Source organism: Hermetia illucens, chromosome 4 (assembly GCF_905115235.1).
Source record: "Hermetia illucens chromosome 4, iHerIll2.2.curated.20191125, whole genome shotgun sequence".
NCBI classification, from domain to species: domain Eukaryota; kingdom Metazoa; phylum Arthropoda; class Insecta; order Diptera; family Stratiomyidae; genus Hermetia; species Hermetia illucens.
In genome coordinates, this window is record NC_051852.1 from 93,829,239 (window position 1) to 93,901,327 (window position 72,089).

The window sequence follows — 72,089 nt, forward strand, 5'->3', positions numbered from 1 at the left end:
AATAAAGGGGAAGAGTCCTAGAGTGTTCCTATTTCGATCAGCAATCATTAACCAGCTAAAAAGTCCTATTTGTAGCTTAAGTGTTCCGCCGTGTTGGTTTGGTTAAATTCAAACAATTTTTTATTATTTTTTGAATATAAAAGAAAAAAAATTCTCCATACGTGATTTAACCAAGGCCGCCTGGTCCGCGGGCACGCGCGCTCCCACGAGTCTGTCCTCGACGCTGTCTATCCTTCTTCAATATTAGTTACTGAACATTACCAGCTAACACCCGCCGAAATATTTCATAAACGGCAATCCAAATGACCGGTTCAGCGGAGAAGAGAACAAAGGGAAGATAAAACTTGTTATTTAAATAAGTTTCACGTAAGAAACCCCACCGATCTCCCTTCACCTTTAACTGCTCCCGCACTTTTCACCTTTGGGTAGTTTAATTCACAACTTTCACTGAATGTCTTTGCCTTTTTTTGCTTCTTGATTTGCGAGCGTTCGCAATGCACTTCCGTTCCAGTCAACGATTAATCGCTGTCTGTCTGTCTGTCTGTCTGTCCGTCACATGCATTTTTCTCGGAGACGGTTACAGTGATTGACACCAAGTTTGGTAGAAAGGTGGGAACTGTGAACGCTCACGCATATAATGAGCTACATCCTTTTACGATGAATTTAAGGGGGATCCCCATACATGCAAAAGAGGGGTGAAAATTTTTTTTTTCATCGAATATAGTCATGTGGGGTATCAAAGTAAAGGTCTCAGTTAGTACTTTTAGAAGCCAGTCTTAGTTTTGACTTTTGTTGAAAAGGTGGGGAGTGCGGGGGGTTGAAAGTGGTCATTTTTTTAACGAACCCATTCTCAGGAACTACCAAACCGAAAAATCTGGAAAGAATCAGGGGGCTACCACTATATGGTGCCTAGGCTCTGTAGTATTCTGCATATCGATACCTGTTCAAATAAAGTTAATAATAGTATATTACTATAATTTTTAGTAATTGACAGGCAAACCCCCCTTAAGTTCACCCTAGAATCACAAAATTTTCCAGCAATAGAAGCTACAATATAGAGCATCATCTTGCCAAATTTGGTGAAAATCGCGCTGTTACTAACAAAGTTATACTAGGTCAAATCAGTCGCTCCTCTGCAAAATCAAGACTATGAATGTCAATATCACTTGAAAGTGGCTGTTTTCACATAATATATGTATATTTTACATGCTACATGCTAATGGGACAAATGCACACCCAAATTTCTTTATAAAAGAAATAGACAAAACCTTTCATACCTGAAGCGTCTAGCTTCTGGTTTCCCGACTTGTTTATATTTGATGTTGGTTAAATTGTTGGCATTTGCTAATAATAGTAAACTCAGAGTGTGAAGCGTATGAGGTTGACTATTTCCATACAGGGCTTTCCATCAAATGATGTATTTAAATTACTTTCTAAACAAGTCGGGAAACCGGAAGCTGGACGCTTCAGGTACGAAAGGTTTTGCCTATTTCTTAGTACGTAGCACGTAATATATCCATATATTATGTGAGAGTATCCACTTTCGGGTGATATTGACATTCATAGTCTTCAATTTTTAAAGAAGCAACAAATGTGAGGTATTATAACTTTGTTAGTAATAGTGCGATTTCCACCAAACTTGGTAAGATCATGCTCTATATTATGGCCTATACCACTACTAAATTAACTGTTGCACTATCTTAGATTCTGGTTCACAAATAATGGTACTACGATGAACTTAAGGGCGGTTTCTAACCAATTAGAAAAAATTATAGAAATATACTATTATTAACTTTATTTAAACAGATATCGGCATGGAAGGTATTTCGGAGCCCAGGCACCATATAGTGGCAGCCTCCTGATATTTTTCAGATTTTTCGGTTGAGTTGTTTGTGAGAATGGCCCCCTTAAAGAAGTGATTACTTTCAACCCCCCGCGCTCCCCACCCTTCCAACGAATCTCAAAACTAAGATCGGCTTTAAAAAGTACTAATCGAGACCTTTAATTTGATACCCAACATGACTATATTTGATGAAAAAAAATGTTACACCCCCCTTTTGCATGTAGGGGGACCCCCCTTAAATTCGACGTAAAAGGATTTAATTCACTTTATGCGTAAGCGTTCACAGTTCCCACCTTTGTACCAAATTTGGTGTCTATCGCTATAACCGTCTTCGAGAAAAATGCGTGTGACGGACAGACAGACCGACAGACAGACGGACAGACAGACAGACAGACAGTAAACCGATTTTAATAAGGTGTTGTGTTTACACAAAACCTTAAAAATAGATGCCAATAGAATTTTTAACTATGTGACACGGAACTGTCAGGCTCACCGCTCCTCACATCTTCTTTTTTTTCTTCAGCCTTCAGTTCACAAGCGGGGTCGGCTCGTCGTGATCGGTTTCGTCATTTTATTTTATCAAATGCCAGATCAGGATGTAATCGCGAGACCTTCAAATCCCTATCCTGTGTATCATGCTCATTGTTTTGGCCGACTTTTTGGTTGCTTACCATTGACTTCGATGTTCTGACCAATACTGGTTGTTGAATTCTCGTTAGCGTGAATTACGTGACCACACCATCGAAAACACCTCTCTTGCAGTTTTTCCAGGATCGGTGCAAACCCATATTGATCGCGGATATTTTCATTTCAGACGTGATCAAAACGTGTCACGCCACCAGTGCAATGCAACAAATTCGTCCCCATTACGCAAGACGCCGTTCATTGTCCTTTATAGTCAACCCTCAAACTATGAAGAGCGGCAAACGGACGACATTGCAGTAAATTTTAGATTTGGGACGTGCGCTGATACGTCGATCACAAAGAACACCAGTTGGGGAATGCCACTTCATCCAGGTGGCGTTAATGCGTGAAACAATTTCATTACGCAGTTCTCCATTGGCTGATAGCATTGACTCGAGATATTTAAATCGCTCAGTTCTTTCAATGGCAGTAATCTGCCCCTCCAGATATTTAAATCGCTGAGTTCTGGCAATGACGGTAACCTGCCCAGAACTGAGCGATTTAAATATCTCGGGTCAATGCTATAAGCCAATGGAGAACTACGTTATGCTCCTCACATAGGGAAACACAAAACCTTTTATACCTGAAGCGTCAAGCTTCCGGTTTCCCGACTTGTTTATATTTGATGTTGGTTACATTGTTGGCATTTGCTAATAATATTAATCTCAGCGTGTGAAGCGTATGAGGTTGACCATTATCAATACAGGGTTTTCCATCAAATGATTTATTTAAATCACTTTCTAGAAAATAGAGGACATGGAATTTTTAGCTATATTACACGGAGCTGCCGTGCACTCGTCGCTCCTGACATCTTTTTTTTTTTATTTAGCCTTCAGTTCACAAGCGGGGTCGGCGCGTGGTGATCGGTTTCGTGATTTTATTTTATTAAATGCCTGATCAGGATGTAGTCTCGAGACCTTTAAATCCCCATTCAGTGTATCAAGCCACCATTGTTTTGGCCGGCTTTTTGGTTGGTTACCATTGCATTCGATGTTCTGATCAATATTGGTTGTTGAATTCTCGTTAGCGTGAATTACCATTACCATCGAAAACGCCGCTCTTGCAGTTTTCCCAGGATCGGTGCAAACCCATTCTCATTTCAGACGTAATCAAAACGTGTCACGCCACCAGTGCAATGCAACATCTTCGTCCCCATTACCGCAAGACGCCGTTCATTGTCCTTTATAGTCGGCCAATACTCAGAACTATAGAGAGCGGCAGACGGACGACATTGCAGTAAATTTTAGATTTGGGACGTGCGCTGATATGTCGATCACAAAGAACACCAGTTTGGGAATGGCGCTTCATCCAAGTTGCATTAATGCGTGAAACAATTTCATTACGCAGTTCTCCATTGGCTGATTGCATTGACTCGAGATATTTAAATCGCTGATTTCTGCCAATGGCAGTAACCTGCCCAGAACTGAGCGATTTCAATATCTCGGGTCAATGCTATAAGCCAATGGAGAACTACGTTATGCTCCTCACATAGGGAAACACAAAACCTTTTATACCTGAAGCGTCAAGCTTCCGGTTTCCCGACTTGTTTTATTTCTTTGCGCTGGAAGGTGGGTCGCTCTGTGTGTGCCGAACCGCGGGCAGTTAAAAATAACATGCTCCGCATTCTCCGGAATCATCATGCATGTCGGGCAATACGGGGAGTCGTCACTCCCGAAGCGATAAAGGTATGCTTCGGAATTGAGTTAGGTGGTAACTAATCTCACTGTGCCTTCGTTTGATCTATTTAGAGACATCTGGAATAATCCCGTGTGTCCAGCGTGGTAACTAATCTCACCGTGCCTTCGTTTGATCTATTTAGAAACGTCTGGAATAATCCCGTGTGTCCAGCGTCCTTTAGGTGAATCATCGCATCTTTTTTGCCATTTCAACATAGATTCATTTCATGTCATTTGCGACGATGAGTATAGGACTCGCCGAATGCATATGATGGGTCATAGAGGCGTCGACCGTCGTTCGCTAAGATGTCGATGCCTGCTATCATACAAGCTGCGTCATCTGATGTTGTAAGGTAAGCGCATGACGTTCGCAATGCACTCAATCGGTATGGGGTTGCGATTTTTCTTCTATTTGCTTTCAACTTCAAAGATGGTACCCAGATTGGAACTGCATAAAGCAAGATGGAGCTGACAACAGTCGAGATCAAGAGCCGACGACTTTGCCTAGGACCACCTATGTTTGGTGGCATTCTTGTCAACAGTGTAGCCACTCCGGAAACTTTGGTTGCTAAATTTGCAAAATGGCACTTGAAATTCAGTCTTTGGTTAACCATGACTCCTAGGCATTTAAGCGTTGGCTGCGACTGTACGATGTGTTCACCAATCCTGATCTTTAGCGATGTTTGCCTCCTTCGCTTGGTATTCAAGACTACCTCGATTTTATACTCCGCGAGTGTCACTGCAGCTTCCTCTAGCCAAGACCTGATTTCACAAATTGCCTCGTTTGTGAGTAACTCGATTTCATCAATATCTTGTACCAGGATAGTCACTCCGATGTGGTCTGCGAAGTCAATGATTGTCACTCTTTTGGGCAGTTGCAACTTTAATATTCCGTCATACATTATTATCCACAGGAGATGACCGAGGACTGATCCTTGTGGAACCCCGCAGGTTGTTGTTTCCTCCACCCTTCCGGGAAAATTCCATCAATGAGGCACTTGGAACTGTTTCGGTGACTAATGTCAGTGCTTTATTCGGAATGCCGTCAAAACCTGGGACTTTATTTTCAGCAATCTTTTTCGCGGCTTCTAGGACTTCTTCAGTGGATACCTTGGGAATTTCACCGGGATCTATCTGGACAGTGGGTAGGTTCAATTCACTTGAAACTTGTGGGGAGAGATGATGATCATGATATCGCGCAGGAAATCAGAGTTGGTGATCGGCGGTGAGCGTTTTCCCTTGATTGATGCCATAACTGCCTTGCATGCACCTCCCTATGGGTCGAAGTCCGCTTCCTTGCATAATTTCTTGAGGTGTTCAGTTTGACTTCTAGAGATGGCTGCTTGCAATTCTTTCCTTGTCTTCTTATATTGGTTGTGCAACTCTTCAGACTCAGACCGGTTTCTGCTTGGCTGTGTCCTCTGGCTTTAAGGCAAACTTTACGAAGTTCTTCGATTTCGGTATTTCACCAGGGGGGGCATTCGTTTTTTGAGTAGCGAGGGCATGCAATCATTATGCCCCGCCGAATGCTACTCAAATGCTTTTTATATCTTTTCAAGAACCTGCGAAACCTTTTCTCGTGCACTTCCTACAGAAATATTTCCTCGAACATTTCTTTATCAAGTTTTTTTGGTTTTTTGGATGTCCAACCCGAGATTGCAGTGATCTTGATAAGCTTCGCTCCTGTCGTACGTTCCATCTGGAAGATGATAAGCTGATGATCACTGTGCGTATATTCCTCGCTCACCTGTCATTGGAGATCCTTATATAATGTATCGGTAACAAAAGTAAGGTCCAAAGTGATAATTTATTTAACGGGGCTATTTACAGAAAATCTGAAAAAAATCAGGAGACTGCCACTATATGATGGCTAGACTCCGAAATACCTTCCATACCGATATCCCTTAAAATAAAGTTAATAATAGTATATTACTATAATTTTCAATAATTGGCTGCAGAACCCCCCTTAAGTTCACCCTAGCACCAGCAGTAATATAGCTTATATTATAGAGCTTGATCCCACCAAGTTTGGTGGAAATCGCACTATTGCTAAGAAAGTTATAATAGATCAAAATTTCACTTCTTTGGAAATTCAAAATTTCCAATCTCATATCACCCAGAAGTGGATTTTTGCACATAATATATGCGTATATTACGTGTTACGTACTAATGGGTCAAATTCACACTCAGCTCCGTCCAGCTGGGTTAGGTAGTTTCTGAGAATGGGTCCGTTAAAGAAATCATCACTTTCGACCGCCGCCTTTCCAGTTGAGCAGCATGGCCAGCGTGGCATCTAATGGTGTTTAAATCAAGCGTATCGCTTCCTAGAACGGCCATAACAAAAGCGTCATGCCCGAGCGCGAACGGTGGGCGTCAAAAGCTGCAGTAACACTAGCTTCTAGGGGCTAGGGGAGGATTCTTAAGGTCGAGAGCCGGGTCCGTTTAGGAGAAGCTCAATAATTATAAGATCCCCCAACATTGAAGGCAGAAAAAGATCTGGGAGGTTTCTTGAAAGCCATTTCATCTCACCAGACACCAATATTTAATCTGCTATATCTTGACAGGACTTGGGCCTATTAAGTAGATACCTTCTCTTTTTCTGATTCGGACCACGATTTTTTTGGCTCTTTACTTGCATCTGTTCAGAATATTACCTAAAACAACTGCAAAGAGATCAATTTTCATGATCGGGTTTATCTGCATCAGGTTTGTCGGGGTATTCGTTCTGAATCGAATAACTGAAGATCAGTGCCTTTCTCTCTGGTGATGTACCATGTTTGCATTGTAATAATTAAAGCTTGAAACCGTTATGCCACCTCTTAGCAAATATGGCTTAGAGTTAATTTTAGTTGGTGCGGATCATTTGCGTTGGTCTCAGCAGCTAACATCAAAGCTTGTTGCTATGAACCTTTATCGGGCCAAACTATTAGCAAAAGTGAGATACCAACTAGAAGATATTTTAAAAGCTCTCCTTCATATCTCGCTCTTTTCAAAGCCCCAATTAGATTTTTAGAACATATCCCCTATCAGCGTTGATATGTGCGGACCAGGATGAAGACCTGAAGTGGTTTATAGGACTAAGAAAAGAAGTCTGACCGCACAAGGTCTCTTACCGATACGAGTTCGAGACTTGTGAAGAAGGCTGCACCGTGCCCACAGGACCCTTTTCATTTGTATCTACTAGCAAAAATAATTCTTCCTTACTATTTACTGTGTATTGTATTACGTGAATCCGCACCTTTCCCATGGAACATAATTTTTGTCTACCACACTTACTTAAAGGTTCGACTTTGCCTTAAGACAATGTGTTAAACATTTGGTCCACTCGTGATTATTCCCCTGATTTTACTTAGGTGCTCATTTGGAGTTGAGTCGGCATATCTGGATATTAAAGAAATATTATCAACTTTTAAAGTTGCGTTCTATATTACAAAAATTACGGAATTACTTAGGAAAATTAGGGAAAAGTACTAAACTGGCTGGAAAAAATATGAATTTGACTTAAAAAGCTATATAATCTGGCCTCCTTCTGGGAATATTATACCCTCTTCCTATCACCAAAATAAAGACAGGCAGACAGTAATCCCAAAAGGAACAAAGATAACCGGCAATGATACCTCAAAATGAATTGCAACTCAACTTGCATGCTTACATCTGCATGCATTAGTTTACATGTACACACACACATGTAGATATAAGTATACAGATAAAAACGTTAAAGATAAATTTCATGAACAGCATTTGTTTACCGAATGTCACAAAGGTGTGGATTACCTTCAGATTAGTGAAAGATTCACTGTCTTCAACTGAGCACAAGCTGAAACGACGCTAAATAGCAACGACAGAAGGATATCGACAGCTTAAGCAAAACAGACTTGAAATTAGGAAACAGTCTTGACGAAATGAAAATGGAAATGAGAAGTACACGTAATTTGTGGTGGATTATCAAATTGACGAGCTTCAGAAAGGCATCCCCATACTTGAAGACACGAAACACTTCACCACATATTTAGTGAATCTCTCAGAGAGCCTAATAAACGACAAAATTGGGGTGTACACGTACATTTCCCTTGAATTTATTATTGACATTAGATTAAATCCGGTAGCGCGTGTTTCCGACCTACTTCAGTCAAATCTTATTTTCCATTGATTTTGGAAATTTACTTACTTAATTTGCAACAGTTTGAATATAACATCTACAGATCCCGGTGAACTCAAAGAAGAATTTACATTTATTGCGGTAAAACTGCATACTAAATTCCTGTGGTCCCTATTGCTTTCTGCATTTTGACACCGTGGTATATATCCTTTCAGTTAAATGTCTGAAGCAGGTTTTTATTGCCTTTTGGGGCTTTAAGTTCGTCTCAATTGAATTACCGTCCTCTCTCAATCTAATCGTTCTCCCTAAATATTTCTTCTAGCTTTCACTGCCTAATAAATTGAACGTCCATTCCAATCATAGTAACCGTCTCCTTGACCCAGTTTCTTCTTACTTGCCTCAGTGCCAGTCCTTTTTATTACCTAGTAACTCAACGTGATCTCATCCTGTTGTTAGGCCGACTTCCCAGAAAAAAGCGTGGGTTGATGCTAACGATGGAGAACAAAGCCTTGGTCGTTTCAACCCCAAAGTTGGGATCGTGGGCTCTTCTTTCTTACCAAAAAACTGCAACCAAAACGAGATGAAAGCACCCACTAAAACCACCACCACCGGAGCGGAGAGCTCCGGTTTACACCAGGACGACTAAGTCACACGTCCGTCCCGCTTTCCGGGCTGGTTCCAATTGTTGCAGTTTTTCCTGTATCGCACTGCAACATTTATCGCACTCCAATTTGCTGCTGACCTCAGGATCTACTCCACGAAATTATGGGGTCCCATAGCTGCATTGAGGGTGTCGTTTAGCCTTCCTCTCCGCAATCACCTCGGCCGGATTCGCCCTCCTTTTACGATAGAGACAGTAAGCCTCATTCGCCAGAAGATCCAAAGGAACCATCCCTGTGATCACATATCCTAGTTCACAAGATATCGTCTTATATGCACTGCACACCCTCAGTACGATTGTCCGGTATGCCGAACTTACCCTTATCTGGTTCCAGTGCGCACGCCCATACAATAGCCGCGTATAGTAGGATGGATCCCACCACCGCTGTGATAAGTATCCGGTGACTAGATTTTGGCCCTCCAATATTAGGCATCATCTTTGCTAGAAATAAGCTAGCCTTTGCAGCATTTTTGCGTGCGTAGTCCAGGTGCCCCTTGAACCTCAACTTGGCATCGAACATTACCCCCAGGTATCTAATGATTGATTTTGAAATAGCCTCGTGATTACCAGCTCGAATTTTCACAGTGTTGTTTTTCCTGCGATTTGCAATAAGGACCGCCACCGTCTTATCTTCCGCCAGGTCCGATTCCCCAAGCTGGAGCCATGCTTTGATGGCATGAATGGTTTTGCTTGCATACTGTTCCACGTCCTGGTGGTGTTTCGCAAAACTAATCAATGTTGCCTCCTTTGGCACGCAAAGGCCGAGCACTCCGTTGTACATTATGTTCCACAGCAGGGACCCCAGTATAGAACCCTGGAGAACACTTGCTGTCGCAACATATTCCTTTGGCTTCATCGTCTCTGAAAGGTAACTCTCGATTATCCCAGCTAAGTAACGAGGTCACCCAGTTTAACCAGGGTGCTCTTAATCCAACCTCTTAATCCGAGTTAAAGCTATTCCAGACATCTAGCGTTACCACCGCGTAACACTTACCAGCGGCCGATGCCTCCCGGGTAAGGTCTACGACTGTTGCAATGCATCGACTGTGGACCGCGCTCTGCGAAACTCGTACTGCCGCTCCGATAGACCACCCGCTAGCTCGACGAATGGAAGCAGTCTATTGTATATTACCCCCTCCAAAATCTTCCTCATAGTATCCAAAAGCCAGATATGAAGAGGGTGTGCCAGGTGATTTTTGAAGTCTCGGCAGCAGAAACAACTTCTGCCTTTTCCACTGCGCGGGAAGAGCTTCTTTCACCATGTACAATTCAAATGTACTTATAAACCATGCGGGCCTAATTTTGGCTGTCAACTTCAGGGCTTTGTTCGAAATCCAATCCAATCTCGGAGCCCACAGATCTCCCTTAGTTCCTCCTTCCTCAACCACTGGTTGAGGTCCACTTTCTTCCTGTTGTGGGAAAAGAATTGCGATTATTTCGAATAAGAGCCGCAAACATGTTACTTGGGGTGATTTTTGTCCATGAATCTTGTTCATTACAACCTTATAAGCAGCACCCCACGGGTTCGTAAATACGGCAAATGCCTGAGGGCACAACTGCTTGTAGCAATTCCGCTTGCTTTCCCGTATAGCCCTCTTAATGCTATTTTGAAGATCGCGGTATTCCTTCTCCGACTGCTGATGTTCTGGCTTCTCTTTAGTCCTTTGGCAACGCTCGCAGACACTATATTCTTAACAGCGCGATTTCTTGGTTTCGCCAATAGTTTGCTTTCCTACGCGGCATTGTAGAGTCGCATGTCTCAGTGACCTGTTGACATAACTAGCTCACCGGCCCGGCTATGATGGTTTTTACGCTTCTGTTCCTCACTCAACTGTCGCTCCCTTCGTTTATGATATCGAGGAAGATGGCCTGGTGGTCACTGTGGGTATAGTGTTCACTCACCCGCCAAAACATCCCTCTCGCCAACGAGGTACTAGACTTAGGTTAGATCGACGATTGAGCCCAGTCCTCTTTGGGTACGCATCCAACGTTGGCTAGTACGATGTCCAGCTCCGCGAAGGTTTCAAGCAAGATTTGGCCAATGGTGTTTGTTACTCGCCTCCGCCGCAATGATTTTGGGGTTGTCGTCTCTAGCATCTCATCATATTGCGCTGATATTGCACTTGGAGGTGCATAACTGCTGTAGATATGGACGACGTTGACTTTTGCCACTCAAAGCCGGTTCCTGGGAATGCCACTGTTTCTTGAATGGTTTGCCGTTCATATGCCCAAATGGCTGCCTTTCCCGATGGGTCTTTCATCCACGTAGTACCAACGTAATTTCGGTAAGGTTTATACGTTCCCATTCGACTCTCGAATGGTTTGCGATAGCAAGTTTTGAGCTGCCTCGCAATGGTTGATGTTGCTGGGCACCTACCACCACCAGCAACGTGCCGGTCGTCCACTCCATTTGCACAATATGCATCTCCCGTACAGTCTTTGATAAGGTGGTTCTCCTCTCCACACTTCCTGCACCTTCCCGACCTATCATGTTCACCAGTACATGCTGCCGCAAAGTGACCGAAATCGAGGCATCTAGAGCATCTCTTAAGAGATACTTGCTCCCTAAGTAGACATACGACCTAACCTATTCTTCCCTTGCCTGCAATAATCCCTGATCCAATCGGCATGCTAATTATAGCGGTCTTTGTATCTCCACGTGCCTTCTTCATCCTTTCTTCTATTTCGCTAAGGTTGAATTGTTCCCTTAATGCCGTGCAGATATCCTCTCACTTCACTCGATTACTATATGTTTCTTTCGACCTTTCACCTCTGCTTACTCATCTAGCACCATTTCCACCTAACGGCGAAAGCGATCCACTATCTTCTTGCTAGATTTATTTAGCTCAGATCCCACTTTTGCATATGCCTGATACGACTCACACTGCGCAAGTTTGTCAATTCCGGATCGGCTTTGACTTTCCGAAGGATATCGGAGTAGGATATATCTCCTTTCTTGGAAATAATGATTATTTTCCGACGAATCGTCTTTTTCTCCCTCTGCCGCCTTTTGCCGCCCCTCTTTGTCCATTCTTCTGGTTTACGAATTATAGGCTCTTCCTCTTTTTCAAAATTGTTCAAGTCGGTCAATCTCGACCACCTAGGGGTAAGGCTGCCCTCAGTGGTGACCTCCCAAGTTTTGACCTTTTGCGAAAAGCATCCGATGTAGACCTAATTTCCACTCCAGTGAGATCTTTTGTAGATGCCAAAGTAGCCAAGTTTCCGACTACTGAGGCACTGGGGACGCTGAATATCGACGGCCAGGAGGCCGCTTTCCTACTCCCAAAAACCACCGGTACTGGGTTTCCATAGCCCTGCGCCATAAAAAAAACAGTCCTTCTCGTCCTCCATATTTGGTTTGATTTCTGGGTGTCCTTCCGTTACTTCCCACCATGCATGCACATCTCCTGATGGGTGCATGCACAGAACACATCCACCGAGGGTTTCCTTATCCTCATGAAGAGATGCGCCTGATGCGAGACTTGGCAAATCCACACAGGAGCCTTACGAACCTAAAACCCGGACAAACTTTTCAAAATAGTTCGGGGAAGGAACCTCAGACTGGACAGTGCAACCGGCAAAAACTTGCGCATTACCTTATGGAACGTGCGGTTCTTGTAAAAAATGAGAGGTGCTGAAGTGGGAACCTATCTTATCCAGCTAGCCGTGCCCACGATGCCATTATTGCAGGTACTTGCTCTACTTGGAAAGAAATCTATAAAGAAACGTGTGTCCTCCAGACGGGATCACTTTCAGTCAAACTAGCTAGATTTTCGTTTTGATGAATGTCCGAATATATAGGGGGACCAATATAGGTCTAAATTCCTGTTCCTTTGGTATATTGGTCCAGACTTGAATAGCAATACCACCTCGAATCTACAACCTCAATAAGATGGTGGGTAGTATGTCTACCTAAGTGCGGTTCCAACACTATGCGTTTGACCCGGTGTGATAGGTTGATGGTCTGGTCCTAGAGCAGCTAAGTTAGTTACTTTAATAAAAACGCTTACCATACCACGGTATGTGGCAATTGGACGAAATGTTCTGTAGTGCGCAACAGAGCTATTGAAAAAGGCATTTGTCTTCCAAACTGCAGTCCGGTTATTCGAATCGCCTCAGGATATTTGAAGAATTTGTCGATTATGGTTGAACAATATTTAAAGCGTTGCGAAGGGGTCAGGGGTCCTTCAACGCCCAGGTGGATGTATTGAAAGCGCGCATCGGGCGATGCCAAACATTTTCCAATGCAAGGGGGTCCGAAAGGTACCTTGGTATGGTGAGACTTTGACTATGTAGGCAAGCATTTTTTTGGCCTGTCAACACGCACAAGTGCGAGCTGACAGAAGTGGTGAATGCTGCTCTATCTTAATTAATTTTAACATGGTCAGTTGTGTGCGACCAGGACGACATAAAAAGATCGATAATTTGTATAACAAATCAACGGTCAGTATTCGTTACTATTACATTGAAAGGTTGCAATGCTCAAGTGTGAGTCATCAAGCACATTTTATCCTTTCTTGTAAGGGATGTGTCTCCGGTGTTTGGTGATAAGTGCGGCGGAAATAACAATTATGACACTGAAAATTGTGTACCTGAAAACCTGAAACTATTTGCAACAAATAAAACTAGGTGGCATTGTATGAGATTTCGCACTTTTCACTTGCTGCACTTTCAGGATGTGCCAAAGATTCTATACTAAATGTCATTACAAGCATGAATGCCAAATTCTTCCAAGTACATATTTCTGTAGCCTACATAACGACGAAATCTATGAGCGATACCATGATCGTCTGGTTGTGGATAAAATCCGGCTCAATAGGTTACGGTGGGCGGGTCACTTAATCCGTATGGATGGGGATGATCCAGCCCGGAAGTCTATAAGGACAATATGTATGGTAGAAAAAGAAGACGAGGCAGACACTGCCTCAGATGGAGCGATGGCGTAGGTCAAGACGCCAGACAGCTTTTAGGGATATCGAATTGGTGGACCTCGGCGCAAAACCGGGATGTCTGGAGTTCCTTATTACGGCAGGCCTAGACCGGATACCGGTTGTTACACCGTTAATGATGGTGTGAAAAAATAGTAAAGATAGGCAAGATTAAGTTGCGGTTTTTTAAAGAATGATTTAGAAGAAAAAGGGATTTGTAACAAGATGAAGACACTAAGCGAAATCATTTTAGTAAGCCTTGTTCTTCGGTTATAGACACGAGATTTTCCTGAAGAATGTTTTTATAATAAATAGCCTTGATACGATTTCAATCATAGGCAATCATTCAATTTCTGGATACGAAAAGCATCTTCGCCTTGACGTTGGTCGCTATTAACTCTCTCTGGTCCTTCGGAGTACACACTGCATTTCATCGATGCGAGAAATGTTCAAGTTCGATTCATTTGAGAAAATTTCATTCTTCCCATCATCAACAATTCATTCTTCATGCTCATTGGCCCACTTAAGGCATTTCCGTTCCAATTGAGCGACCAAACGCGGTAGTTTATCGGTATGATATGCGAACAGTCTTTGTCGAACCAAATCCGATAAAGCTCCTTGTAACGTCCTCTGCCATTTATAAAATTAGTTCTCTTCGAAAGCTAGTCTTGTGGGGTCTTGATCCTACTTTTTAGCCAGCGGACCAAGTTTCAGAGGTTTTTTTTCAGAAAAGTTGCCAAGACAGGCTTATTGTAGTCTACTCTAGCCGAAATGATTAACGAGTTTAAAGATTCGGCTCGCAACACCATAATCTTTCGTTTTGTTGTAACCCCCGTATAGCAAAACAGAAAGAATGTTAGCACAGAGCAGCCTTATCATGATGAGACTGATGAGATGATTCCATTTCGAGATTGTTGACAAAAGAACGAAAACGCGAAGAGCGATCTGGAACTATCAAGGCTCTCGTAAACTCTATTAGTTTGTCCACAATGCCCTTCTTGCGTGGAATACTCCAGGTAGACTTATTCCTCCCTCCTCGAAAATAATAAAGAGAGGGTGAAGCAAAGATCAGAATTCGACGCACTGTTCCATAGTAATTTACAAAGTATTACCGATCAAGATTTAGATATGTTCTACGATGCGTTCCAGGATTACTTTAGCTACTATATCTACCGCAACAGGGAACACACAAATTCCCCTAAAATCATTACGCTTAAATCAGGTGCTTTTTGGAAATCTTAACGATTATCCCCTTTTCTCAGTCTCTCAAAATGCGTCGGATTACCAAAATGTCCGCATCAGTCAAATAAGTAGCTTTCCAGAAACGACAGAAGCAGCGTGCGTGGGGCACGGTCAAGCCCATGCGATTTTACTCTGTTTAAATGATCGATGATTTCATTTCTATTTGGAGGAGCAGTCCACATCCGGCGGTAACTAGCTATAGGTATACGGTCCTGAAATCATTAGTATGTACTGCAGTTTCTGCTTCCCTAATCAACTATTACTGCTTAGTTTTCCTTTTGTCAGCGCGCAAACTACGTTGAACTTCCCTGGAATTCTCGCAATATTGAAGCTAGCGCGTCATGCTGAGTATTATTAAATGAATTTGTAGCGTTTATTTCTAGCTAAGCTAGAATGTTAATCTATCAAGTTCAACTTCCGCAAAGCCAACTTTGGCGGTTTGAACTCAGCTTTAACGTCTTTCAGCTGGATACATATATTAAGCAACTCAACGTGTGACCAAGCTCTAAACACCTTTTTCAAAATCCTGCCTGACCTCCACTCCTGCTGTGTTCCTTCTTCCCCTGCTGGCCTACCCAACTTAGTTCACAAGTTTCGGGCTTCTCAGAATGACGCCGACCTTTCTCATTTTAAGGCCATGCCCTCTACTGTGAAAAAGGTCGTTATTGAGCGTCGAAGTCACTCTAGCCCGCGATAATTTGAAACCCTCTCCCCCACTCAATCTTTCTCTTCTTCTATCATGCTGCTGCTGACTCCCCTGCGAACTCCCCAAAACAATCCTGCAACTTTCTCTGCACCTACTTCTCTTCAGTGTTTTCTCCCTCGATCCCTCCACCCTCTACGCCTCTTCTAACTGCTGACTGCTCCAAATCTCTGGCCATTCCTCTCCTTATGCCTTCCTTGGTTGAGTTCCTCATTGGAAATCTTGACTTCAATATCGGACCTGGCCTGATGGGATTCCTAACCTCTTCCTTTTTAATTGTAGAAAACACATTTCCCTCCACCAGAGTATAATGTACAACAAGAGTCTAGAAGAATGCTACTATCCTCAAGAGCGGAGACCCTTGATTTACGAAGACGACCTTAATTACTTACCTCTATTTCCTCTCCACTGAACTGTGCTCTCTTGCAGTCCAACCTTGATAATTTGGTCCATTGGTATTCGGTCAACAAGCTAACACTGACTGGCTGCCAATGCAACTGGATGTGCTATTCGCTTAAACCCTCCCTAACATCATTTTCCTATTCTCTTGGCGGGCACCCCTTGCAGGACCTGTTGAGTTTCCTTTTGTCGCCAATATTATGGAAACTATGAACACCTTCTCGAGCCGCCAGATTTCTTTGATTTCTTTTCCACGTATCTCTATGCAATGTTGCTATTAATGGGGGACAGCAACATCAATAGCATATGCGGAGAGACTCATCTTGTCAATTAACATCACGTCAGACTTGCTGTGTGGTACATATAGCTCGAGCAGAAAGGAGATAGTGCGCACATACTGTAGTGGCCGTTCTCCCTCCGCTCTTTCATTATGAGCTTTTATAAGCCTGGATGCTGACTACGTCGTGTGGGTCCCACGCTGTTCTGAATGTCACACATAACTCCAACCGTCTCAGCAAAGAACACCCAAGCTATATGGTGCAGATCGATAAATGGTTGCCAAAGACAATTCACGTGCTTACCGTGCATTGCCATCAACTCCCATTCATCGATCTGCTCTTGATGTGGCTCACCCCACTCAGGCGATTGAAAAATTTATCCTTCAAGTTAATTATGGTCACCCCCAAACCACCTTACAAACAGCTGCATGCAAGGGACTTTCCGGCTTTTTGCTTCACCGCTGGCCGTTTTCCAAATTGGTCTTCCGCTGCGGCTTCATTCTGTCTTTATATGCCAATAAAGGGATAGCAAATGCATTCAGTGCGCTTATTTTATTCTTGCCCTAGAGATGTGATTCAAGTACCAGCTTCACACATTGCAGCTGAATTCCTAGGTATGCATAGAAGTCTGTTTCGTCCATAACTCGGAAGTGGAGGTCACCAATTCTATCTCCAGCATACGACTCATGATACGAGTGACTTGGATTCAAAACTTGTCTAATCCAAATTCCATCCGAATATCATGGCTACACATGTCTACCATTCACAACGGGCTTCTGAGATAATCATCAGCATCAATAGACAACTTGACATCATCTAAATACATCAAGTATGTCAGTTCGTACTTAGCACGCTGGCCACATATTATTACAAAACCATGACCTCTACCAGCATTCAGTAGCCAGAAACAGAGGCTTAGTGCCGTACAGAATCAATCAAACAAATCCTCCTGGAAAATGCTTATTCGTATGCGGATCGGCTCTTAGATGCTGGTGTTCTACCTATGACAGAAAGTGTTTGCTTTAGTGTGTCCAGAATTTCAAATACGGGTGTCACTCGAGATGGTATTGTTCCGATAAAGCTTCTATACATTACTTTTCACCAGTCTGCTGGCATCTCCAACGCTGATTAGAGTTAGCTTAGCAACGTCCTGCCGCAATGGCTTCCGCCGACTTTCCAGAGAAATTTTCAGTGGTGATCTTTTCCGTCACTCAGACCAATAATGCGAAAGCAAATCTCCTTAACTTGCAATCTGACAGCCGCAGTGGTGACATATTAACACACAGTCGAGATGCGATCTCATTATTTATTTGGGATAGACTTCTCGGAGTTGCTGGAGATGCATAGAGCCTGTGGACTATCTAGTCTTTACAAAGGATACATTTTCGTCCATCGGAAAATTCCATACGCGCTCTTTAGACTTCACCCAGAACATTAACGGAGACTTCAGCCGGATGGTGTAGAAGGGTGTCTCGAATGGTACCAAAACTGTTGTCTGCAGTGTGGCGTGGTGTTATTGATACCACCTTTGCCCCCCTTGACTCTTGGTCACCAAGTTCTGCGGTGACCTAAAGTCAAACACGTGTGGTGTTACAGATTGTGGCGTTATTGTAGAAGGTGGAGTCATGTTCCAGGTCATCGTGACGCCTAAACATCGAACTGCTGTAAGATAAGCGGTTTTGACGCCGTTCTGTTCGTTACGGGAACCGGACCTAGTTACCATGTCAGACGACTCGGCCCGGTTATTCGCATCGCATCTCAAATTTTTCGTGTGATAGCTTGCTCAGTAAGTTATCTGTAAGACTACGAATTTCCTGTATTTTCCTCAATTACCCCATGAGAGTCTGTAGTAACCAACAACCATTCAGACTGAAACCATTCATCCTTCCTCTTTTCACAACCGAGCTTATGACCGGTCACGCCGTTACGTTATTTTATTGAATTGTTTATTTTTCTCTTTCTTCTTATGTTAAATATCTTATTTTATTAATAATAATATGTGGATGTTTCAAACGAAACCTTATTAGAATCGCTTCAATATCTTTCTTTCCGTCTGTCTGTCTCTATCTGTAATATGCGATTTATTCAGAAACGGTTCAGGCTATTGTCACGAAATTTGGCAAGAATAGCATACGTGATCTGTGATTCCTTTTTCATACAAAAATTGATACCATTTTCTATTCAGTTTTATGGGGGCTCCTGAAAGGTTGGTATAAAAATTTTTTTCAGAAAATGTAGTCACGTCGAGTATCAAATGATTGGACTAGCCCTTTTTGAAACTAGTTTTATTTCTAATATTGGTTGGGACATAGGGGAGTGGGGACTCAAAATATATACCCCGACAATTATAACAGGTCTCGTTCTCAAAATCTATTCAATCGAAAAATCTGGAATTCACAATGGTGCGCCTATACAAAATCTAGGCTTCAAAATACATCCCATCCCGATCCTGGCCTAAATAATGTCGATAATAGCATAATATCATATTTCAGAAATTTACCCGAAAATTACCCTTAAGTTCATACTAGAAGTACAAAATTGCTAAAGTACGTTTATAAATAATAATATAATACACAATATTGGAAAGTTTGAAAATAATCAAATCATTATTAACAAAGTTATAGAAGTTCAAAAGTCAAAGAAGTTCACCATATAAAGTGAACTCATAGGAACGGTGAATTAGGATATATCAGGAAATATTTAGAATTTTAAGTTATGTACGAATGGAAAAACGTGCGTACCAAATTTCTCACATGAAATGAACACAAATCCTTTATATCCGAAGCATCCAACTGTTTTGTCGAGTTATCACAATTTTATCAGATGCCGGATTTCACCTAATCCTAGGACTGAATGCCTAAAATTTAGGTTCAGACGATCGTATGTAAAAAGGCTCTCTCGCAAGTGATGTTTGGTTTCGATTGGTTCACTTGAGAACCAGGTGACAATTTTTATTGGTCAAGTCACATTGCGGATTCAAGCATCAATCAATAAAATGAAGTCTTGGAAAATGACACGTGCGGGACTGTCTAGCCCCAGACAGTCGCTTGAGTTTGAGAAAGCTAACTTTCCGGGGGGCGTCAATACTGTTATCGAGGAGTGTATGTACATTCCGAAAATCTATCTGTGTGGAGCAATACCTAAAGGTAGTCATCGGTAGGACCTTCATTAACTAAGGCATGGATAACGTTTGCCTAGCAATTCAAAATTTAAAATTAGCAGATTGTTAGCCTCAAGATTTCTACTCCTTTGACTGGCCTTTTTCAACAAGTACGCTAAAAAAGCAAGAAATTAATAACGAGTACTATTATTAGAGTCCCTGAAATGCCTGAGTTTCCTTTTTCAAACGAGCTTGGGGCTGTCCTTGGCGGAGTTAACAATCGATGCGTCCTCCAAGCAAATATTCATGGCATATGAATGCCATAAGGGAAATGCAATGAATAGATGGTAAATGCAGAAAACTGGGAGATGAGCGAATAATCTCAACTGTGTCCCTAGATTATTCCCGAGTTATCCAAAGCTTGCCTTGTTTAAACTGAAATTGCTGCGTCAATGCATAAAATATCAAATTATTAGCAATTAAAGTTTATTTCTAGAAGAGAGAACAAACGAATACAAAGTCCCAGGAGATGTCAGGCGCATGCAGACCAGAATAAATGCAACCAACTCACCTGGAGGGCTTTCGGCCGCATAATTCATCTGTACCGCATAACGTTCCCCGTCAATCTGTTAATTACATTAATTAACTACATGCCGGCGAATTATTCATTCTCTTTCGTTTTCCATCCTTGGTAAGAAAATGAGTGAGAATGGTGACTGGTTTCTTTTCGATCCTTGATGAGAAAATCTATTAATTCAATTCCGCTATAGTCAAGAATTTATTCTAACATTATACTTTGGAATTAATGCTTCAACGAAGTATTCATCCAATTGACGCTACTATATTTCAGCAATGATAGACGCTAGAAAAGGTTATGTCCTCACCCTTCATTTGAACACGGCACTATCCTATCTGTGCAGGTATTCCACGTAGCCAGTGGCCCGCGTGGTCAGGGCAAAAACCACTTTCTCCCATATCGCAATGCCTTAATTAAGTCGCAGAATGGAAACGCAGGGAAACAAAGCGATTTACTGTCACGTTGAAACCCACATGGGACGCAAAATACCATTTCTGTGATAATTTAAGCTATGCCCCCTGGGAGAGTCTGTGACGGTTTATTTTTGTGGTTCAACGAAATTCCGGTGACGATGGGAGAGGATTAAATCAATATAGCAAAAGCATGTTTCTTAGGGACCAATCATGCATTCAGGCAATATTTCAAGAAGCAGAGGATAGTATGAAGCCATTTTCATTGATTATTAATTCAAATGGTAGCAACATTTTGGGTATGAAATATTAGAGGCACTTTTATAAAGTTTCAACGACTTTGGAAAGTTTTCTTCTCGCAGAGCGCTTTCAAATGGATATTATACCTGTATTTTAGGTAAAAAGGAAAAGCGCCCAGTGGTTAATAACTCGCAGCACTTAACATACGTTTATTGTGCATGAGCTATTGGGATTCGGCTGTAAATTTCAAGATAATAAAATTTTTGTTCTTTGGATGCTACCACTTCCAACATAGGATCACGGAGCGAACCCTTCTGATGACCTCTTCCAGTCATTTACTAATAATTAGACACGTATCGAAGGTGTGTCTCTACAGACATTGACCGACCACATGGATGGAATGGACATTGCTTGAGCGCATATCTATATTTTCAGCACCTCATCTGATCATTATTAAGATAAAAGGGCAGTAATTGGCCATCATGATAAGCGCAGAACTGAAGTAATAAGGCAGGGATCGAATGAATCCTTAAGATCAGGTCTCGACACTAACTATGGGTCTCGTACACATCCTTTCTCACCACAGCAACATATTGTTGTCCATTCCTCGTTATACATGGAACAGACACAATTACATTTCGCGAAGTTATTGATGTCGGTTTCATTTGAATGAATAATTTGAGAGTAAATAATTTTCACTGCAATTCATGCGAAATTGTATGAAATTGCCTTTATTACGCTGCTCAGTTGTGAATGTCGGACATGTGTTTGCTTGGGTGCTGCGAAACCATATCATTCATCCAATCAATTATATACCTCACATACTAATCTATGCTGCTATCATTTTTGTAAACAGTTTTATTTATTAATATAATAAATAAACATTTCTGCGAAAATGGCCATCAGTCCAACTAGACGGACAGATTTTGTTTAAAAATTGTAATATTTATTAGTCCATCACATATGTAAGTTATTAGATATATGGTTGCCATTTACCCGCTGATGGGGTATAACACGTCAATGCGCTTCAGCTCTCCCAAGATTTCCTAAGACGCCTGCACTCCTTCTCTACTGTTCTGCGCCAAGTCCCCATTGGACGACCCACTCGTCGTTGGGAGAGTAGATTAAACTGCATGACGTAGCCAGCAATGCAATTGTTGCATCTCCTTTATGTGCCACTGCTACTTCAGCCCTCCGATCACATTACGTACGATTGCCAGGCCTGTGCGCCGATCAAATCCCTCGATTGGGAGAGCATCAAGGCAGCGTACTCCGATGATATGACCCAGACAGGTGTTTACGAAGGCTTAAAGCTTTTGAGTAGCAGTGGGGTTCATTTTCCATGTCCTACTCCCGTATAACAACACAGAAAGAACACTAGCACAGAACTGTCTCAACTTGATCTTGATGTTGAGATAACTGCATTTCCAGATGTCAGACAAGGGAGCGAAAGCGGATCTAGCGCTGTTAATGCGTTGGCCAACATCCAGTTCGGCGCCTCCGTTGGCGCAAACCATGCATTTGACCAAGGTATATAATACGGTGAGAACGGTAAGAGAGCAAACAGATGTCATCAGAGTTCTCTTCGACGATCTCCAGACAAAGCAGCATGAAGAACATCACCGATAACACGAAGAATTAGTATCGGTGACAGGATGTAATTCTAGCGGACTTCGCATTCAATCTCAAACTCCCAAGATTTTACCTCGGTGCGGCACGTGACATTTTGCGCCATCATATGTCACTCTGATAATAACTATCAGTTTCTCCGGAATGCTCCAACTGCGCATAGCTTTCTAGATATACTCCCTGTCGGGTACATTGCTGTCGGAAGCTTTCTCGAAATCTATGAAAAGCATGTGCAGCGAAGATCTAAACCCCGTACACTATTCCAAAATGATGCGTAGGGTGTTGATGTGATTATTGCAAGAGGATCCCGAGTTCCAGAGTTATTTTAGTTATTATCTTGGAGACGGCAGAGAGCAGTACATTTCCTTCCAATTGTGACACTCAAAACGGGGATCTTTCATTGGAATCTTAACGAACATCCCTTTATTCCACCCTACAGTAGATCTGCAGTATCTGCAGTTCCAGTGATAAATAACTCTCGGAGGATTCCTCCTCACTTCGTTTGAGCGCATTGAAGGCCAAAATGACTTCTCTTCTGCTTGGAGAAACAGTCCAAATCCGCATATTAGAGTGACTACCCATTTCATCCATCCACAAGAGGAGGAGCCTCATCGCATGTGACACCATTAGGGACCCTGATAAAGTATTCTTCCCAGATCTTCAGTTGCTAGTCATCGTGGATGAGAAGTCGATCGATATCATCGCTCATACGACCATCGAAAGATTTGCGAGTACACGCAAGCTCTTTCGTGACACAACATACACTTCTGAAATAATTGTGTTGTGCGGTATTTTCTGCTTCGCTGACCAGCGCAATAGCAAATTCTCTATTGTCACGCGTAGACTACGCTAGATTTCTCGGAATTTCGCTCGGTATCCAAGTTCGAGCGCGTCACGCCCGGTACTATTCACAGCGGCTAATATACCTTTCAACCCTCTTCGTTATCAATCGGTTTCCACGATTCCGCAGTTAATTGCATCTTATGGTGCCCCTTTGGAACGTGGGTATCACCCGAGATAACAGCATTTTCATGGCAGCCCAATGCTCATTTATATTCTCAGGCGGGTTACTCAGTATATCTATTGTCCGATCAGCAAAATGGCTCTTTCACTGTTGAGCGACAGATTGGTCATAGAAGCGGTCAATGTTAAACAAGGCTCCCCAGTCTTACGAAAAAAAGCGAACGCAACACGCAAGCGACCATAAGACGGTGATCGCTTCGAAGTCGATGTCAGCGCCTCTCTTGTTATGCACATCCAGGAGACAACTTCTAAAATCTACTGTTGAACGCGAAGTGGCCTATGTGATTGCTATCGGTCAGTTAAAACCCGACTGGCTTTATGGGAGACTCTATCCACGAACAATCTGACAATGACGAGGCAGTCCAAATTGCAATTCAACACAATATCACCCTTGAGAAGCCTCCCCTAAACTACGGCTTCCAGGTCAAGGAAGCGCGCCTTGCGGTAGCCGTCAGAGACAACTCGACACCAGATTCGCGTCTGCTACCGCTTGGCTTTGCATTGACGCGCATTGACGTAAAAAGGAGAGGAGTACCCCCTAGAGTGCCACCATTTTACTTCGCTTAGGCGCGGAATGTCTAATTTATATGTTTAGAATTCCCGCTACCGTTATCGAGAAGTGTGTACACACTCCAGATATCAATCCATATCCGTGAGATGAGTTCCAATCCGAGGCGGTGGTTGCGTTTCGGTAGCAATAAAATTTCAAAATTTCCAGGTAACTAGCCCACAGATTTATATCCCTTTAGTCGCTTCTTGCAACAAGCAGGGAAGATTTTGAGTGTATTTTTAAGCTTCGGGTTACAGAGCACTGACGCCAAACTCGCGGAAAACTGACCATGTAGGGTAGATTTAACGAATATAAATTTGTCGGTCAGCAACCTGTGAATTTCGAAATTTTGTTGCTACCGAAACGTCAACAACCTTGAATAGGGAGTATCCGAATTTGGTTTCTCTCGACGCATGCCGAGGAGTAGAGCTGTGTCAACACCAGCATTGAGTTGGAATTCTCTCTCGCTCGCTGGTATATGTATAAGAGTAGCAATTAGGAAGTAATTACCTCTATTACTGGAAAGCTTGAAACCTTTGTCAATGCTTGCCTTTGCTTTGTCATTTGGAAATCTTGGCTCGACATATTTTTAAACGGAGAATTATTTGAGTGCATATACGTCAGATAACTATAGATTTGATAATAAGAAGGTGGGTGGATGTGTAACCTACATTACGAAATGGAAACACTTGCATCGCTGGGTATGGCATGATGCGAAATACACTACAATAATAATAGTGTCAATGAAAGTCACGTATTAGGAGAACCCTTGCGCTGCATTCATGGTTATAATATACTTATCAACTATAGTAAGTCTGTGAAGTCTATAACCGACAGGAATTCTGAAGATGTTCTCTACTTCCAGGCGTTTCAGTCTGGCATCTGGCATCAAATACCCTACCAGGTGCCTTGACCTACTTGACATGTTAAATGCTGAGGGTGAAAGAGTTTGCGAAAGAAGTTATACGATCAAATTTCATAGAGAAGGAAGCCCTGACACGGAGGAACTATCTTGTATGCATTGTTATCGCAAACAAGGGCGGAGATGCTAAAAAAGGTCAACCCTGAACCCAACTTGAAAGATCAGCAAAATCTGAAGTACCCAGAAAGCGATTTCATGCTCAAGCTGAAAAAATCTAGCTCGGAGGAAACCGATGGCTTACAAAACCAAGCTAAGGTCTCACTTAGGAAAAATGTAACAGTACTGGCCCAAAAACCTGTGATCTATCTACAATGCAAATATCTTGATGAAGTAAGATCCAGAGAAAAAATTTGCACTGCGTTGAAAGAGCAAATTAAGTTGGTGGAGCTAGGTGAAGAGTCCATTGTGAGTTTGACGAAAGGCTATTGTAGCACTCAAACGGCAACAATACGACTAGCACTAGAGGCAGCGTGCAAGCTTCTGGCGGCAGAAATGGTTCGAATCTGGTGGGTTGTCTGCTGTCTAAGAGAGCGGATTTCATTGAAGAATTGCTTTTAGTTTCTTATGTTAGAACACTTCGCAAAGGCATGCACAAGCAGCATCGATCGATTAGATCTATGCGTAGAAAATGTGGAGAGAAACGTAGAATGCAGTAGGAACTTCAAATGGCAACTGTGAGAAGAAGGGGAACGACGGGATAACCGTCAATCATTGAAAGGCTAGCAGACCAGGCATGAGTCCGAGATGGAAGCTTTCCTCATAAGTGAACCATACAGAAATTGCCACGGTGGGGAATAGGGCACAGACTCGACTCTTGGAGCGGCGAAATGGGCTTACGGTAGCCTATCTATACAATGCGCCATAAGTTTGTCGGTCAGTGGCTTTGTGTGGTTGAAAACAATAGGAATAGGAAAGCAAAGGAAGAAAAGCAAAAGGCCGAAGTCTATTAGTTCTAGTTATGTTCTGGCAAATTAGCGAGAAATACACACACAATGATCACCATGGAAATTATGTTTAAACAATGAAGGCAGCCACACTGCAGGGAAAATTGGGAAATTGGTGTACTAAGGAGTCGGAGAGGTGAGGCTGCGTGTGGTAAGTTACTTCTCATCCCAAGAGGTCGCCACCGAAGACGGTAGGAATCTCCGTTTGATATAGACGATGATGAGCAGGTTCTCATAGCGATTTCCTCAAAATAATAGGTTTTCCCACTTAAAAGGGCAGTGCCGGCATATCGGGTAGTGCTATACATTATGTGACCTTCTTCCGGTTCTTTAAGAGTTTCTGAAATGCAGTGGTCCCTTTTGAGGAATTAAGCAACATTTTGAATTCATGATGAGTTTGAATACTGTGAACTGTCGCTCTTCATTATTTTCGGCTGAAGCAAGAGCCAAACCAATTAAAATTTTGAATACGGAACGGCAGGGGGGGAAGGAAGGAGTATAAATAGGCTGCAATTGTAGAATACTCTAGCGCCTTGTACTTAAGAAACACAAGGTTTGGCCAAACTTTGTAGCTACTGTGTTACTGCTTGTTTGGCTCAGTGACAATCGCTTATTTGTTTTTTATGTTTCTATGGTCCCTTCAGGTATCCATGTGCCATATACCGTACGCTCGCGGTAACTGGCTGGATATCTCGTTTGTACGTTGTTGCAGCAGAGTGGTGTTTCTGTCTTTTGTTTTTGACATCCCCGACAAAGACTTTTTGTAAAATTAATGCCCTTGTATACGATCGAGCAGTTCTCTTGCCCGAAATACAGCACGTCATCGATGCTCTTGACTCTGTCAAGAGTGATCTTCTTGTGAAGGACACACTTCATTTTAATAACTCCTTGGGCTCCTCAGGGGGTTCGAAAGTGGAGGACTGGTAGGATAAAATCCAAAGAGATATGTTCATGGTCTGGTGGGGCCCTTGTTGAGGTGTTTAGTCCATTCTTTTCAATAAGAGAGAATATTTCAGTATGGTCGTAAATGGACTCAGCATAAATAAGGATCCCATCTACCTTTGTATTCTTTTATGACGCTTTCATGTCCTTTTTCAGAAGTAATGGAACATTTATTCTACCAGAACGTTTACCATCAGATTACTGAAATTTTTACTCTTTTAAGGGGCCAATTTTGTTTTCTGAAGCGGTGTTTCAACTTTAGATTTAACATTTTCTTTCCTTTGTTGTATACTATACTTAATTCACAAATTTTATATCGTTGTTGCCAGGGAATGCTCTTTATATTGGTACTTGTGGCTCAGATGAAGACTGTGGCGTACCTTAATTTCTGGGGATTTCAGTAGTTTTTTTAATTCGCTAACAGAAATGATCAACTCCGATTTTTCCTTCCGCTAAGCTTTATTTTCTGGTAGGGGTCTTATATTTTCGGTGTGGTAGTAAATACTATGGTTGAATGGCATGGTCAACTCTTCTATTGCACTTTTGGGCATCATCGATTAGCAGAATTTCTCCTTCACCGAGCTCTGAGCTCAACAGCTGAAACTCGAATAAATCCTTATTATGGGAAAGTACGAGCTGCGTGGTTGACTGATGTTTTTGTTTTTATTTTTTGGTTCACCGTCGGATTACCAACTAAAGATCTAACTGTTATTAGGGCCCGGAACCGTTTGACATATTATTTCGGGTTAGCTCATCCACTCTCCAGACTTAGGAAGCTTTCAAGTCGGGGAATTCCTCTCACTAATGGAAGGCGAGAGGAGGAAGGGAGTTGTTAGTTCAGTGAATCCCTTGCCATCCGGTCCTTTCAACTCTCCAACTCAACTTTGTTCCCACAGAGAAAGATCACTAACGTGTTGCGCAACGTCAGTCCATTTGTCAGCGCCGGTCAGCATCTCAATGTCGAAGAGAGCTGCCATGTGTCCCCTGCCCTCTTGTTTTATTTTGCCAAAAGATTTGCCACTCGGAAAGTGTGCATTAACGTTCGTCATGATCAACCACCTTTCTTACATTTTCGCTTTTTTCGTCTGTTGATGGTTTCATATTCGTAAGCAAGGCAACGGGGATCACTCCCGCAACCAACATCACGGCCGGTTTTGATACAGTTTGCTAAGTAGACGACACTCTACAAGCTCCCGTCTCAGCACTTGGGCGAGGCTATTACGATTTGCTCTAAGGAGCTCGGTTTCGAGTCGAGCATTAAAGCAATGTATTTCACCGTTCGTTTTGACTCAATCATCACCATCAAGGGCGCAACTCTAGACATCCCGGTTTTGCGCCGAGGTCCACCAATTCCATATCCCTAAAAGCTGTCTGGCGTCCTGATTTACGCCATCGCTCCATCTTAGGCAGGATCTGCCTCGTCTTCTTCTTCTATCATAGATATTGCCCTTATAGACTTTCCGGGCTGGATCATCCTCACCCATACGGACTAAGTGACCCGCTCACCGTAATCTATTGAGCCGGATTTTATCCACAACCGGACGGTCATGGAATCGCTCATAGATTTCGTCGTTATGTAGACTACGGAATCGTCCATCCTCATGTAGGGAGCCAAAAATTCTTCTGAGGATTCTTCTCTCGAACGCGGCCAAGAGTTCACAATTTTTCTTGCTAAGAACCCGAGTCTCCGAGGAGTACATGAGGACTGGCAAGATCATAGTCTTGTACAGTAAGAGCTTTGACCCTATGGTGAGACGTTTCGAGCGGAATAGTTTTTTTAAGCTAAAATAGGCTCTGTTGGCTGACAACAACCGTGTGCGGATTTCATCATCGTAGCTGTTATCGGTTTCACCACAGCCATTTATTCGCCTTGACTATTCACAGAAGGGATTTTTATCCAGACATTACTTATCTCTGGACAATCACGCTTTGTAGTTTCCTCTACTCCCTCCTCCTGTGAGGCAGTCCTCCTTGCCTGTGAAGCAGTCATGATTTCGGATTTTTAAAGAGCACACCTAGAAACCTAGAAACGAGAGCCTTCTACCCCAGTATCCCCTTGACCGTATCGCAGAACGTACATTTGCCAACTATTTTCGGGTCCAATTCAAAGTGCGTATGGAAGACACTTCTGCTCCATTTTCTTCGGGGTGCATCCAACAATAGATTTCACTAAGGTCTTCCGCAAATATCTAGCCTTCCATCGGCTTAATAAGCAGAGCCAACGGTCTAGTCCTTCTTGATTGACTTTCTATTGGTAACCTCCTTGTCTTTGGATAGACGGGTCTCTGATGGCGAAACATCTTCTTTTCTTTGTTCCCCTTTCCGCTTTTTCCTACTTCACTTTGCACTGGGCTATCTGCGATACCTTCGGCGCTTATAATGTTCTCAGCAGCTGTTTCTGTTTTCCGTGCATGTACCACTACTGTTCATGTTCGCCTGTAAAGGAAAATGGGGTCCAGTAATACCTCCAGTCTCATCAGCCCGTTATTGCTGACGTTCTTCTGGAGGAGCACGGTCGACTGCATACGCTTCACTACTGTCGGACAGACAGAGAGACAGTAAACGGATTTTAATAAGGATTTGTTTTAAAAGAGAAGCACGTTACAAGTCATTGTGTGAAGTGGCTGCTACACGAATTCTTTCTAGGTATCTGATTGATTTGTTTGAGCGGCGAATGCGAGGGGATGGTAAGATTGATTAACCAAACATCAAATCGCCCAATATTAGCACTATATTGGCTTCATAGATTACCAATGTAAAGAAGCTTGTAACCCCCACATTCGAGTGATATGTTGTGGCTCGTGTCAACACCATATCGACTTTCTTGTAGAGCGCAAATACCGATACTTCCCTTCCGAAAGACTTCGTAGGTTCCTTCATCTTACCAATGAATCAACCAATATTTAGCACCTACACATGAATTTGTGTGATTCGACAAAGGCGGTGCGCGTCCACTGAAGTGATCCTCCTGGTATTTTTCCCAAAATTGATATTGTTAGCTTTCATAGTCTGATTTTTCTACGATAGAGGAACTAGCACGCTATTAAGCCTGTTGTTTTCAAGGCCATCCATGAATTATGGAATGAGAGATTTTATGTGTAGGAAGTAATCCACTCTACAAATCTATTATAGTTGCATATAACTTTATATCTGAGGAGTTACAGACGCAATCCTTACAACCTTTTTCAAAAGAATATGTCGTGAATTGGTAACACTACTGACTACCACTAAAAGTGCATTTCATCACAATGGGGATGACCATCACCGTCCGAGCCACCACCTGCGGGGCCGAGGCCATCCATATCCGTATGTGCTTTGTTTAAATATGTTTGAATGTTTGAACCATTTTTTACCTGCGGGTAATATTTGCTGAGTCGGTTCGCGATATGATCGGCCCCTGATGCTAATCTTAATCAGTCACGAGAGCCATAAACACGTAAAACCTATTATTAAAATTATACGCACACCCCCACGGAATAGCCAAGCAAAAGGAGGAAGGAGTGAATGACGTGAGGCCCATTAAATGTGAATGTGAGAAGTGCTCCTATGTGACAGTTGCGTTTAGTTTGGCGTAAATGGGTAGCGCCGAAGGAAATTGGGGAGAAAGTATTGAGTGGGCAATGTGAAGTAATGTATCGATCCGCTGGAGCAAGGAAGGACAACGTCCAGTCATGAATAAATCACGATAGTTAAATGATTTCGATGTCGGAAACGTCAAAGTTTATTAGGCAACCATTGCCCAGCCTTCAATAGCATTGTGTCGTCTGATGGCTTACACAAAGTTTTTCCAGATTTCTGTGTAAGTCGAAATGCATTTCTGTAACGAGTTCCAAAAAAGCTTGCAAATCAACTCCGTGGATATTTAATATCTCTTGTTATCTCTTCCTTTTTACTAACCCAAATTGAGGTTACCTGGAAAAATGAAAACTGGGCCGATTTGAATCGATATTCGAGCAACCCTGCCCACTTAATTTAATGCAAACCATATCCAAATAATGGCCTCATGAGGAACATAACCACTCACTCTTTCTCTACAGTCCAACAAAATTGGTGGTTAACGGACTAATGGAAGCACGCAAACTGCAATTAATACATAATAGATCATTTCTGAGTGACACATTTTGGTTTCAGGAATTTAAATAAGCCACGGCGTCGTGCCACCACTGATAATGGCCTTTCAAGGGCATCGCATTTTCCCAACATTGCCGACACTATCGGCGGCGGTCCTCCTATTAAAGGATAACGTATAGGCTTTCGTGGCATAACAAGAATTATAATTGCGGTAAAATTCTGTCGGATAAAAATGCACAAAAGGGCTGATTTTGTTGGTCGCGCAATTCCCAGAGCCGGATATGATTAAAATATGCCGTGACCAGCCCCGGGGGAGAATGGGCCAGTTTTGTGCAAAATAATAAGTTTCGGCTGATCTGGTAATTATGTCTTGATTGAATAATTTCGGTAATTGGCAGTTAGAGAGACTATTTGGACTGGGAGAATTTACCCGGAAAATTCAGTGGAACATAATTGAGCTGGATGTTTGAGGAAAAGGAAGAATACTGCTATAATTCTCGAAAACGTAGAAACGCTTTGCATTTAAGCAAGTATCTTGTTTATTCACCTTGCCCCAACCTAAAAAGAGTGCGATTGTGAAATGTAGGTACGTCTGTCTGTCTATTTGCCTGTCTACCACATCCGTTCCTGCAAAACGGTTATATTCATTGGTAGGTAGGGTGTGCAAAGTTCAAACTAGTGTAACTCAAGGTCCAATTGTGAGAAATGATCGAATTGAAAAATTTGGGCTTCGACATCTGGCTTAAATAAAACTCTACTACTACTGGAAAGTTTAGTTGAAGTCCTATTATTAGTACCATAAACATAGAAGGTCAGCCTGAGTGTAATTACGCCGTGTTTATAGCGATTATTTATTTGAAATAATAAAACTTGTTTTTCTTATTCGGTAGTGTTGACTTTTATTTTGCAAACAGCGTTATTTCGGAAACCACTTGTTCCCTTCATCACTGCTGACAAGTCCTTGAGAGACTTGAGAGACACTTGTTAGTACTGATGAAGGGAATAAGTGGTTCCCGAAATATCGATTTTTGCAAAATAAAAGTCAACACTAGCGAATAAGAAACACGTTTTATTATTTCAAGGTCAAATTTGCCTCTTTCTCGTAAAATTTACTGCATTCGAAGACATCACATTTGAAAAGCTGAACTTCCGGTTTCCCCCTCCATCGAAATCACTTAAAACACCGCAGTGCATGATGATGGACGTATAGTTATGACGGGAGAACATGTTGCCATCGCTTAAGCTACCTCATCGAATTTCCGAGAAGCTTGCACTTACTCTACACAATTGTGGTGCTCATTAACCTGGCCTGGTGTCTCCTGTCTTTTGCAGTAAAGATCTTGTTAGAAACTGGCTCCCGGGTGAATAGTGAGCACTTTACTATACCCGTCAATAACAATCCGGAACCCAAGCTGAGCTGGGGTATTCCTCCAGTTCAATGCAGTACGCGTACTACCAGAAATGTTGAGGCAAAGAAAACTCTTTGAATTGGCTAAAGAGTGCCTGGTAATGTGGGCGACATTATACGTTTCAAAACGGTATTTTACTAACTAATACAAGTTGAAAATTGGAGGCTTGGCTCATAAAATACGAAAAGTTCCAGTGTAATGAACTTTGAGGGCATGACCGCTCTATTTGTACCTAGCTAGAAACCCAATTCTTTATTACTTTCCAATACCAGGTTTAAGTAGCTACGTACCTTTAGCATTAGTTACTTCAATTTGATACATGATTTTGACCCACTATAGATTTGCTAGTAATATGTAGTGTGTGTCAAGTCAAGTGTCATTCTCTATCTGGTAAAAAAGTCATCGAACCCTTAGTGCAAGCGGACCGAAGTGCAACTAACCACCACAGTGATGACAGAATAAGGTCCAAAGTAACGACCTTTTGCCTCCAGATGTGCAATTCGCTTTATGTCTCTAGCTCTCATAGAACAAATTGGATCGTCGAAATCGCTATTCGAGCTATTTGCATTTTCTGTAGTTTCCATGCCAGCTTTATGTTGCCTGTCGTTGTGTTCAAGAGCTTCCTTTTCATCCGTATCTTCGTCTAAACTGACCACGTGTTAATCGATCACAACTACTTTCGACACAACTTCCTTATATTGTCAGACTGTGTCAGGCAAAAACAAGCCGAAAACCGGAAGCTCGGCGCTTCAGATATGAGAGGTTTTGTTGATTTTTGATGTAAGAATATTTGCGTACACGATGGTCCCATTTATTTTAAAATCGATTCAACCTTTGCCTTTTGTCTGTCTTTTTAAGATTTTGTGTAAAACAAAACCTTATTAAAATCGATTCAATGCCTGTATGTCTATCTGTCACATCCGATTTATTCGATGACGGCGGAACCGATTGTCACGAAATTTGATGGGAAGGTGCGGTCTGTGAATCCTTTTACATGTGGTGAATGCCGCCATTTTGTGTTGAGTTTGAAGGCAAGGAGGGTGTAAGTTTTTTTCACCAAATAGTCACGTGGGGTATCAAACAAAACTTCCCGATTAGGACTTTTCAAAAATGATCTTTTTTCTGATAACAGGTGAAAAGTAGGCGAGTCAAGGTTCAAAATGTGTGCCCTAAAAAGTGAAACAAGTCTAGTTTTCGAACCTATCCAGCCAAAAAATACACAGTTCTGCATCTATATGAATTCTGGAACTCAATATGCATCCTATCTCAAATTTGGACAAATGAAGTTAATAATAGTATATGGAATTAGATCCAGAAACCCCCTTAAGTTCATCCTACAAGTATCGTTGGTATAAGGGATAATATAAGGTAAAACTTTGGCAAGTTTGAATGAAATACATAAACAATAAATAATAAGTTATAGAAGGTCAAATTTTGCATCTCTTATGTGCGACGTCATCATTATATAAAATTAATTGATAAGAATGGTGGGATCCATGGGGACATTTTAGATTTCCTTTTTAGCTATTTTTAGGTGTTTGTATGTCACTATGAATTACTCGAGACAGACATGGGTATGTATATGTATGTGATAATAAAGTTTACGGGTTATGTCCTTCTTCTTTCGCGGCGGGATCGTTACAAGACATTACATTGCTGGAAGGGCTGCACTTTATGTTACGAAGCCTTCCACTCTTCCGCCGTCCTTGCACACTTCGCTCTACGCCTGATTCCATTTGATTGCGGAGTTCATCAGGCACTAGTTTTTCTACGGCTTCAGTATTTCTTCAACAATGTGCTGAGGGGTTATGTTATTTTTCAGAAAGTCTTCCCGGCTCCTCCTGTCTTAATAAAATTGTGGGCAATAGAACATAGCATGCTCCAAGTTCCCAGGAGTGTAACTAAATTCAACCTGAATCGATGAAGATACTTTCTGTAACCACCACGATTTGAAAGGAATTGGATCAATTAGTAGTCAATCTCCCCGGGTAGTCGCTGAATCCACTCCTATGCGAGTTATCCCGCCGTTGCTGTGACTTTTCCAGTGACTCCCGCGTTGCCGCATTTCGATATTCTGAATTCGTTTCAGGGAAATTTATTCTCCATTTCTGGTAATGACAGCGTGCTTCACTTGCCGGAATGTTCATCACGGCCATTTACTTAATAACAAAGGCTGCCCCGGCTGATACCCTTAGTGCCACTAAGCGGTAAGTCATGTTTACCATCCTAAGATAGCTATCACATGCTAGTGTTTCCTCTCCGACCGGTACTGCATACAATACTGTAGATTGAACTACCCTTACCACGTTGTTGTTGTTGGGCATCATTCGGTCTAGCAAATAAATTCTCGTTAACGCGAATTGCGTGACCATACCATCGAAGACGCATCTCTCGTAAGTTTTCCACGGTCGGTGCAACGCGGATATCCTTATTTTGGATGTGATCCAAACCTGTCACGACTAATCGAACGCAACATCTTCGTCTCCATTACCCCAAGACGCCGTTCACTGTCTTTTATAGTCAACCAACACTCACAAACATAGAGAGCGACAGGACGGACGACATGGCGGTAAATTTTAGATTTGAGACGATCGTTAGTACATCGATCACAAGGAATCCCAGTTGTGGAACGCCACTTCATCCAGGTTGCGTTAATGCGTTTTATAACGCAGTTCTCCATTGGCTGATAGCGTTGACCGGAGCTATTTAAATCGCTCAGTTCTAGGCAGGTCACTGCCGCTGAAAGTGACTTTGCCTGTTTCATGGAGATCGGCCGTAAAAAATTCAGATTCATTCTGAGACCGTATTGCATGAGCATGATCATTCCATTTTTGAACAAGTTGTTCGAGATCATTTTTGCTATCAGCTGCTAGGAAAACATCATCTGCATAAACCAGTGTATTGGGCGTTGGCCGTTGGACGTCCCGTATGACAGTGTCTATAACAATAACAAAGAGGAGTGGTGAGAGGGCACTTCCTTGATGAACGCCAACAGAGACACGAAGCGGTTTTGTTACACCCGCTACACTTCGAACTTTACTTTTCGGATCATGGTGGAGCAATTGAACCCAGCGCACGAGTTCTTTTGGCACTAAGTATTGTCGTAGAGCATTCCAGATCCGCTTTCTCTAAATCCAGAAATGCAATGTAAAGAGGGCGATGCTTCTGAAGGTGTTTCTGCATGAGTAACCGCCCAGCGTGTACTGCGTCATGGATTGGACGATAATTTGAACAGTAATTTCTTGCCAGTTAGATGATGTTCTACCTCCCTGAATAGCCATATTAAAGAATTCATTGAGCCACAGTGTTCGGTGCCAGCTCTTCCCTTTCCAGAGTTCAGATGCGGTGTCGTCAGGTCCTGTGGCTTCCCCCGATTTCATTCGTTTTATTGCCTCCTCGACTTCAGTTGCACTGAAAGGTGGAACTGCTCCAAATGTCGGCAAAGAATGTGGAAGCGGAGGATGAGGAAATTCTTCAGTTGACAACTGCTCAAAGTATTCTCGCCATCTATCCGTTGCGGGTCGACGGTTGGTAAGCAAAGTACCGTTCTTGTTATTAACGCAACATAAGTGTTCGATATCCTGTGTGCGTTCGTTACGGCTTTTGGCAAGCCGATAGAGATCTCTCTCGCCACGTCGAGTGTCCAGTTTATCGTAGAGATTTTTGTAATAGTCCGCTCGGGTGGGAGCGATCGCTTTCTTTGCTTCCCGGTTGGCATTCTTATAAATTTGCCAATTGGCCCGTGTTTTATTGTCGAGAAACTTGTGATACAGGCGTTTCTTTTCACGGACCTCCATTTCAGTATCGCCGTTCCAAAGCCAAGTATCTCGGTTGATGGACCACTTACCAGGCTTGGTGACCGCGGGGGTTTCAGGGGCCGCGGATCGTGTCTTTCATTTGGTTCCACGATTCTTCCATATTCGTAATGGCTGGTAATCGCGTAAATGAAATCCCTTCTTCTTTATTTTCAAGAAGTCGCCACCATTTAACGCGCGCCGGATCAGAGCGTTCCTCACGCTGTTTTATCGGTGGCTTAATTCGCAGGACGGCAACCAACAGCCGATGTTGAGGGACCGTCGCACCATAGGGAATGGCTTTACAATCAGTGACGGTGGTAAATGTCGGCGTCTTATGAGAATATAATCGATTTGCGTTTTACTTTTCCCACTATAAAATGTAGGAAGAAAAGACAATCGTTTGATGAACCATATATTCATAAGTACAAGGTCATGTGTGTTTGCAAAATCGATTATACGTTCGCCGTCCCTCATTGCGCGCTCAAAACCCCTTCTCCTCATGGCTCCTGTTATCGTCTGCCTTTTCAGAGTTTCCCGATATTTCCAGTTGGGGTGCCAACATTTAGCGTGCAGGCACGTATTTATTTTTTTCGGACTAACTTACTTATGGCCTGACGCCGTCCATGCGTCAAGACCCCTTGCCCATTTCTCGACAGGACCGGGGCCCGTCCGCGTCGACTGAGGTGGACGCCCTAGCATTTTTCCGAGGCTTATTACTCGATCCAATCATCTTCTTTCTAGTGATAATGGATGCATTTTCTTGGTTGGCCTCTCGAGGGATTTGAGAGATAAAGAGAGGTCAGGTAGGATTTAGCATAGTGGAATAACTCCAACTATATTTTATTTATCTCTTTGCCTGATCTTATGAGTATAGCCCAGGTGTCTCTTGACATTGGTCTCCGCGTTAATTATCACCTCCTTCGAAGGATTGCATATACTTCCCATTTCTTTTCGAATTTTCGTCTTCTGGACTGTGCACGAATCGTCCTTCCTCCTCAACATACACCATGCAACTCTTCGATTTCTTCGTTGCAGCAATTGTTGATCGCCTATTAGCGAGAACAGGCCGCAGCATAGCTGGCTCTCATTACGCGACTCATTAATTGTTGTAGCTTCTCTGGAACTTTGTTCCTAGCATCATGGTGTCCCAATAACATCTCTGCGAATGCGTCTCCTTCAAAACTTTTCGCGGACCTCCCCACCTATGAGAACACACACCACAGCTTGACCCATTTTCGATTTAGGAAATAACTTCCTGATGGTCGGTGAGAGTGTAATGTTCATTGAAAAACCAGATCATTCTCCTCGCCAATGCGGCACATACTATTGGTCAAATCGACTATTGATTCTGAATCTGTCCACCAGGCTCTCCTAAATACTGGGCATCTGCTGCTGCCTGCGACATGTCAACAGCTAATACCTTTTTCCCCTTGCAAATCGTTTATTTTGATATATCGCAGTCAGCGGTGCAAATCGCCGGTATGCGGCCAAATTCAAGACATTATAAAAACCGCTTGACGAGGACATGCTCACTGAGTTAAGAAACGGCATGCACCATTATATGCAACCCAAGTGATTCGAATTTCGCCCTCGTGGGTATCTTCGTCGTAATTTCGTCAATGGCTGCTTTTTGGCCTATATTACCCTAAAACCTTCTTCACCTTGCCGAGGATATTCTCACTCCTTGGGCTAGCTCCGGTATTAGATCTCCAAGGCCCATCAGTTCCGAATCAAATTTGACCTTCGTGGCAATATCGGCGTATACAATATCACCTTTTTTAAAGCCGATAATCTGTTCGCGTTGAAACATTCTTCCCGCTTTTCTCTTTTACCATTCGCGGCTCCTCTTTGAGGTTTTAGCTCCCTGGTGTAACCGGCGCCAAGTTAAGAGCATTTTAGGACAATCCCCCTAAGAATTGTTGGCCCTCTATGGAAGAATGGATGATTCCGTAACCGTGTACAAATCTATGAGCGGCCTTTCTTGCCACACCCACATCAACCGGATGCATCAATACCACTGGTGCATCCCTTCGCGTTGTGTCCGAAGATGAGCCATTTAAAACACCTCTTGAGTGAGATCTGTCCTTTCAAAAGGCAAACAACCCAGCTAATCGGAAATTTTCCGACCCGAACAAGTTTTACACTGCCTCCAATGGTAATCATATTGTTGTCATTTGAATAGATTTTTCCCAGACAATAGACTCTTCCGCATATTCTTCCAAATTGAATTGTTCTTTCTAGGTGGTGCATGTATGTGGATCGCAAGTTTTTGGGCACGTATTGCGGAATTCTCCCCAAGTGAATTTTTAACTTCAGCGCGAAAGTTGTCTGTTTTGTCCGCGCTGAATCTTTTCAGTTCGAATATATGTAGGTTAGGATCAGCTTTGACCTTTCTGAGTATCTCCACTTAGGACAGTTGCCCTTACTGGAGATAACAATGGCCTTCGGATGAGTTCCCACTTTTGTTTTCCTTTTCCTTTTTGAAGGTAATCTTGATCCATTCAGCGTTTTCGTTTCCCTTGGATTTCGCTATACTAGCCAAAATTCGCCGAAACTGCCTGTATGTCCCTTTTCCTCTTATGGGACTGTTAATTCACTAAGGGGTCCCCTCTTTTCCCCTACTCTGTTATTCGGCTGTAATTCGATGGCTGTACCATTAGGCGTCGCTTGGCTGGCTTGTGATCTTCTCGCGATCTGTTATAGAGGACTCTGATAGCCCCTACTATCTTCATTATGGCTTGCTGTACTATGCGCTTGTCCTTGACAAACTCGGGCAGCTCAACTCTTTTCAAACCAGGCTGGATGAAGGGTAATTTCGCCGGATCAGAACTCTGTTCTCCATGAGCCCCGACGGGATTACTTCTTCTATACATAGTCTGTACTGCCCATCCCAGTACTCTTTCCTTTACGGTATTTGGCAGTGGCGCAGATCTCAGAGCTGATGAGCTCCTCTTGCTATGAAGTTACGGTGGCCAAGTTATCCACCACCGAAGCCCGGCAGTCGGGGGATATCGAGGAGCGGTAACCTGTTTGGTTGCTTCTAAAAACTACCGGTACTGGTGTTTCGATGTTCCTCTTTTCCTCGTCTTCCTTATCCTTGATCGCTGCTTGGCTATCGCTGAGAATAGCTATGTTCTGCCCCCTGTAGTTCCTTTTCAGATTAAAGGAGGCACATTTGTCTATGGCGTATATTTCCGCCTGGAATATGCTAGTGTACCTGCCCATTGACTCAAAGTACTCGTCTTCCATAGTAAAATTATGTTTTCAGTATCTTTTCCATAGCCACTTTGATCCACGGACCAGAGTCGAGCAGACACTGGTCCACACATGCTTTGAAAGGAAAATGTATGGACACATATTTACCTGTTCTGCAAACTGCATACATGCAAAAGAGTGGTATTATTTTTTTTTAATTTAATATAGTCATGTGGAGTATCAAATGAAAGGCCCCGGTTAGTGCCGATGCTAGCTTTGACATTGGCTGCAACGAGGAGGAGTGCGGTGGCCCGAGAGGGGTCAATTACTGCAAGGACCTGTTTTCAGAATCTCCCCAATCCAAAAGTCTGAAAAAAATTATGGTGGTCGGTGAAGATGATATCCAGGCCTCAAATTACTACTGTCTAAATAAAGTGAATAATAATATATATGCCTTATTAATTATTAATACACATTTGACATCTGATATACTAATTGACTATGTTAAGAGCCCTTCGGGTTTATTGCAGAATCATTAAATTTTGCTTTAGTATAGGTTACACAACAAAGCCTATTACTACCTAATTTGGTGGAAATCGCACTATTACTGTCAAAGTTATAATTCATCCAAATTGTCAAAGTGAGAATTGATTACAGTCTATGACCTTGAACGTCAGAGTCATACTATAGTGGATAGTCTGACAAATTAAATGCATAAACATTACGAGCTAACTAAAGATGGGACAAATACCCAGCCAAATATCCTTATATAGGAAATTCACAAAGCCTTTAATAAGTGAAGCGTTCAGCTCCCGATTTCTCGACTTGTGTAGAGTTGCACTGGCTTATTTCCGGATCGAAAACAGTGAATATGGCAGTCTTGAATTTTTTTCAGCTTTATAAATTATTGACTTGTAGTTCTTCAATGGAGACAAGATAATCAACGGTGACCATAAAAGCCCCAGAGGTCTATTCATCAAAAGATTGGAAAGTTCTATTTGCAAGTAAAGTTGTGGATATATGTAGACATTCGTGGTTTCCTTAAGTTCCCATCTGGCTGAAACGGCCAGAAGATGACCCACACCTAAGTCGAATTTATGTCTATTATTTTCATCCTTTTCATTATCAGAAGACTGCTCAATTTACCGAAGCCATTACACTCTGTATGCCGAATTAATTAAGTGACAAAAGCGCACATACGACACAAAACATATCTTGCGGTCACTTTACACCTGAAAAGAATGCAGACCACAGATTTTTTCTCCATTAGCATATAAACCCGATTCCCTCAAGCCCAGGGTGGAAGACTGTGTAAAACCACAAATGCGCAGACTTGAAGGGAACCTCACTTCAGGAATTATTCAACTCGCCTCCATCTGATACTTCAGTCTTAGCGAAAATTCGTATGGGAGCTGACCATTTGTGTAGGAATGGAATAATGCGCAACATTGTAGGTCCCAGGTAAGATCCAGGTTGGAAGGTGTTGCGAGACGAGTTACCAATGTTTACGGCGGCGAACCTCTTTCATGTGGGCCCTAGAGAATACAGCGCACCCATTAACACTTGAGAGATAACGGAATTGAACTTGATTTTTCGGGTTCTGGTGTTTGATGTGCACTGGGAGAATCTTTCTGAATGTTGAATGCGGTTTGGAGTCAAGGCGAAATCCAATCAGAAGAGACCTCCAATTGAAGAAGCCGCACACGATGCCGTGTTTTGCAATTTCAGCCTTTTAAGATTCATGTCGTCTCGATTTTAATCACTGGAAACAAGGAAAGGTTTTTGGAGATCGGTTTTGTTTATGGATCCCGGGCAGCAAAGATATAAATGAAAATTTTGCAACATACATAATTCATTTAAATAAAAGGAGTTACTCTTGCTTTCTTTCTGAGGGTTTGAAGCTTTACCAATTCAGTTTGATTTAGCCGCCTTTATAATGCATGTGTACATAGCTGATCTTATGATGAAAACCAGGCTTGTTGTCTCCGTCGTAAGTAAGCAGCATAACAAGCAGAAATATTACATATTCAACAGCGTGGGAAAGGAGTAGGCCCTCCCGGAGAGTGTTTTAGCCAAACCCCTTTTTCTCTTTGGTTATTTTTTATTTATTATTTCTTTGGCAGGGCATAGCTATTAGGTAGAATTTATATGTCTTTACTATGGATATTAAGAAGCTTGAAACTGAAGGGATTCTTTAAGGATGAACCCGGGAATGAAAACGGACTAGCGGTTTTGCATTTTCTCATGAAGCGTGCGCTTCTTGTATAGAAAAAGAGCTGCCAAGCAACTAGTCGATTCTCTGTGCCAACACACGACTAATTTAACAGCATTACATGAGATGCGATGGACTGATATCCTGAAGGATCACTCTTAACCAAAACTGATTGAACGCCGCCACCTTTCAGCTTTGATGAATGTCTAAATATAAAGGAAGGACATTATAGACTCGTATCACTATCAGAACGCAGCCCTCCCTAACACCTATAAGGGGGAAATGGATACCGCGAAAACCACTGCTAACAGAGGTCCTGAAGATGAAGCAATAAATCATCTCCACAACCACCTTATGGTCTCATTTCAAACATCTAATGCACAAGGACCCGAGCGGGGCTAATAAGTGGTAATTTTTTTAGGGACCTATTCTCGGAACCTACCTAACTCAAAAGTCTGTAATTCTTATTAATGGGCTATGAAATCCCGCTTAAATTTATCCAAGAACCATGGAATTCCCGGTAATTTCAAGAGGCCAAGAGTTCGCAATTTTTCTTGCGAAGAACCTGAGTCTCCTACATGAGGACTGGCAAGATCATTGTCTTGTATAGTAAGAGCTTTGACCCTTTGGTGTGAAACAAAACCTTATTAAAATCGGTTCAATGTCCGTCTGTCTGTCTTTTTTTTCAGGAGGTTGAAATCTTCAAAAGACACTGGTCTGGAAACACCAGTGTGTGGGATTGTTACCCACTAAAACGACCCCCGATTCCCTCCCTGCCCCGCGGAACCACTATAAGGTATTGCATCACGGGGCGGAGTCAGCTCATTCTAGCTTAGTCACCTTTTTTCTATACGCGCCGCACGCGATCGCGCTTTTCTTCCCTCCTCTGCCTTTCGCAGTTTGGTTTGGATAGATGCTATCAGTTGACCGCATCCCAATTGTTGATGTGCTGTAATTTTCGGCACCAGATTTTCTGGTACAAGCATCTCTCCTAGAGTCTCCACTAGATTCCTCCTTTCTTCCACAAATTTCGGACAGTGCAAAAATACATGCTCTGCGTCCTATGGGACTCCATCACAATTTGGACAGCCGGGTGAGGTCTCTAATTTAAACCTGTGAAGGTATTGGAGATATCCTCCATGTCCCGTAAGAAACTGGGTGAGATTATAATTAATCTCATCGCGTCGTCTCTCCAACCACTCCTTGATGGCAGGAATGAGCCTGTGAGTCCACCGACCCTTTCCCGAGCGTTTCCCACGCTCTTGCCATCTATTTATGGATCTCTCCCTCTCAGCGTTCTTCGTCTGCAATACGGGAGAGATTGGCTTCGTATTGTATATATTCGCAATCTCATCTGCCAAGATGTCAGTCGGCATCATTCTAGAGATGACGAATACTGCATCATCTGAGACAGTCCTGAAGGCAGAGCACACCATCAGGGCTGTCTTTCTATAGACTGCACTCAGTTTGTTAGTGTTAACTGGGATTCGCAACGCCTCCCTCCAAACTGGGGTCGCATGATCGATGCCACCACTCTGGCTATAAGCAACCTAGAGGTATGCCGTTGCTCTCGCACGTTCGGCATCATCCTCGCCAGGGACATACCAGTAGTGGATGATTTTTCGCAAACATACTGTACGTGTTGCCTATAGCCGAGCTTCTTGTCTATCACCACCCCCAAGTATTTGATGGTCGACTTGCAAGTGATGATATGATTCCCGATTCTAACACAGGCGTAATTTCTCTTCCGGCGCTTAGTGATGAGGACCGCTTCCGTTTTTTCCTCTGCAGGTGTCAGAACAGAGCTCTCCAGCCAACTTTTAACAGCACCGATTGCCTCGCTTAAGTGTAACTCAGCATCTTCGAGACGCTTTGCGACAACAACCAGCGCTATGTCGTCAATGTAACCCACCACTGTGGTTTCCTCCGGAAGGGGAAGATTGAGCACATCGTTGTACATAATGTTCCACAGTAGTGGGCCCAATACGGAACTCTGCGGGACACCTGCGGAAACAACGTACTCCTGCGGTCCGTCGTCGGTGTCATACTGGAGCCTCCTGTCAATTAAATAACTATCGATGATAACAGCGAGATAGGCGGGAATATCAACCTTCGCTAGGGATTTGTGTATTAGATTCCAATTGGCCGAATTGAATGCATTTTTCACGTCCAGGGTTACTACCACACAATATTTTCTGGTACTACCCTTTCCTTGGATCTTCGGCCAAGCCAGTAATCAATTTGCTGGCATCAACGGTTGATCTGGCTTTACGGAACCCATACTCCCGATCTGAAAGGCCGCGTTGGCTCTCAGCAATTGGGAGTAAGCTATTGTAGATTACCCGCTCTAACATTTTCCCCACAGTGTCCAAAAGACATATGGGTCGATATGAGGATGATTCACCAGGCTTAGGTAGAAATACCAACTTGGAATGTGGTTGGAATGTGTTGGTGCCCTCCTCTTGCTGGGGGAATAATCCCTGGATGATTTCCAATAAGAGGGTGGGACACGTGATTTGCGGAGATGAACAGCCTCTGAATCGTTCCATCACAATTCTATAAGCACTCCCCTTCGGGTTTACGTCCGCTTCTGGGCAGAGCTCCTTAAAGCATTTCCTCTTCCTCCGCTGGATGGCGAGCTTGAGGGTTTTCCGGGCTGTCTTATAGGCGCACTCTTTCTGCCCTTGATCGACTCCACCTGCCGCCCTCTGAGCCACTGTTCTGGCTCGGTGGCAGGCTGATCGAAGACCGGTTAGTTCATCATTCCACCAGTAGTTTGGTCTACTGGAGAATGAGCACCTCCTAGGCATGCACGCGTCACACGCTTTGGTGATGCCTTGGGCCACATGGACGACACTTTCCGTAGAAGCGCCTGCTTTATCAGGTTGATCTAACCACACCTCTATGAAGGTCTGCTCATCCAAAGATTTTGCAGACCAGCCTGAAATCTTTTTCGGTTTCGGGCATGATAGGTCTTTGCCCTGTGGCTCGACACATGTCTCAAAGAAAATTGCCTGGTGATCCCTGTGGGTGTAGCGTTTGCTGACGCACCGCGACATACTACAAAAGTCAGGCCTACAACCGAGCCTGACTCCCCTTTCTGAAAGGTGTTTACAGCACCTTCGTTAGCCAAAACTATGTCCATCTGCGCAAAAGCTTCTATTAAACTGCGCTCCCTAGCATTTGATTCTCTGCTACCCTACTCAAGGGCCCAAGCATTAAAACCACCAGCAATCACTTTTGGACTTCATCCCCTTGCGTCGAGAACAAGATTATCAAGCATTTGCTCGAATTCAGACAGTGTCAAACTTAGTGAAGCGTAGCAGCGGTATGGTCAACCGCAAGCCCATATCGCCGCTCCACCAGTCGAATCTGTGACCCATATGCTACCGCGACGATTTCTATACGGTTCACTTATGATGGCAATTTATATCTAAGATTCGAACGTGGTATGCTTAAGTAGATTCTGAACGACCCTGCAATGATTCAGATTCATTCGGATAAACCTCATTTTCTCATTGCAGTGAGCGTTTTCCTAAATTCCGGACATTTACTACTTCCGGCAATATGCCGGTTATCCTGTCCCTTTTTTACTTCGCACAATTGGCATTTGGGGTGCACTCTCTGACAATATGGCCTTTCTCCCCACACCTTCTGCACCGATCGGATCGATCAATGCTGCTGGTGCATGCTCAAGCGAAGTGCCCAAACATGAGACATTTAAAGCACCCGTTTAGTGAAATTTGTTCTCTGATCTATTCCCAGCTAACAACATCTGCGCTGCCTCCACTGGTACTCGCATTGTGGCCGTTTGTGTGCCACCATAGGCTTTTCGTAAGCCTACAACAGACTCCTCGGTAAGTTCTTTCAACTTGATCTCATGCTTTTGGGCACCCACTGCGGCATTCCCCCAAGTGAGTGTTTCACTTGAGTTTGAAAGTCATCAGTTTTGCCCACGCTGGATCTTTTCAGCTCGAACATAAGATCCCATTTCTGGGTTCTTCGGATTCGGTTCACATTTCCGCTCAGATCTTTTAGGTCGGGATCAGCTTTGACCTTTTTGAGTATCTCCGCGTAGGACCGATTGCCCTTACTGGAGATAATAATCGCGTCTAGACGAGTTCGCACTTTCGCTTTTCGTTTCGCTTTTTTGTTGGTAACTTTAGTCCATCCATCGTTTTCGTTTGTCTTGGTCAGATTTTCTAGATTCGCTTTCCTCCTTCTGAGCTGTTTGTGCTGGTTTTCAAAATACGTTTATTTCGCCGTGATTCAATGGTAGTGCGGTTAGGTGTCGCTTGGTTCGCTTATGTTGGCACCGCGGAGTCCGGCGTATTCTTAGTATTCTTTTCCTCCATCTGCGATATATTATAGAGGACTTTAATAGCCCTCACCATATTCTTTATCGCTTGGTGCAAGTTGTGCTTGTCTTTGATAAACTCGGACAGCTCAACTATTTTTGCCCCAAGCTGGTTGAAGGGTAATTCCTCCAAATCGGGACTCTGCTCCCTATAAGTCCTGGCAGGATTACTCCTTTTATACGCTCCTGCACTTTTGGCGTTTATTGACCTTTATCCTGCATCGTCTTTGGCATTTGTGGAGATCTCAAATTTGGCGAGCTTCTTTGAATGGATCCCTTCCTTTTTCTTGTGGCACTTTCTGCTGTCGCGCATCTTGAACATATGCGGTGGGTGTTGTCACGGTTTTTGTCGTCCAAACATCTTCCTTCAGTTCATCTTTATTTGGTTTTGTTGCTGGTGTTCTCGGTAAGGTCGTACTTCGCTTGAAAACCTCCTTCTCCAGATCCAAATCGCTTGTAACATTATATGTCAAGGTGGCCAAGTTGTCCACTCACTCACAAAAGCCGCCAGTACTGGGGTTCCGTGCCCCTGCACCGTAAGTTTCCTCCCTCTCTCGTCTTCCATGGTGGTTTTATGTTCAGAGTATCCTTCCGATAGCCGTTTTGGTCCACGCACCAGAGATGAGCAAACACTAACCCATGCACAGTCAGAAAAGAAAAGTGCATGAAGACATATTTACACATCAATAGGTATGCCTCAATTCGCCAGCTGGGGTCGCGCCTGATGGCAGACCTGGCCACTCCTCACAAGTCCGTCTGTCTTTCTGTCTGTCCGTCATACGCATTTTTCTTGGAGACTGTATCAGCGATTGACATCAAATTTGGTGGTAAGGTGGGAACTGTGAAGACTCACGGATACAGTAAGTTACATAATTCTACTTCGAATTTAAGGGGAGGTCCCCATACTTGCAAAATGGGGGTGTATATTTTTTTTCCACCAAATATAGTCATGGGGGCATAGTGGGGCATCATATGAAAGGTCTCGGTTAGTTCTTTCCGAAGCTGGTCTTAGTTCTGACATTTGTTGAAAATGCGGGGAGTTCGGGGGGTCTAAAATGATCATTTATTTAACGGGGCCATTCTCAGAAACTGCCCAACCGAAAAATCGGAAAAAATCAAAAGGCTGCCACTGTATGGTGCTTAGGCTCCGAAATACCTTCCATACCGATATCCCTTCAAATAAAATTAATAATAGTATATTACTATAATTTTCAGTAATTGGCTCCAGAACCCCTTCAAATTCATCCTAGCACCACGAAATTTTGCAGCAATGTAGGCTATAATATAGAGCTTGATCCTGCCTTTAGTGGACATCACACTATTATTAAGAAAGTTATAATATGAAGCGATCATTTTAGTTTTGTCAAGTGGTTCAAAGCTGATTTTCAATGTGAAACGTTTGGAAATTATCATCTACATAAAGCAGTGCATAGGGCGTCTGATTTTTTATTGTTTCGTGTGACAGAAACAAAAAGTAGTGATTAAGAGGTTCTTGTTTTAGGAACATCGACAGAGACATGAACTGGTTTTAATATACTTGTCACACTAATAACTTCACTTTTCAGAACGCGATAGAGCTCTTGAACTTAGCTCACTAGCTGATCTGGCACTCCTCTGAAATCCACCAGATTGGTTTTCGTAGCACATTATCAAACGCATTCTCTCAACCCAAGAAGTCAAGGTTATTTGAACGAAAGCGCTAATTCGGTTGTCAAGAGCAGGTTCAAAAATGTTGATGGTATGGGAATGCAACCGGATCGGACGAACATTTTCTCGGACTACCATTATTTCTTCATATTGGAACAATTGTGCTTTCTTACCAGTCAGATGGTGTTATGACCGTGTGGAGGCATGTCACAGGACTTTTTATTCAAAAGGTGGCGTGTTTCTTGACATAGAGCGGTTGACCTATCCGTGATGCATATCCGGTGAAGAAACACTATAACAACAGTTATACCCTGCGCTAGAGAGAAGCATCAATTTATGTTGCGTAAGCCAGAATACTAATAAATCAAAGCATTTGGAAAAAGTCAATCAAAAAGTTGATCTAATTAGCTAACACATTAATTTGAAATATAGTAAGCTAATCTTCCAGTGCTTGTGACTAGCAAAAATATTGCGCTTCAATTTTAAAACCATTCATAAATTTTGGGAGCTATTGGTAATAAGTAGTAATAAAGGAACCAATGGTGTCTGTAGAAATTCATTTTTGGCTTTACATCATCCGCTTGGTAAGTTTGTTGGAACTGAACTAACTCAAACTCTGACCTTTTCATGTAAGGAATGCAGTTCACATTGGATAACAACAACTAAGAACCGAATTAACATTGTCGTATTAATTTGGAAATTTTACATTTTATCTATGATTACATCTTCCTTCCATATATAAACCCGTGGTATTTTCTATTTTAATTCTCAAATAAATGACCATTTCAGCCACAAAAGATACAGGATTTTTGTTGATTTTACCGGCCGGCGGATAGAATATGATAAACATTTTTCTCACATAAAAACAAAAAGCCAATTAGTCCGAAGCTTTGTGGTAGAAGCCGCTAATTAAGTATCAAGACGGAAGCTATTCTTTTATAATGCAAAGCGAAGTAGAGGTTCTCCGGTTCTTTGTTGTTGGGTCTTGTTGTGTCATTTCTGCTCTTCAAAAAGCCTCCCGAAAGTATCTACAAGGCACGGGCACGCTTCTTGTGTTTATCGGATTGATTTCCACATGTTATTGATCGTTTGAAACCAGTTAGTAAACAAAAAATATCTGAATGAATTTATCTATCTTTTGGTTGTACATTCAGAGTTTGGATATCAACTTCGCTTTCAAAAATATTTTGTGTTTCGCGCCTGATGATTTTGAAAAAATTTAGAAAAGTCGTTAAATCCTGCTAACTAAACCTGACAAGTCACACGGTGAATTTACATAATTCAAACCACAATCATAGAAGTCAGCGACGACAAAACGTAAATAAGGCGCTTCGAAACTAATCCTGCCTTTCTTTCCTACTGGGTATGATATGAAGTAATCCGAGAAGTACTAATTAGCCGAAGAATGCTATTGATTTTTTTATTGATATATGTAAACCTATACATCGAACACTTACCTTCCATTAGGTTTACTTAGAATAAGCTAAACTACTTTGCAGTCGGTCTTCCTCGACAATAGCTATGATAGGCGGGAAGATACAGCCGGAAATAGGTAAATAAAAAGATGCTACTTCTAGATAAGCAACAACCGCAGTGATGCGCTCATTATAATTATCCGGTTCGCTATTTATACGATGGTGAATATTAAATACTTAAAAGGGTATTAGTTTCGTCCAATTTTGGGGTTTATAATTTTAATCTTTTTTCAGTATTGTCATATCGTGGAAATCGCTCTCTAATTACGTAATATTATATTTAGGATCGCTTCCAAATACAATTTGAGATATGGATCCAAGATACCTTTGAGTAAAGCAAATTGTGAATGTGAATTAACAGTCTTGAAAACTTTTTTGATTTATAAAACCTATTCAACTTATTTCCAATTCATTTATTTAAATATTTTTATAGCACGCCATCATCACCCAAAACGAAGAATTCTTGAAAAATTATGGAGTGGCTGCAAGGAAAGTTCTGCTGAGTGATCGCTCCAATCGCTTGATCTTTGGGTGTATATCCATGACCTGGACACGATTATGCATTAGGTATGCTATGGATTCTATTTTGGTACCATGTGAATCTATCTGGGTATAGGCTACATGCAAAGTTGTTCGGTATTGTTTTAATTTCAATGGTTATTTTTTTATTGCACGTGTCCTGAATTCATCGGAATTCGGGTTTTCTTTAACTTCTGTTTTTTTTTAAAAAAATTTAAATTATTATTATAGCTTTTTGAGATAAAATCAATTATAAAGCTGGGAATATATTTGTTTCTAACATTTATGAAAATAATATTAATTTCTGTAATTATTCCCATCTTTGAAGCAATTACGTTTCTTTTTTTGTTCGTGCACGAAGGTGTAAAAATCATAGAAAGACATGTTGGTTCTAGCTCAGCAACGCGAACTTTGGAGCTAGGGAAGGTACGTGTGGGATTCGCGCTCACTAAACGCCACCCCCAGTCTTTCTAGCCCCAGCCCTGCGGCACCGCTGTTTAGGTATTACTTCATTGCACGGGTTAGGCATTTGTGCTTTTGCTCCTTTTTGCTTTCCTTCTTCTTACTTCCTTCTCATTCATTAGGAGCGGAAAAAACCGTGAGCTCTCCTTCCACTTCAGCATCTTCGCAGCTATATTCTCTGGGCGTGCAGTCCTTCCCAGCGGTTAATTCAGATTTTATTACGAACGTTGGGCAGCGATACTTCACATGCTTTAGATGCTCCGCTATGCCAACCCATTCAAGAAAGTTCGCGAATCATCCAACCCAAAGCGATTTAGACACTGTTGGTACACAGTATATTGTGAGGAACTGAGTAATGTGGTTGTGGCGCGGCAGGATTCGCAGCATTCGAAATTTATCATTCGAAATTTATTTCGAATGTTGCGAATGCGAACAAATAGATGGCGCGGAACTATCCACTTTGTATAGCTCGCCACGGGAGTGGAGGACTAGCGAGGAAAGTGTGCCATGAGTTAGGGGCAGAAAGAAACACATGAAGCGAGATGATTCTCTTCTGCCTCTAACGTGTAAATAGTCGTTTGCTATTACTGATTCATTAAAATTAATAAATTCAAATTATTGCATCTATCGAGTATTGATTGTAAAAACCTAGTCTATGTTCCGGTGTACCTAAAAATTGTGGTTTGCAAAGAAATGGACTATTTTAGTTAAATTGGTGACCCACACACACGTGGTTCTAAAAGCCTAACAGCCTTTAAACTAGATTTACCTACTTCTTTCCCTGAGAGTTTCCAAGCCTCCCCCCTCCCTGCGTGAAGCAAATACATCTCATGACCTCGGCTGGAAGCAATCACTGACAGTGTTTCCGCCCACCAACATTCGGTAAGATTTTTGCAAGAGCCGACTGACACCAATTGCCTTTTGGCATGCATTCCTAAGCTCAGTTGTCACAGTGCTCTTTTTCCTGCTGCTGCTGCTGATGATGACATGCTCTTTTGGGGCCCTCCATCCCGCGCTAGAGAGTAGAGAGGTAATTTTCGGCCAGATTAGCCAAACATTAAGGAACACCTTTTTCATGCAATGCATTTTCAACCATCTAAAGCCAGCATGGGATAGCTATCCAATCCAATCCAAGCCAATCATGCAAAACAACACTGATCACAAATCATGCACAAATCACGTGACCACCACGTGAAAGAAGTGGCGACAATATCTCAGTAGCCGATTCAATAAAATGCATCAAAAAATGAATTCACAAATAGTGCTGTTATCTTAAGTTTGCTAGATATAGCTCCCACTGCGTCTATTAGTAGCAACGGTCAACTCAAATCTTCTTACGTGATCACCACATGACATTATAATAATAATCGTTGGCGCAACAATCCATATTGGATCAGGGCCTTCAAGTGTGTTAGATCAGTTCATTCAAGACCATAACCGTACATTACAGGATTACAGTACCCTATAGAAGGCAATGTGGTCAACATTGCGCTCGCCCAAGATTATTACCCTGATTTGACTCAGGTACTCATTCACAGCCGAGTCGACTGGTATCCGATGTCAAATCAGGATACAAATCCCACTGCCACCAGTGAGATTGAACCGCGACCTTCGGAGCACTCTGTTGTAGGTGGTTCTCTTCATCATTCACCCCATGCGCTTTGAAAGCGTTAGCGAAAAGGGTTTGCCTGGTCTTCTCTACTAGTTTTAAAGCTTTATTAGTGTTGCCTTCTGCTGCTTTTCATTACCGCCCCGTAGACCACACCTCAAGAATTTATATGGGCAAAATCGCAGATCTGATTGAAGCAGTTCATCTTGTTCCTCTGAATGTGCTCTTTTAGGCCACATGCAATTATCTGTGTGTCTCCTCTTGATTTTTGCTCGCGGACTTGAAGCCGCTGGTAAAGCTTTCTTGCTTGGAAACGTGCCGCTCGTGAAGTTCCAATCTCGTTGTTCCACCAATAGTTGGATTGACTACTGGGCTGCAGTCACCTTCTGAATATAGAGGCATGCATGCTTTCGTCACCCATGTGGGGATTTGACTAACTTTTTCTCTGGCGATAGATAGCATTCATCGAGCTTGAGCGCAGGGGGAAATGAGTCCCACTCAAAAGCTTTCGTCGTCCACCCGGACACCCACTCCGCATTCTGTGGTAGCTAAAGTGGCGCTCAGGTATGACATGCCCACAACAGACCCTAGTCTGGAGGCGATAGTGTTTTCCAGCCTGCTAGTCCTGACTTCCGCTTCCTGCTTTCAGGAGTTTTCGATTTGGCTCAAGAATTTGTCCGTCGTTACATCCTTAGATTTCTTGAGCTTCAAGATAAAATCTCCCTTTGTGGGGCCTTTGAGGCAGTGTCAGCGTATGACCTTTGAGCAAGTTCCGAGATGATGATAACGAACGGTCTTATATTCCTCCGATCTGAGGTGTTCTCTTTTCTGAGATGTCACCTTCCCCCTTCCACATCCCCTTTGTCAAATCCACTCTCTTTTCAGGAATTGAGGATTTGTGAATTTTGCCGGAAACTTTAAACGTCCTTCTAATCAGCTGTGGGTTAATCCTATTTTGCTCTTGGGGGTTTGTTGTACTGTTGATTCATTTAATTGTTCACATAGCCTCTTTCGCGGTTCCTCCTCTCCCATGTTTTGGATGGGCGTCGCCTGTGTCGTCTGGCTTACTTTTTCGTCCGATGTACTCACTCCTTATCTCTTATATTATCTAGTATAGAAATACCAGATTTCTTGGTAAATTCGCATAGTTCCATGATCTTATTACTCAGTGTGACAAACGCTGCTTCTAATAGGGCGCTGAATCTTAACATACTTCGCTTCGGTGGGTCGGTGTTAAAATTTCTCTTTTTGAATATCCTCCCGCTACACACTCCACACTGGGGGTAGCGCGCAGGGCTAGTGCTTGTACGGCTGGGTCCGCTGATTGAACCGGTTCCAGTCCCACCCATGCACTTGTAGCATTAGATACGACAGTAACCAAGATTCGCACTACACATGCTACATTCCATTGACAATGTTGATATAGTATAAATGTATGTTTTACATTTTTTTTCCTTTTCATAAAAGACCTGATTACATAACTCATGAAATTTTCCATATTAAAAAGTACCAGTACGCTATATCATTGCCTGCTTTCTATAAGCACGGGTAGGGACGATGTACCCTCGATTACACATACAGTTATCTGTTAAAGAAACGGAGATCAACGGATGACTATTAAAAACAATTCGCGTGACTTCATCTCATTTTCATCATCTTCTAGGGATTGAAGGATCGAACCTTGACGTTAATTAGAGCCAACCGGCAATCAACCTCAACAGCGAAGCACTTCGTTATCATCAGCAAAATATTCTGAACGTATTCTTAGGGCCTTTTATTCCTTCGAGCTAGCTCTCCAGTCTTTCAGGAGTGAGTCAGGTAATTATTTTCACCAACAGGATGGAGAAAAAGCAAAGAATCGTTAGTTGAAAGAACCCCTCACTACGCGGTACCTAGACTGGCCGAAATCACTCTCCTTCACAACAAGAAGTGTTCCATCTCCATCAACGATGCCACAATTGAGCTCCCTGCGCAAAGTGGTCGAGAAATTCTATCCCGCCTTCTGCAAGAATCAGGAGCATACACCACTGCAATACAGTTACAATCAGGAGACTGTGCCTTGCCAAGGATTGAAGACCTCCGTCCTGCTAAGACACTGGGTAAGAAAATAATTTGTTGAGTTCAGATACTTAGATGTGGTAAGAAGTTTGGAAGCGATCTACTTTAATAAAAGTTGCATAATTGCTAGAGGGTTAAGTGGAGCAGTCACTCGGTAGAAAAGGGAGTCTGCTCACAGCTCTCATAATGTGAATACCCCAATGAGTCCAATGAGGTCCGATGTTACAGACACTACATGTAAAACAAACACATTAAAATCTATTAAAAAAGTCCCACTACGGCCGCAGGAAACTGCGCACCCGGATTTCCGGACTTCACTCCCCCGTCTACGAAGTTGGGAAGTAAGCTTTACGAAGGTATAACAGAGCAATATTTGCAAGTTATAGCCGTGCTACCTCCAGGCTATGTCACTGAAATTCATATTTACAGAGTCAACGACATAAAGGTTTTCGGGGTACCTGCAGTCCATTCCAAGAGCCTCTTTGAACACGGATTGATTTGGATCAACAATCATAGAGAATCGGCAACAGATACTTCATACAACCGCTTACGCGAACAGTTAATAAAGCTATTGGGTGCTAGTCAAAAGAAGAAAACGAAGTAGCTCACGCACCTCCTTGGGTGATGAGAACGCCTCTGCCTCCCGGGGTTCTCCGCTGCCTGCAATATTTCAGCGACACTGGAGCCCCAGAACCGCTAATGCGAATTCTATTGGATGCCTACCATGTGGTCTTTCGCCGCCTATTACGGCATTACCCTGCCAACAACTTTAAACTGATGCCAACTTAACTGGCAAGGCCCGTACTGCGCTTCTTTCGACATTGAGCATCGGAGAAGCAACGTCAAATACATCAATGTTTGGGTATTGAACAATAAAAACCTGCTTAACCATTGTAAATTCAACTCGTAGAGCTGCAAGTGGAATTTTCAACGCTCTTGGTCCAGGTAGCGTACACAGTGCAACTTCAAGAATCTTCGTACCCGAGTGTATGTTGGTGAAACCAAAGGTGTAATTTTGAAACCATAAAATACATGACAACATGTCAGTAGAGTTCGGAGAATCCAAATGGTCCCGTTTCAACCCTTTCACGACGACTGTTTACATCTGACTGAAATAGTAGAGTTGCCCATAGACACAGACGCCCATATAAGCATTTATCTGCGCTCAAAAACCAAAGACCATACAAAAAGAGACGTTGCAAGTCAGTCACGCGAGGGCAATAGCGACCGCAAATTCTCACACCAAGACCGGTGCAAGAAGTGGCGTCAACATCTCAGCTATCGATTGAATAAAATACGCAGCAAAATGAATCCACAAACAGTCCTGCTTGAGTTTGCTAGATAGGATTCTATTAGTAACAAGAGTCGGCTCAAATTTTCTTACGTGATGGCCAACGAGATCGAAAGGAATCCGACCTCGGATCACCACCGGAAAATCATCACGATGATACCTCCCGGCAGAGACATTCAAAAACCGGCCAAAATTCCATTCAATAACCTGCATGATAAGTTCATGCAAATCTGGCAGATGGGTTTAATTTACTGATTGTTACTAGGCAGCTCTTCAGTACCTCCGTATGTCACCACAGTTCAACAATAACAATACCACAAATCCACAGTGGCCGCCACGACCCAGCTAGCTGAATCATAGTAATTTTCTTGCACTCAATCACTAACAGGGGAATCCTGGGGCGGTGCTAATCACCTCAGCCTCTTATCTATACTATGAAAATCGGGAATAAAATAAGTTTATCAAAAAAGGCTCTTGCTGAATTTCTACCTCACTAATAATTCTCAAAAATTAATCCCACCATGCTTCGGACTAAGCCACGAATCTAAGTTGCCACGCAATCCGTATGCCATTTTATTTCTTAGGAAGGAGGGCAACACCCTATGATATAGAGCAGAACGGACTGCGTTGCATTTATAAGAAGAAGTATCCTGGTGGCTGTAACACAGAATCCCTAAATTTCGTCATTAGTCGACTTGATTTTGACTCTTTAATCAATTCACCAATTAATGTAGGACGTATGGTAGCGATTCAATTTTTGGTTAAAATGACAACTTCGAGCTTTTTCCCAGCGCAAGGCTGTCGTAGCTAAAGGCCGTGGCTCAAATCTTACTGGCGGCAAGGGGATTTCTTATCGGGACTAGATGTTGGATACGAATCGAAGCAGCATCTCGGGCGAGCGCAATGCTGACCACATTGCCTACAACAGTTTACTGTAGTAAACCGTTACGGTGTGGATTGTTGTGCCATCGATTAATATTATTATCAAGGCTGGAGCATAATTCATAATTCACATAAACGACAAAGTGCGACTCTTCTGTCATGTCAAGTCTTAGCAGATTATCATAGGAAGCGCCTCAAGGATCAAGTCCTAAGATCGGTTTCTGCGGAATCCCCGACATGATCTGCATGCTCCTCTGGCTCTCCAGGATCTCATAGAGCAGGGAGTAGGCTCTCAGATAATCTCTCTTTATCACCAAGAGATAGTTCGACACATGGAATGAATTTTCTGTGTGTCCAGCATATATGTCCATGTTAGGTAGTTGAGCACATTTCTGGCATAAAGCTTTACGAGGAGCACTACTAGCAATACTCTCCCCCCCCCCTCCCCACCTTCCAGGCATACACTGTGATCAGTATTCAGACGACAGTTTGGGATCTCCTTTCCTTTTACCGATTAGCGCAAGCATCACCACCTTCTAGCGTAATGGGAAAATGCCCCTCCCCCCTTTTTGACAAGTGTTGAATGTGCCGACCGGTCCATCTATTCAGTGCCACGTGGGCATTGTTTCCGCAGAGCTCCGATTTATCGAGTAACAAACACGGATTTCCATTTATTGTTTTCTCTGGGCTACAGGATTTTCTTTCAGCTGACCTGTGTTCTATCATTGCGGTGCATGCCACCTCCGCGTTTAAACGTTGAACCAAACAGCGAAGCATACGGCACTTCTTCCATAGGTCGGTAATCGTCAATGCTCCTCAACACATAGAAGGCCCTCCGGGCCAATAAAGCTCGGCTGACTGTCGATACCATACCTGAATTTACGACAGTACCAGCTACAATGCATCTCCCGAAGTGCGAAATTTCGACGAAACTATTTATGTTTATTTCCGCGATGTTCCACCAGCATCTAGAACAACGGGCTGCCATCAGTGATTCCGTTGTGAAAATTGTGTGGTGGATGCTTCCTTTGCAGCCTGAGAGTCTGAGTTATCATAGATTCGGTGTTTAACACTACCAGCCCTATTTTCGCCGCCATTTCCAGGATCCCTTTCCCTTTCTGAGTGAGACATGTTCCATTCAAGCGTTTGAAGTCATCCCCAATCTGGATCGGACCCATTGTTCCTGAAATGGCTTCCCCCACCATAATTTCATTCACTGTTAAATAAACGCTGAAAAACCTTAACCCTGAACCTTAGATCCGGATAAAGCCGTACCCTTCGGCTCCGAAGTCGAGTGCCGCTTAGAACTCAGATGACAGCGATACCCAATAAGTCACGATACCATGAAGCTGAGTCCCTACTTTGGTATTGTTCGTTGAGTAGCCGTAGATCAGCTTTTACGTCCGCAGCGAATTGTGGCAGCAACTCGTGAGCGGTTGCACTCCGATGAATGTAAGGTCCGGATGATGTTCAGCTGCGCCTTAACATTTTCGCTGTGTTCTTATCGGGACTGTGAGTCTTCCCATTATGACTTACTTGGTCGCATCTGCGAGGCTTAGTGTGAAACGTAAGTTATACGTTCAGTCTGTGAGATTGTAGAACTCGGTCAGGGTACCAATAAGAGTGAAGACGAAGAAGGTCAAGGATATGACAGCGGAATTAAGGACAACGAAGTAGTAAATCATCCTGAAGTTAAAGGTTAAGCTCCGCTGCTATTTATAAATTCATACGATTACTCTTATTATAGATCGTAATGGTTCCGAACTGAGGTGCGATCTATGAGTGAGTATGTGAATTTTTTGCCGAAAATTAGTCATCATATATTGATCGTGCTTTGCTTTTATTACTAAGGTATTTTCTTACCAATTACACATTTGATGTTCACGCATTCGACTAACCTATGGGTAACCCTCACATTCTGGTGGTTCTAAATTTTAATATCCACATAATTCCCAAATTTTCCGGGATCTCATTCACCTGCTACGGTAAAATATTTAGGTGCATCCTTAAAAACTTTTCCACTCAAAATAGTGAAACCTCAAATTTATTCGACCACGTTCGGAGTCTAAACATGACCGACTTCATGGCACTAAACAAAAAGCCACCTCATTTTACATCCTGCAATGCCTTACTTTCGTTAGAACTGCTCCCTAAGCAAACCGACGGAAAGTCCTTACATTCGCACATTCCGCAAATTTATAAGAAACTTCAACTCGAATAAAAACAAGTAAGAGTAATGTATATGAGACAACTTCACTGTATTTATCTTGCCTCAGCCGCTTTTAGTTTCCCAGCACTTAAGGAGTAGCCTGAAAAAGGGTGAACATTAACTGAACATGATACATGATGCCATCAAAGTACCACGAAAAATAACTACTCAACTTGCATATGGGGATATAACGGGAATAAGGCAGGAGAGTCACCTGCTGCCGCATGTCGGCCAGGTGATAAGAAAATGAAAGCCCGACCGCTAATGTAATCAGTCTGAATCGCACCTACTTACGGAATGAACCCCCTTGAAAATTCCGCAGAAGGATGTGGGTCTTATGTGAGTTGCCGATACGGAAATAACAGGGAAAATAGGATGCATGATTAGCTCCTTTGAGTAACTCGTTTTTCGAATGTGAGACTGGCGTCTTGATATGGAGAACGAGGTGCTCTTGACTTTAATATCGGGCAAAATAACTAACAACAACAACAAAAAAAAAAGGAAGAATAACTGTGTGATTTTAACATGGCACTTTTGACGCACAAGTGCAGGATACACCTGAAGGCGAAGTTCGGGTAAAATTGCATCCAGAATACCCAAAATTCCCAGATTAAATGGCAACCCATTTTGTGATTTGTACACTGATCAACTGCCTGAAACTTGACGATACTAAAGCTCCCCACTCAAGAGGGTGGATAATGAGATATTTTCATAAATTACTTTTAACAAGGTATTTAATTACATGTGGAATCACTCAAGGTGCACATATTATTATACTTTGCTTTGTATGTAATGTGTGGTAATAATGTTAAGGATTCATCCCTTCTGAAGCACGGGACCTCTCAGGAAATTCGAGATAAGCTCTCCCGTTGTCTTGAAATATTCATCTGCACTACACAAGCTAACTTACAGGTATAAATACCAACATCTAGTTCGCTACATGAGACATTCGCCGCTGTAAAGCGGAGAAGGATACTTGAAACTGCACCAGATAACAATTTTGATTACTCCACGGCGCAAAGGAGTTGAAATTCCTAAAGTGTTGCAGATGAAGGCACGGAGTTGTATTATATTGCCAGTAGGGGGTATGCATTTCAAGGAATTTTCCAGCCCGTGCAAGTGCAGCTACTGAAACCTCAACGTTTACCTACAGAAAGGACAGAGCACCCTTGACACAGTCTCGAAAGGGTGGCTGCCACCATACGTGGTACTGTATCAATAGAATTTTCCTCTTTCGATATATCTTCTAATAATCGGAAAGGTTTCTATGCAGTGCTACGATACTGGCAGTGATTGAATTGACTTATACCGAATAAAATTTTCATGAACTTTCATAGGGAGAGGGAAATCCACTTCAACCGCTTCGTTTCAGTGAGTTGCTTTTGAAAACATACCTTTCCAGAGAAACACTGTTTACGAAGCTTTTATTCTGTTCTAAGCCAGATGGGTTCAGAGGCACTGACCTGCGGCGTTGAACCCTTATCAGTTTCTTCTGCAAGGAGGACCACCGTTGAACATTTAGAAAATTCCAGGGAAACAATGACAAGCGAAATTGTTTTTCGAAAACAATGCGGAATTGGGTCAATAAGTTTTTCTGAGCGCTGCAACGAATCTACATGCCAAAGGAGATAAGGTGAAATTGAGAGTATGTCAACAACTACTCGAGAAAATTTCTTCGCTTTTCATTCCGGAACGTCGCGAAAAATGTGACTTGATGCTGTCGCATGATCCGTCGTCCTCCATGAATCCGAGGGTTGAAATTTCATTTTAAAGGAAAAGAAAAAAATTAAATCCTAGATTTTATGACTCTGGTCGCATATGGCTATAAGAATGTGTGCTGCTTGGAGTAAAGAATGAAAAGCATTTGAATTTTGTATGCAATTTAAATGCCTTAATTGCTTGTAGAACTGTTGAGCACAATGGTTTGGCTGCTCAAAGATTCAGTAGATAATAGGATAGTTTACCTCCAGTCAAAATGAAAATGTTGCCGGAAGGACTAAGTAATTTTCAAGGTTTTGCGTAGAAATAAAGCATATTACCATCGGTATACTGCTTGCCTGTACCTTTTCTGTGACATGGGAAAATCTATTATGAGCAGGAGGGTGCGCAGAACACCTTTCACCTAAAACCTTGCTTATTTTTTCCACGCTCACTGCAGCACCACCGTATTGCCTCACGCGGCTATTCAGCTGATAAGTGTTCACCTTAAATGGCTTAGCTGTTACTGCTTTGTACAATGTTAATGTCAGTAGCGTACGTTCAATATCTCCGTTCAGCTTCTGCTTCTCTAAGTCCCTATCGAGTTCCACGCTGTACCCGATTACACTATGTAGTATGCCAGATTTTTCATTGTCATACGTAGCCCCCCAGGCACAAAGAATCAACAGAAAAAAAGTTCACGAAATACAAATGTTTCGTCTATCCAGACAACATGAAAATCTATGGTGAAAACCTAGACGACCACAATCGGACTCTGCCAACCGTATTTGACAGATTGAATATATATGGTTGATGTTCAGCCTTTATGGAGTATAGCGGTTCAACCACACCAATGGTTTACCTCATGTCTGCCCGAAATTCCCGCATATCTTCTGTACTGTTCTGCTACAAGTGCTCCCGGAACGAAATACTTGTCGGCCATCTTGGGTAAGTGGGTTCCACTGCATGGCGTAGCCAGCAATGTAATTGGCGCCTTTCCTTAATATGTGATCTATCCACTGCCAGTTTTGCCTTCCGATCACATCGTGAGTGATAGTTATGCTCGCTGACCATGTTCTTCAGTAAAAATAGTATCGGGCCACCGCACTTGAATGTTACGTAGTAGACAGGGGTTGACAAAGGATTAGAGCTTTTGGATGAGAATTGGAGTCACTTTCAATGTAAAGCTCCCAATAGCACTCAACTTTGTGTTAATAATTGCATTTCCAGATTTTGGACAAGGCATCGCAAACGAATCTAGCGTTTTTAATGCGTCGAGCGACATCCAGTTCGGTGTCATCGGCGTTAAAAATCACTCCTCCTAGATATATAAATTGAACAACGTCCATTCTTGCAAATTGGGTGGGTGTGATGATGGTTAAACTGAGAATTTTGGATTAGTTAGTACTTATTTTCAATTCAACTCCACTTGCCCCTTCCTATAAATCCGGAAGCATTTCAACAAGGTCTATGACCCGACAAGAGAAGAAACAGATGTCGTCAGTGTAGTCGAGGTGTCTGAGGAATGATATCGTACCCCATTCAACGCCTCTACCACGACAAAGAGAAATAATATGATATGAAGATGCAAATTTGTTGAATCCAGCGTATGAACTCAAATCCCTCTGAGATTTTGTCCGAATGCTGCACATGCCATTTTGCCTAATCATATGTCGCCCTGATAATAATTAGTTTCTCCAGAATACTCCTTCTGCGTATTACAAGCCAAATGCGCTCTCTGTTCACGTTGTTCAAAGCTTCCTTGACACTGATGAAGACCAAGTGAAGCGAAGATCTAAGCTCCGAATTCAGAGAGAAAATCAACCTACTCTCTATTGATCAAGCTTTCGAGGTGTTCTTTCTTGCGTTCCAGAATTCTTTGAAATCTTAGCTACGCTCCCCTTCTTTCACTCTTTAGGAAAGGTATCAGCGGGATTAGCAGGTCTAAGAAAACTGCAGATCCAACCATGAATAACTCTCTCTCTCTCATCCAACCCTTACTCTGCTTGAGTTCAGTTACGGCCATGATGAATATTTATCTTCTCTTTGGTGAAATAGTGCACATGTTCCGGTGACTAGCCATTTCATCCAGAAGAAGCAGAATTTCATCGGATGTAATATGTTAAGAAACCGTAGTCAAGCGTATAAATATGACCCTTATAGGGCTATCAAAAGATTTGCGGCCACATGTAATTATTGCATCCAGCCATAGCTTCAGTTTCCCTCACCAGCGCGATAACAAATTCTCTTCTGTCATGGCGCACACGACAATTTCTTATAGTATCGGAGTTTGTGCGCGTTCGGCTCGCCATCATTTCTAGCGGTCAAGGGAGCCTTCATTCCGATCCTTTTAATGATTTAGTTTCCATGATTCCGAAATCAGCCAGATCTTGCCACGACCCTTCGGACTGTAGTCGACAATGTAGCTCGAGAGAAAGGTGCATTTTTGATGACAACCCAATGCTTATCGATATTCTCAAGGTATTTGCGGTCCGATCAGTAAGAGAGATCTCCTACTGTCGAGCGATAGCTGGACCATAAGTGGCTGATGTTCACCTTACCGGTTGTCGCTCTTCAATATGAAGGAAAACAAGGAGCCATTAGATTTCGAGGTCGATGTCAGCGAACATCCAAAGCCTACTGCTGATCGCCAAGTGGCCGACCTGATTGTTTACGCGATATCGGTTAGTTGAAGCTCAATTTTATGGCGAGTTCTGTGTTTAAGCAACGTCCCACCGATGTCGAAGCAGTTGAAGATATAGAAGTATTTAATCCTCTCAGCATTATCGTTGCGGTCGCCGAGATTTGAATCTTGCAATTAGAATCCTGTCAGAAACTGTCTCTCAGGTTAAGAGATCATGCTTTGCGCTGGCCGACAGTTACAGTCTGATAACGAATTCGCGTCTGCTACCACTTGGCTTTCTGGAATGCAAAAGCGCATTGCCATCAGAAAGAAAGAGAGGGAAATACACTCCATAGTTTGACGATATTATATCGCTCAGGGCCACAATGTCGAGCTATTATCATTTGAATTCTTGTTTGAGTTGGAGAAAGGGAGCGTGAGGGCCGTCAATACTACTATCAAGGACCGTATGAATATATTTTCAAGGGGCTTCGTTGGGAGAAATGCTTCATGAATATGGGTCTGTTATCAGTAATGGACCAACCAGTTTCTTTCCCAGTAAAACCTTCGATATGTTCTCCCCAGCTTCCCCGTGGGACGACTATTCAACTGGTCAATGTTCATCCTGGACGAATTAGTTGCTACTGCTTTGCTCAGTTGCCGTTTCACCATTGCAACTACCGCATTCCATGCTGTGTCTGATTCCACCATGCGACATATTAGATTTACCACCGTTTCAGAGAGCCCTAGCTCTGCCGCTTTGAATGCCGGCTAAAGCTGTTACAAGTTTAAACGTCCGGACGGCTTAAGTGGTTAGAGCGCCTGGCTGCCGTAGCGGAAGGTCTCGGTTCAAGTCTCACCGGTGGCAGAGGGGTTTGTAATCATGACTGGATGTCGGATCCCAGTCGACTCAGCTGTGAATTAGTACCTGAGTCAAATCAGGGTAATAATCTAATCGAACTGTTTTGTTTAGGTTGAAAGAAAGTAACTTTGAGATTTCCCACGACCCACGAAAGTAAAACATGTACAATTATGCAATGCTATTGCCGAAAGTTCATTGCGGACTTATCAAAAACTTTCCGGACCCTTATAAACGTACTTCGCTAGGATATTAGGTTAGAATACACGGTCAAGTGCGAGTTGGAATTTAATGCAGTTAAAATAGTACTAATTTTGCCTCAGATATTCAGCTATGCGGACTTCCCATCTTAGTTGAAGGTGACAACAGATACAAGTGGCGAAGCAATAGTAGGCGCACTATAGCAAAGATTTATAGGGAAGGATCAGTTATATTAGCACGGCTGTAAAAGATAACTTTTGGCTACTGTCTGGGTTTACAGTTTGCACGAATCATAAGAGGTTAGAAGACATCTTCAACGTATAGTATCCGACTAAGAGGTTGGTCAGATTCCACCACAATCCAGTAGAAGGGCCGCTACCTATTCCAGCGGATTACCATGATCTGCCCAAGAGAGGGCCGTACGCAAAAGGCTAAATAAAAGTTCTGGTTGAAAAACATGCTTATTGACATAAAGGTGCATATCCGGATATGCCTACCATGAGCGGTCGTGAAAGTATTCATCTTGACCCATGCAGATGGGGAAGCTAAGAACGGACGCCTTAGGGATAAATTGTGGACCCACAAAGTAAGCATGCTCGGTATCTTCGATTGCACCTTTGTATGAAGGACGATCAGGTTATTCATCCAAACCGAACCTATAGGGGCTCCAAGTCCAATCATGATTCGCCTCAGTGGGCTTTCGGGTAGCCCAAATATGTTTGGCATAACCCTGTGCACTCCGACTATTCTTCACCTGCCGCAGTGGCAAAACAATACTAAATACACTTCACAATCCTGTCCGACCGACATGCTATTGAAGATTTTCTAAGATGTTTGATGCTGATGCTCACCGACATTGCGTATAAATCCGGCAGCAAGAACTTATTGAAGTACTGAAAGTTGTAGAACGCCATCATATACTATGTTTCAAGGGACCGATAAGGGATCTCAGTGGATTACCTTCCGTTATATTCCTTCAATCCTTCATCCGATTTATAAAGTAACTTGCCCAGTCGGAATATGCTTCTGCTATCGAGAATGCCAACCGGTTTCTTACCACTAAAATCTCCGATATTTTCTCCATGGTTTCCCAGCGGGACCACCGGTTTGATATGGAAAAGTAAACGCCTTCTTTATATGAGGAGTCACCAGTGCATAGCATTTCTCTTCATAAAAGATTTTTTTGGCTAGCTTCTAAAGCAATTGGGTAGCATTTACCAGTGACCGGGTCTTTTGGAAGCCAAACTGTCTATCTTACAAATAACCGCTGTCAGTTAATAGGTATAGCCGGTTATAGATTACTTGCTCGAGAACCTTGCCATTTGTTTTCAGAAGGCAGATATGATATTGGCTTTTGTGATTTTCACGCTACGGGAAAAGACTTTTCTTTTGGGTAGCCTATAAACACATATGCGAGCATATTTGGTACCGGTCGAATTGCAGCATCTTGATAGGGATTATATATATACATATAGTGATACCGTAGGGAATTTTCCAGAATGCTGGAATTATCCTCCGCAGTAATCTAAAATCCTCCGTCAAGCAATCGTTTTTAACTTTTCACTGTGGCCCTTGGCATCACTCGTCGTTGGTCATATTCGATCATGTTCGTCTGAGTTGACCTTGTTAGAGAAGGAAGAAAAAAATCTTCTTCTTCCCCTTTTATTCATTTCCCGGGTTCCCTACGCCACTGCGTAAGCATTGAAGTCGCCGGAAATATCTTGGGGTTATGCCCTTTGGAATCTTTCACCAATCTCTCTAGGCCCACACGGCAGCCTCCCCATTTACGTCCAATTCCCAAACGCCTTGATTGGAATTCGGGTTTTATTAATAGACATCGATCCCTCTATTCATTTTCTGTGGCTGGAGGTTATATGGTTACACTTGCGATTCTTGGCATCTCTACATAGGAGGGAATAAGGGTTCTTAAGGGGGTGATCCCGTGTGTCGGATCCGAGGAATCGAATTTCTTTTTTGGCATTAATCTAGATATCTAGGTATCTAGATATAGTGTAGAATATATAGGCAAAGCGATTTTTTGATATTCGGAGTTGTTCGAAAATTATTGTGTTAAACACGTACTAAGTCACAGACCAGATTTATGTCGATCGCCGTAATAAAGCGCGTATTTATCGATCCGAATGACATTCGAATGGTGTCCCTAAAAGGACAAGAATTGGACCCCAGGTTGTACATATGATTCTTCAAGAAACCTAAGGTTTATCGACTAGGTATAGCAGATTAATGGTCAGTTAAGGTTTTATGGCTAAAAATCGCATTCTACTTTTTAAATGCGTTTTTCTCGAAACTGCATATTGAATGAAAATCGGCTGCCCCCATAGCCCAAAGTCTATCCGACGAAATTCTTTGAGATTTTAACAACTTATTCAGAACATATTTCTACGGTCCGAAAACTAGGATAATTGCGATTTAGGAAGGGGGGAAGGGTGAATTTTTTGGAGGAAGAATTTTCTCATATAAAGCTTCTGTTAGATAATAGAACTGTTTGCATACAATTACAAGAAGTAAAATTTAAGTGCACTTAAATTGAATAATTAGGAATAATCAACCACCACTTCACGGTCGTCGTATTCCGGATGGAGGATTCATCTCTTGAACGCGCCCAAGAGTTCGCAATTTTTCTTGCTAAGTACAGTAAAAGTGTTAGGCCTCTAGTGAGACGTTTTGAGTGGTCTCGCAGTTGTAGGCTCCTACCTTTATTGTTCTCACTTAAGCAGCACCACTTGATGCTGTCGCTTCTCCAGTATTCAGTATTTTCTCTTGCGTTCATTAATGTGCAGCGCAAGATCTTCCCTGGTTTGCCTGCTCGCTTGATTTGGATGAAGGTAGATTGTACTTCTTGGGTTGTTCTTCCCAAAATGTCAGTATAGTCAGCATAGCCCAGTAGTTGGTTTGACTTTCCTGGACCACGTTAAAATCGCCTTGTCTTAGACATTGTTGATGTTGAATGGTCTCGACAGTGATCCTGCTGCTTTTATCTGGTTTCGTACATTAGTCAGGGTATGCTGTTCTGGGCGTATAGGGTTATCCAATTTAGCAAAATAGCGAAAAATGTTTCGTAGATAGTACTGTTGAAACCCCGAAGTATGATTTTGATATCATACTTGAAACAGACTTCACAGGTCTACTGCCTCGTAGAGGGTATCGTTCTCCGACTCTGCAGTCTCCTCCATAGGAACGTCAACATTAATGAGGTTTTTATTTCGACATTTGCCTGGTAACCGCCCAGTGCATATCCTTTGTCATGTAGGTGATTCCCGATATCGCACCTTCAGCTTTCTCATTTGAATTCCCTTTACATTCACTTGAGCAAATAAGCAAGTGCGACAAAATGAACGGACCTAGTGAAGAAATGGTCTCATGAAATACCTGTCCGATTCGCTACTCTCGGCATTCACAGTAACACTTTATCCTTAACGCATTCTGGAATAATTTAGACAATTGAAAAATTGAATGCTGATTGCTAAACGAAAACCGACCGAATCGACCGAACAAATTGAAAAATCTCTAATGAACTTTCACCACGTTCAGCTGCAACCTTCGCCTCCTCCCTCGAAAACTAACTGATCGAACACCGATGAAGTCTTTAAGTTAACTATTACAAAAAGGGGCTACAATAATTTCTAGTTTAAAATGCATCTATTGATATTATTTGGTTTTTGAGTAAGAATTCGATGAAAGTCAGAATGGGGAAACAGAAGAATTCGTATTCGGGAAACAATGGATAGAATAGGTTCTGGAAATGATCAAAATGCTATGTGATAAAAAAAGGAGTAAACAAGCAAAAATAGGGAAAGCAAATCGGGAAACCGGAAACTGGACACTTCAGGTAAGAAAGATGTTATGTATTTCTTTTATAAAGACATTTGAGTGTGCATTTGTCCCATTAATACGTAGCACGTAATATATATATATAATATATATTATGTAAAAATATCCACTTTCACGTGATGCATTTGTATTTGCAAAGAAACGACAAATTTGAACAATTATGACTTTGTTAGTATTAGTGCGACTTCCACGAAACCTGGAAGGAATATGCTCTATATTATAACCTACATTTCATGGTACTAGGATGAACTTAACAACAGCCAATTACTAAAAATTCTAGCTATATTAATTTTATTTGAACGGATATTGGTAAGGAGGGTATTTCGGAGCCTCGGCACCATATAGTGGCAGCTTTTTGATTTTTTCAGATTTTTCTGTTGGGTAGTTTCTCAGAATGGGTCCGTTAAAGAACTCAACCCCCCGGACTCCCCATCTTTCCAACAAATGTCAAAACTAAGACCGGCTTCAGAGTGTACTAATCGATACCTGCCATCTGATAACACACATGACTATATTTGATGAAAGAAAAATGTTCACCCTTTTTTTGTATATACCTATAGGGACCCGCCTTAAATTCGACGTAGAACTCACTGTATGTGTGAGCGTTCACAGTTCCCACCTTTCCACAAAATTTGGTGTTCTAGTTTTCAAAGAGCAGTTCTAAGTTGGCAATTTATTTTTTTAATATCATTTAAAATTCAAAAGTATTTCACAAACGAAGGCACCAGGAATTTGCTTGGATCTTTAGTTTTATTCAAGATGTATATGTAAATATATTTGCTAATATTTATTTTTTTAATTTTTTTAAAAAGCAACTGTCCGCCGCCAAGGTTGGAGACAGAGTAGACCGGCTTATTTCCATGCGGTCTTTTCTGTCCCAACCAACGGCACTTTCTCACCGCTAATCCTCCACTCCCGTGGCGAGTTCTAAAACAAGTGGAGAGTTGCGCTCCATCTATTTGTCCGCATTCGCAACATTCGAAATAAATTTCGAATGCTGCGAATCCTGCCGCGCCACAGTGTCAATCGCTCCGGGAAAAATGTATATGGCAGACGGACAGGCAGACCGACAGACAGGCCAAAGAGTGGTAAACCACCCGGAGAGCCATCGTCGTATCGTTTCATTTATTTGCTGGACAGTATAGGAAAGTTGCTGGAGCGTAGTATATGCAACAGGCTGTTCCTCATTGTAGAAGAAGCAGGAGGCATGTCCACACAACAATGTGGTTTTCGCGCTGCCCGATCAACCATGGTGGATGCTATTAACGCAGTTGTCAATCTTAAAGAGGAAGCAATTGCAGGCATAAGATGGCAGAGTTGTACCAAGAAATACTATCCCATCATCACTCTCGATGTGAGGAATGCTTTCAACTCAGCTCAATTGCAGCATTTAATAAAATCCTTAAACCAGCTGAATGTTCCTCCGTGTATTCAGCTAATCATCAGGAATTATTTCGTGGATAGAAAACTACTCTACGACACTGACGTAGGCCCAGTTGAATATTGTATAACCGGCGGAGTGCCTCAAAGATCAGTGCTGGGCCCACGGACGCATAAAACTTCACCGACAAGCTACCCTTAACGACTACGCAGACGACATCCCAACTGTTGTAGCGGACAAACACCTGGAGGATGTTATCTGGGCATGTGAGACACCGGTTGGGCTGATCAAGGACTGGTTGGTATCAAATAAATTAGATTTATGGGAACACAAAACTGAGGCTATACTGGTCAACAACCGTAAACTAAAAGAAACTCTAAGGTTTCGTGTGGGGCAGCATGTTATAGCGTCCGAGCCTTTCATCAAATACTACACTTGAGCTATGCGGGCGAGAAATTAAAAAAAGTTGTAGCTGCATTAACTGGCATGAAGTCCAATATTGGAGAACCCAAACCACCGAGGAGGCTGCTTTTAGCCAGAGTGTGTTTATCCGCTTTACTATAGGCAGCACCTGTTTGGACAAAAGCCCTTAATGTACAGGCGTATAGGAGAAAATTGTCTTCAGTATATCACGTGAGTGCGTTAAGAGTCGTTAGCGCAGTCCGAACGACATCAGACGAAGCAACTTTCTTAGTCGCGGGAATGGTGCTCATTGATATTTTGGCTGAAAAGATCCGAACACTATACAATTCGAAAGCACATAGTAACCATAATACCGAAGATCGACGACGAGGAGAAAGAGCGTGCACAATCAGGGTGTAGCAGGAACGATGGGGGATAATTCTCATAGGAGAAGGTGGATGTGCAGGCTGATTCAAATATCCAGCGTTGGAATACGCGCATCGATGGAGATGTCAACTATCACTTGATCCAATTTCTAACTGGACATGGCGGATACCGTAGGTATTTACATCGTTTGAGACATGACGATTCTCCCTTCTGTCCTGAGTGTATAAACGAATACGAGGACCCGAAGCACATACTCTTCGTATGTCCGAGACTTGCAAATGAGAGGGAACAGTTTAAACTTCTCTTGACAAGATGCTTACAAGTGGAAACGATCATTCCGGAAATGCTCGAATCCCAAGAAGTTTGGAAAGCAGTTAGTGGAACCATAAGTTTTGTCGTGAGGCATTTAGGTCATTAAAAAGTGTAGACTACCTCTAGGAAGTTTTTAACAACTAACTCAAAAAGAAGTTATTATCTGATCTATCATCCCTTCTACTCCTAATGTTACACGCCTATTCAGTCTGAGTAGTTATTCCCTACTTGTTCAAACGCGGTTAAGTCACCGTAGATTAAAAGTTGCTTGCTGTAAACTAACCTCCATTTCTTTCCCTTATGATGCATGAAATTAACTTTTACTCAGTCATAAACACTTTCAAAAGGTGGATCATTAGAATGAGACAAACGCCATAATATTACTGAAGTTAGATATGTATGTTAACTTAGGATTGTTTGGCGTATTCGCTCGATGGAAATGCAACCACACCTTATGACTACAGATTAAATTTCCCTCGGAACAGATAGGTCTTAATTGACCTCACTGTCAACTTACATATTTGCTTAGTTAAGGTGGATTGTGCAATAATTACAATGTTCCGCAACAGTAGACGTGTTACCGGAGAGAATATGGACGCAAATACAAAGTATAGGAAATAGAATTTTATTGTTGAGTTCATTGTTCTGAAGCTCATGAGGTTTACTCTTCCTGGTGGACCCTTTGATTTCTTGCAATAGTGATTTTTTTCTTATTGCAGAGAATAATAGACTTAATTGATTAGCTCATCAACAATCAAATTCTCCTAAAAGCACAGCCAGGTAACAATTTTGAATTGCAGGCAACTCAGTCAACTGCAGCCAAACAGCCTCCAATGAACTATTGGAATTATACCCTTTCTTCCGAAGAAACTCTCGGAATTAGCTAAATCCGCTTAAAATCAAACTTAGGTGAGTATTTCAATAAACTTCAAAAGGCGTTAACGTCATATTAAGCCCACATGCACAGAAGTCTATTCAGACCATGGTCACAACTTCTCTTCTGGAAATTCATCGTTAGTGCATCGATTCTAAACGCGCAGATCATTCATTGTGGATTAGCATTCAGGTGAGCCTTCCCAAGAATGACCAGCAGCCAACTTTAAGCTAGTAATGTGTCTTATGGGAACAATATGAAAATTAGAGCCAAATGCCTACTACTCGCTAGGTATGTGGACCGGTGACCAGCGGGGAAAGATATAAACTCATTCGTTTCCCATCGGAATTAAGTTGTCCATTGTTTGCTTTGAAAGTGATTAACATCTTTATTAAGGTCTTACGGTTATTCGTATGTGATAATGTTCATGTATAGTACACATGTTGAGATTTCTTTATGGAAATTCTGGTCATAATAGAGCCATCCATTTATTTGGTCACGATAAATATCAGATAGCGATAATGGAGCAGATTGACGTACACCAATTTCAAATGTTTGAGTTTTCTTTTAGCACCTCGGGAGTTTCTGTATCCTTGTTTGCACTATCATTTACTTTATTAGCTGGAATATTTAGAACAGGGATTTCTATGACATCTGTATGTTTCCTAAACAACGATAAAAGCAGTCACTCAGCAGCAGTTTTTCTGATTTTCGTATTTGCCAGGCAAATTATGAACCATACGAATAACAAATACCATGCAACTCAGATTTTTCCATAGAAAAGGTTGATTTTGGCAAATTTGAACCTTTTTTAAACCGACATCTTAATTACATCATGCGATTGTTAGTCATAGTTTCGTTGGGGGGCTTTTCATCTTGCCCTAAGTTCGTTCAAGAAGAGTTTGCATGGTGAAGTGCACCTTAGTTACGTATCATATATTAGACAGAAGTTAGCTTCTAGATGCGCACTGATAACAGATTAGAATTAAGTCCTGATATGTCATTTTCCAAATGGCTTTGTGTTTGTTTGTATATAATGGATTTCCTCGGAAACATTGAACCCATAAATAATATTTTTCTGCTTTTTACCAATTGTGTGTTTCTAAGGCAGAAAACAACCAATTTCTTTACAAACTGACCAAGCTCCAAAAAATTGAAGGGAATCAGTATTTGCAATTTTAAAACGCTGTTCTAAGAGAATTATAACTAAACTTCTTCGAGTTATTCTTCTTTGTTATTTGGAAACATACGGCCCTGAAAGAATTTTCTGACTTTTTGGAAATTAATATTCGCTTCTATTTTTCAAAGGCAGTCATCTATAGACGAAAAAAATAAATACCTTTGCCTCCCAAATTAGCACATTCGCTTAATCATTAGCTTTTGGTTAGAATTTATGAACTCTGCGCCTGCCTTTATCAAGAATTTGGGAAATTTTATCAAAAAATCAAAAAGATCCT